Source organism: Acanthopagrus latus, chromosome 5 (assembly GCF_904848185.1).
Source record: "Acanthopagrus latus isolate v.2019 chromosome 5, fAcaLat1.1, whole genome shotgun sequence".
NCBI lineage: Eukaryota > Metazoa > Chordata > Actinopteri > Spariformes > Sparidae > Acanthopagrus > Acanthopagrus latus.
The window spans coordinates 20233924-20303060 of NC_051043.1; the positions used below are offsets into that span (position 1 = coordinate 20233924).

Consider the following 69137-nt stretch of genomic DNA (forward strand, 5'->3'; position numbering starts at 1 on the left):
CCTATTTAAAAGAATTACTTCCAGGATGCAATCAAAAACCCTGATAGGTAATCAATGGCAACTAGATCAGGGCACAAAGGCAGTCCATGTGTCTCAATCAGCCACCATTCAGCGGGACAGGGAGATCAGTACTGGCCAGAAAACGGCAGTCGCTTGCATGCGCACACACGCTGCACATAATACCACGAGCAATACCTGAAACACATGTACAAATGCATGCACACAAATACACACTGTTGCAGCAGTGTACAATCACGTCCACGGCCAGGCAATCCACACACACACACACATACACATACACACAAATGAGTAAGTTGATCTGCAGATGGCCATGATACTCTGACCCGCTCCTCAGACAGTGATTTATCAGGGGGGCACGCAATGCCTCCAACACCACCCCTCGAGCTTTAAAAAGAAGAATTACAGGACATAAAGGAGAGAGATGGAGGAAGGAGGGGGCAAAAAAGATGAGTGGAGAGGAAGGAGGAGGGAGGCGTAATGGGGGAATAGGTAAGAGCAAAGGGAAGGGAAGAAGCCGTGGACAGACAGGTTGATTTATTAGACCTTCTAGTTAACCGAGGCACAGACTGTACACACACGTGCACACACACACACACACACACACCTGCAGCATCCAGCGAGAGTGATGAGCGGGGGAGGAGGTTGGTAATGCCGCCCAATGATGCGTATGGCGTTTAGTTCAGTCTGAGTGCGCCCGTCTCTCAAGCCACGCAGGCTCACAATATGCCCCAGCAGGTGGACAAAGAGAGGGAGACAGACAGAGAGAGAGAGAGAGAGAGAGAGAGAGAGAGAGAGAGAGAGAGAGAGAGACAGACAGACATAACGCCAAGGCCACAAATTGGGTCAATATGCCTGGTTCATAAACAGAGCAGAACCCTCGGAGCAGCCCCTGGCACGCCGACGGGCAAAATTAGCACCCACATCCGTGCTGCGTGGGACCTCAGGGCGCACACAAACATGCACACATACATATGCAAACAGACACAAGAATGTGCAATAACTCGATTTATTAGTTTATATACACCGGCGCATATAAATGCAGAAACACATATACCAATAGGAACAATAATAGTCCTGACATGATAAAACACCATCAAGAAGGGGATATGAAACACAGTGCGCTCCCTGCAATAAGATTACAGGCTATCAGCCCTCAGTAGATTTGCCAGCGGGAGTCCCCAGTATAATAAAATCAGATTAAAGGACAATCATATTTATTTCTAGTATATACAATATATCAAGGTTGCTCAGTAGCTCTTATTGTGATAGGCTGCGAAAAGGCGAGCCTCTGTGTACTCTCCTTCTCCTAAGTTGACGTTAGGCTGTGTTTAATGAGCTTCAGGTGTCAAGGAGTCGGGGCTGTAACAGGATATGTTGGCAAGGCTTATTGATTTATTGTTTTTCAAAGAAGTTTTTGTACTTTTGTTATTGCCTGGCTGTCACCGGTAATGTCATTTCAGAATGATTTCAGGTGAATAAAAGTTGAGGGACGGTGTGTAAATGTGAGCGCGTGATTGCTCTGCCGCTGGATAAAATATTAGAAAATAAGATGAGTTGGAGAGGTTAATATGACTTCTGACATATAAACACATCTCCCGCTCTGGGGAGAGGAAAAGGTATGGGAGCGTTTGCGAAATCTTAATTCGTGTGGATTCAGAATAGAGAGAGAGGGGTGAAAAAAAATTACGTGAAACAAATCTTAATTACTTAATTACTTTATTGATTTTACCTCCACTGTTGCTCCTGTTGCTACCACCATTAATTAAAAAACCTCAGAAGCACGCTACATTGGAAGTAAATACACAAACCAAAAGGGAATTATTCCCTTAAATGTCAACTCTCAACCTGGAAAACCCCAAAGGTTTTCATTACTTGTCATTTTAACAGCTGACAACTGATTCATGAAACATCTGTGACAATGTAGTAACAATTAAAGGTCCAGTATGGAGGATGTAGTGGGGTATAAGAGAATCTACTGGCAGACTGAATATTTGCAATTATGTTCATATTAGTGCAAAATCACCTGAAAGTAAGAATCCTGTACACTGGACCTTTAAAGGGGCAACATGTAAGAATTTTAGTTGAAACATTAAAAAATAATTACGATTATCAACAGGATATGAATGAATAGCAGTTTTGAGACATTGTGTTGATGTATTGCTGAAGAGATATCGATTAAAGTTAGCTGCACGGCTTACTGACCTAACTAGCTGACGGCTGCTACAGTTAGCAAGCAGCAGTTAGTGGTTATTCTGGTCTAGATTGCACCTTCAGTAAGGTCAATAAAATTAATGACTATTTATTTATTTATTTATTTATTTATTTATTTATTATTTATCCTTTCTTGAGTATGATAGCTATGTTATGCTTTTAATTTGTTTAACTCAATCGTTGCTCATGTGGCAACGGGACGGAACAGCCCCTGAACTAAACACGCCATTATTACATCTCAGACACATTTAACTAAAAAAACTATACGTCTTCTGAATTGACTGGATCTCTGTCGTAAATTAAATGATTCAGAAAGATCCTTAATTAGAAATTGAAAGTCTGTGTGACAACAAATGCAAGAAACATAACCAATCTACAGTCTACAGACTTGTATGAATATTTGCCTTTACTTGCTTTACCATGATTTCCTTTCCTTCCTCTATAGAGTATTATCAAAAATGAAGCTTTCCCATCAGCCAGGTGAATAGGAGTACTGTCAGTATGCAGTGTCAGTTCATCACTGCCCTTCTTCTCCTGCTAACTGTGTCTTGACTGAGAAGCTCTTTTCCCTCCATCTTTTTGCTTCCACTGAAAAAAGGCTCCATGCTCTCTAGCTCCCAGCCGACTTTGTGCTTATGCAACCAGCTGTTTGTCTGCTTTGCTCATCCTGTCCAGGGAAAGCAACTGTCTAAACAACACTTGTATCGTTGGATCGTAGAGGTTGTTACCAGAGCCTGATGATACAAAGAAATGGACATAAATATGTCTGACCGATTCCACCAAAGGTAGGGCTGCTTCTTGTGCATTGTTTAATATTGTATAAATCAAAGCATTCACCCATTCGCGCAAACATTCAGACTCTGATAGGAGAATAAATGGAATTTGGGGTTCACTATCTTGCCCAAGGCCAGTTCAACATGTAGACTGCAGGGGCCAAGGACCATCATTTTCATTTCAGTCTTAGACAGACAATACACCTGTCGAGAATGAACAGCATTCAGCAAAAATGTGAGACCAAGTGAACATTTGTTCGTTTCAGGTAGTCACACTAACCACACCACCAAATGAAATAAAATTTTAGTGCTGCATGTAACATTGTTAGATTACATGGCAATAAATCTGTGAGCAAATTGTACGAAGCAATACAATAAAATACGATACAATGTGAAACGATATGATACAATACGATACGATATGTTATGATACGATAAGTTATGATACGATAAACTTTATTGTTCCTTTAGGGACGTTTCTTTTGGGGGGTCTTAGTGTTGCTGACAGACATAATTTACATGTTAGGAAACAGTTCTATTTTGTTTTACACATCCAGCAGACACTGAGGAACATTAGCATTCACTTGTAGCGAGGTGGTACTGGCCACCTGGCAAATTGAAGTCATAGTTTTAGCTCTGTTTTGGTCTGCACCGACTCTTCAGGGAAATGTCTTGCCTTTTAGCAGCTAAATGCTTCACTGCATGCTGTTTGTAACTGGAAAAATCTGTCATAACTTAAAGGTTGCTATACCTTAAGCTGAAAATGCAGAAAATTACTTCATAAAGTAAAGAAAATGCAGATAAATACTTTAGGCTTATTTACAATTACAAAGATAAAGTATAATTTACATTTTCCAAATGTTCCAAACAAGGTATTAAGTGAATCTCAAAATAAGCTATATCGAGGGTTACATTATTCCCTCAGAGCTCAGAGCTCAAGCTCAGAAATTGCAACTGTGCCCAATCATTGTCAAATAACCTAAAAATGTGGAAGTGGGAGGCGCAGACTTTTCAGTGGTCCACTCGCCCACATGACTAGATGTCCCTTTCCTCTAAATGCCACACAATTATGAGTGGCTCCAGGTTTGGCAGGCCAAGATGGTTGGGGGTTGTTGAGATTGTGAGATTGCATGCGTGAGTGCATGAGTGTGTGTGTGTGTGTGTGTGTGTGTGTGTGTGTGTGTGTGTGTGTTTGTGCATGTGTACATTGTGTGAACAGAGAAGTCATCTTATTTACCCACCTTGGTGTTAGGGGTGGCCATCCCCCGCCCAGCTAAATGCCATGCAAATGCTGCCGCTGCCGTCAAGCTGCCAATCACACCGGTGTTGGCATTCACGGCATGCCGCCGGAGCATTTACAGCGTCTGTGATCTTTACTAAATGAGAAATAACCCTAGCCTGTCCAAGCAGGCCGCGACGTTTAAACAACGCTATCCCCAAATTCCCATTGGAAAAATGCTGCGAAGTGAAGACATCGTAGTGTGTCAGAGGAATGATAAAGAAAACAAAGGGGGGTGGAGGGGTGGTGGTGGGATGTGTGGGTGGTAAGGGAGGTGTCTCACTCCCATAGTACAGCCTCATTATGATGATGTGATTTGCTGGAATGGCAGCAGCGGCTCTCGTCACTAATACCAGCTCCCCTGAGCCACGAAACAGCGCTTTATTAAACTTTATGAAAGGCTTAGCTGTCCAATTTATGAGCCTGCCTGCTGAGGACACGAGCGTGCAGAGACAGAGGAAACACTGCTGCACTACATCAGATGAGATTACACAGAACAAAAAGTTTTACCCCTGACAGCACTTTTTTCTCTCGCTATATTCAGAAATGCAAACACAAGACACTGTGCTAGATTGTTCTTACACGAAGGGGGAAGGAAGCTTGCTAACTAAAAGATGTCTCTATCGTCACACGTTCAAGGAAACACTCAATTTTGAGTTTTAATAACAGCATTTTCACATGTTTTCACAGAAGTAGAGTCATGATATATAACAACATCAATGTGGCAATGTGATTACTTGATCATTTTTGTGATCCAGATGTTGTGTTACGTGTTTTAACTCTGAACTGCACAATTTAAGGTAATTTGTTGTGAATTATAAAAACACAAAACAGGTTGTAAAACCACACAGCCAACAAATAGGAAAATACGATTCAAGATCATGTTTGGTTCTGCTGGTGGTGTGTAGAGTAAGGAAAATTGGGACTAAGATATGACCAACCTTCTTGTTCAAATTAAAAGTGTCATTGTGGCATTAAAGCCACATTGTGTAGAAGTTGGCATTTTGTGTGATATGATGTTCTTGTTTAAGGAAATCAAGACTGAACTGTTGGATATGTTAAAATGTACATTTTGATTACTTTTTTTTATTATCAAACTTAAATTATATTCACTGCTCTAATCTTAAAATGAACTTAAATTAGCCATTTAGCTCCATGTGGTGAAAAAAAAAGGTTTGCCTCTATCCAGTATACAGTGAAAAGATCCTGTAAATATATCTTAAAAGAATATAGGGAATCAAATGTTGGAAGTCATGTTTTATGTACACTTACATAATCTATTTGTGTACATGTTTTAACATATGATTCATGTTAGATATTTTGAAGTAAAATGCTAACTATTAGCAGAAGTTCAATCAGCCCAAAGACAATTTAAGATGTGTCTTCATTTAGATGGAGAAAGTTTACAAACTACTTTCATTTCATCTCAGTTAGACAGTGCAGAAGAGAAGCAAAATGATTTGAGTTGCACGTGTTAGACAGGCACAAACAGTTGGCTGTCATCCGCATGACATTTAAATCTGTGTTACTAAATGAAATGTTCGTCAGTCTAAATAGAAAGGGACTGAATACAGAGCCCTGAGGTATAGAAAACACTTCATGAAATGCCTGAACACAAAGGGGATGCAAGTGACTATATTAATCAAACATTATATAAAAAATGGCTATCTCGTGACTTATAGTATAGTAGTAGTAGTATAGTAGTGATATTTTAAAGAATCACACTTTAATTTTAGTTTGCACAGGAACTCCAGCTTACTTTCCCAGAATTTAGTTCACCTTACCTTGTTCAATCCCAAAAACGCACATCAAACCTCACTGTTATTATCTTAGTACAATTACTCCCTAATAGAAAAAAAGATGGCGATGATTGCTTACTCATGATAAGAGGATGCTGATACCATTTCTATTCTCTGATGAATAATGTATCCGGAATTGCAGAACCGTCTGGTCTCAGTGTTGTATTTGGCGAACAGTTAGATTTACTGCACTGCTGATGAATTCGGGTACCTGCAGATTTACTCATGACAGTCATGATTATACTCAGAAATATTGCCCACAGAGCTTTGTGCACCTCGCTCAATCCAGCCCTGGTGGCGGAAAAGGCCTCATTAACTCCTGTGTCTTTGCTGACATTCTGTTATCACACACTGACAGACACACACAGATAAACACGTGCATTAAATATTCACTAAAGTGTTTATTTTGGCATGAAGACAGCCAGGCTAACACACACTTGTGCACACACTCACACACACATGAAAACCGATCCCCAGGCAGCAATTAGTCCTGCCCCATAAGAGTTCCCTCCCTCGTCTCTCTTAGCTGTAGGTGCAAATTAAATTTGTCTTAATGCACCGACACAGGTCTCTCATCATATCGTGAACGTGTCAGGGTCTCACGGCGGCAAAGACAGGTGCGCTCACTCAAAGCAGCATTTTTTTTTTTTTTTTTTCATTTCCTGCTGTGAAAAAGTAGAATCTCACGAAGAGAGCGGCATAGTTTTAACTCCGTCTCTGCGTTTGTTGAGTGCTGACAAACAGCGTCCGATTAACCTGATGGTAAAGCCGCTCTCTGTAAAGAGGAAATTGAAGATTTAGATCAGTGGTAATGTGAGCATTTTGGATAGATCTAGACAGCCTGTTAAAAGTTACAGACATGCAGGGTATTCACATCAATACAAAGACACAAAGATTCATTGCTAAGTATGGAGGGATACAAACTATTGTGAGCTGAGGTCATGCCAGCAATTACTTTGAAGGCGTTACTGTAGGTTTTTGAATTAGAGAGCCTTAACACTACCTTAGATCCAAATGCATTTCAGGCACTGAGGGCATGAAAGGTTAATCTCACTCAATCATCTCATTTATGTGTCTCTGTTTAGCTACACAGTGTCAGACTTGTCTTTCAGACTGTTTGCCTGTAATTTAAAGGTGATGATCCCGCTGGACAAAAACAGACAGAAGAAAGATGGAACTCAGTGAAGGTCAGTGTCTAACTGATGAGATGCACAAAACAAGTCTGATTCTGTACGGACATTGTAATAAAGCAGTTATCCTTTCCTTTTGTTCTCCTTGGTCTTGTAGAAGGTGAACAGAGTGTACAGAGATTTTACTGTTCACCAGCAGTATTTTATTATGTCTTTCTATTACATTAAATATTTCTTAATCTTATATTGTTTAATCTTATTTAATCCTATTTTGTCTAATCTTAATTTACTAATATTTTCCTGGGAAATTGTTGTTGTTGTTGTTTTCTTTTTCTGTAATTGAATCAATTTACTGCAAGAGTGCAAATTAAACACTGTCCTTGTTCCCTGGTATTCATTGCTCTTTTCAGAAAACTTACTGAAAATGTAAAGGAAATTATATTGAAATGACAAACCAGTAAAAAAAAAAGTCATGCAGTAATAGCTGATTGGTTCAAGTTGATTTATTTGTCATTACACAAGGCAGGGTTGCGACAACAGCAGAGAGAGGAAACCAATTTTACAATTTGACAGCGATGAGATGATCAGCTCCAGCAGGTCGTGGTTAAATCTGATTGGGTAAAGTTAAAGATGTGAGCTAAGCAATCAACCAGCTGATTGAGACGGAACAAAGCAAAAGGAAACAAATCTACATAAACAGAATTAGCATGAAGCTCTCTCTCAGTCTTTTGCTCTCTGTCTCAGGTCAGACTTGGAGAGTTGTTAAGACATAGAATTGAAATTTTATGCGAAATCGAGAAATTCAAAGAGAACTGTGAGGTGTGTTTGGTGATCAGATGCCATTGCAACACCAAATGGTGTTTGACCCACTTGAGTGAGGGATGGAGTTACATGATTTAGAGAAACTTGGCAGATTTTTTTGTCCGAGGAACACGATTAATTGGCCACGCAAACCCTCAGGTCAGGCACTTTCTAGACGTTATTTGATAGTGGGCCTCACGATAACGCATGACAAAACCTACGACAGGGAATGTTTCTCTGTAACAACCAGGAATGAGAATGAAATGCAATACATAAAATGGATTACCTGATCTTAATAACCTGATTTGTCACTGAAATCTGGTTGGTAAAAATGCAGTCAGTGACTCAAATACACCGTGAAAGATAAACGTGCAGGGATTCCATGCCACGACTTCGCCACCTGAACAGGTTAAGCACACTTGTGCCACGATGGCGCTGCATGAGCGAGTGTCAGCGGTGGCAAAATGACAACGTAACACTCAAATCAATGGCACTCTGCAGCTAATGAATGACAAGGCTAATTGCGGGAACGGCTTGTTGCTCTTTGGTTTAGATAAATACTCCGACAAGTGAAGTGCTTTAATTATCCCCAGTGTGTTTGTGCCTGAGCGCCGCCACTGCCGCCGCCGCTTCACTCGAGATGCCTGCCAAATGAGACAAGCTAATTAAGAGTGATTTCCCAGCTCCCCACTCATTAATAACACAACAGCAATTAAGAGGAGCTAGTGGAACATGGTGCATTTGGTGCTAACAAGATTAGCCTCATGGAGCAATGAGTTTAGGAGAGACACAGACACAGAGAGAGAGGGAGAGAGGGGGAACGATAGAGCAGAGAGACAGATTCAATTGAGAGAGAAAGATATTAGAAGGTGTTGCAGGGACCTGCAAAGAGATGCAGAGAGATGCCATGGATGTAAGGGATTGAAAAGAGAGTGAGGAGACTAAAATGAGACGGGGGGAAGAGAAAAGAAGGCAAATGAAGTAAAGTGAGGTGGAGAAAGACGAGGCAGCAGCACGGACGACAGGACGGTAAAAAACAGAAAAGGAATCGTGTGCTAACTGAACCTTTTTCTTTTTCTTTTTTTTTTCTCTTTTCATTTTCCCGCATGAATCACCAGAGTGGCCTTTAAATGGGCTGTTGCATAAAGGACATTTAGTTTCATGAGCTCGTGGAATAATAACAGAGGCGGGGAAGACGGCGCGCCTCTGAGCGTGACAGCGTTTAATTACCAGCAATACTCGAGCCTGTGTGAGAGAGATTACAGAGGTAATAAATACATCCAGGATGCAAAAAATGCAGTATGTAGGTTATGTTTACATCCCGCTTATTACATGTAGGTACAACTATCAGTACATGGAATTAGATCGTCCCCAGAGTGAGTCACATTGCTGCACTTTCCTATAAAAAGCATGCCGACGGGCATCAAGGGATCCTTTACTAACAAATGAAGAAATAGTATCAGCTCATTGGAGTGAATTGGAGAAGTATACGACTGTTGCTGCAATGTTTGACAATTTAACTAGCACAGACAAACAAGACTAAGGTCTCAGTCGAGACCAAATCAGGCGTTGCGCCGGTTAGCCGCAGGGTTGAGCAGCTGTGTGAGAGCGTCTATCCATGTTGAGAACTTTAACCCCTGATCCAGAAGGTGGCAAATCTGGGTGAATAATTGGATACTTGATCTCTGGCTTAAAGCTGAGCCGAGGGTTCAAATGAGTTAAGCCGACTATTTTACCCGCTTACCTAAGTTGTATCTAAGGCTTGTCCTATTTACTGGAGTACATAGCCATTTGTTTCCATTGCATAAGAACCTTATGGGATTGTAATGATTGTTCCAGGTATTAGTCAATCCCTCAGGTGTTAGTGTCGGGGTGGGTTTTAAACTGGCGCACAACAACAAATTGAGTAAATCCAAGTGAAACACGTAACACAAAGAAATGTCAGTTGTGTTGAATTTTGTTCATTTGTCCTGCTCATCTTGTCCCAACTTATGTGACTGGCCACCGCAACGTGATGTCCATCATGCACCTGTAATACTCAGAGGTATTGACATTGAAAGTCACTGGGGAGCACGGTGGAACATTTATAAACAGTCTGACATTTTCCCTCATGAGCTGGCGAAGACCTAACCCATTTGACGAATTGTAACAATCCTTACTCTACCCTGTAACTACGTCTCAATTTGACCATTTGTATCTAGAAAACTAATTATGATTTTTGTTATCGATATTATTATGAGATTCCGTCTGAAACTGAAATCCCTTCTGGATAGTTGACTGCTGGTACTTAAAGGGTAACTCCAACAATTTTACCAAGTCCGGAGTACTACTTCATATGTGATAAAATAGTATGAAGTCTTTTGACTCACCAGAGGAAGCTGCATGTAATCTTATGTATTACATCCAGTGATGTCATTACTGTCTAAATTGCATTGTGGGTAATGTAGGCACTGGGTATGTGGAATAAAGAAAAAACTGATTTATCTTGAGGCAGACAATCCAATCGGGTTCATTTATGCCAGAAAATGCTGGTACGGGTACAAACAAGTCGTGAGTCATAGCTTTATTGATTTTTAAAATGAGTGTCATTGAATTTGAAAAAAAACATGTTTATAATGTATACACTTAAAAATAAATAAGTATTTTGCATACCACAACAAACATTCTGCTATAGCAACAGAAAGAACATCAAAGCGGAAAATCAAAAGTGAATGATCAAAGCTCTGGTGATGTCATACATTTTAGAATGTTGAAACACTATAAATATAGGACCTGACTTTTTATTTCCCATTTGTAATCAGACCGCCACCATGAGAGGAAAGAAAAGCAGAGAAGAATACGGTAAAGAGGAAGGAGACAGGATGAGAGATCGCTCACAGGGTAGGAGAAGAAAGAGAAGCGTGAGCAATGAAGACACAAAGGCTCAGCAGAGGAGAAAAAAACTGGCCGAGAAGAAGAGAGAGGCTAAGAAGGCTCTTCAGAGTACCATGACTCCCGAACAAATCCTAGCTGAGAAGCTAAAAGAGGACAAGAAGAAGATCGCCTCTTTCATGGACAAGGCCGGGACTTCTCTGGATATTGAGCGCCATTGCTGGCAGCTAGACACCTGGCTGCTGGACGAGCCGGAGGAAGCCAAACCTCTGGTTGGGGATCAGATGGACGAGCAGATGGACAAGGAAAAGACATCCTTCATTCAGGCCACAGAAGGCATCGAGCAGACTGTGCAGGATACGCAACAGGAAGAAGAGGAGCCTGTGAAAAGACCCCAGACTTCCCATCGAGTCCAGCTTGAGGAGAACAGAAAGGAAACCAGGAGGCTCGCAGCCGCTTTGAAAAAGGCAGAGGAACTTCTGAAGACGGAGCGCCTCTGCTGGCAGCGGGAGAAAGTCTCCCTGCTTGATGATCACAGTGAGGAAACCAGGAAGATCGCATCTGCCATGAAAAGGGCAGAGGATCTGCTGGAGACCGAGCGTCTCTGCTGGCAGCAAGAGAAAAATTCCCTCCTGGAGGCGATGGAGAAATCTACAGCTCTCTATGAGACTCAGCTGGATGAGCAGAAATGTGAGAACAAAGCCCTCATGGCTGCTCTGAGGAATGTTGAGCAGAAGTTGGAGAGTCATCAGCTGGAGTGGCAGCAGGAAAAGACATCCCTCATTCAGGCCACAGAAGGCCTCAAGAAGACTGTGCATGATACGCAACAGGAAGCAAAGGAGGCTGTGGAAAGGTCTCAGGCTTCCCATCAAGCCCAGCTTGAGGAGCACAGAGAGGAAACCAGGCAGATCGCAGCTGCCTTGAAAAAGGCAGAGGATCTTCTGGAGACCGAGCGCCTCTGCTGGCAGCGGGAGAAAATACCCCTGATGGAGGAGATGGAGAAATCTACAGCTCTCCATGAGACTCAGCTAGATGAGCAGAAATGTGAGAACAAAGCCCTCGCGGCTGCTCTGAGGACTGTTGAGCAGAAGCTGGAGAGTCATCAGGTGGAGTGGCAGCAGGAAAAGACATCCCTCATTCAAGCCACAGAGGATCTCAAGAAGACGCTGCAGGAAAAGGAACAGGAGTGGGAGGAGAAAGAAAGCTCCATAAGGTCCCAACTGGAAGATCTCCTGAGTAAGAAGAAGAAAAAGAAGAAATGGTACAGATGGTTCATCTAATGGCCTGATCCACGCTCAGGAACTGTGCCTGAATCAAACACACGCCTGAGCTATAGGTGGTTTTCCCCGGGTGCTCCGGTTAACCAGTTTTTATTAAAGAAGAAATTCTTTAATAAAAACAAAAAAAAGTCAAACTAGTTCAGGCGTGTAAAACCAGGTACCGGTTCCTGATCTGGGTCTTATTCTAAATGAACCATTAAAATGTCCACTAGTCTTTGCATCATTCACACCAAAAGGATCATCATCAGCGGGTCAAGATCACAACAACACAAAGGCTCTTTTAAGAGCCACCTGACAACACCAGACCATACAGTATCAGCAGAACCAGTAGCCGCAAGGGACTCCATCCAAGATTTCAACACTAATTGTCACCTTTGCCACTGAAACGTTGAGCTTTGAAGGCTTTCTTCTGTGTGCTGGTCATGTCACCATGACGAAGCGATACGATGGCTAACCACTTGTATACCTTATAATACTAGTTATAAGATTGTCTTTTGATTTTAATGTAATAAAACATGCCAAAGGCATTTCTTGATTGAACATTATTGTATATCATATGAGTTACTTATTTCATCAAATGGCTCTAATAAGATTGTGGGGAAGCATTCAGCCAGAGCTCCAACCTCATCACCCACAGCTGTAAACACGAGGGTGACTGGCCCCATCACTGTCCTCGCTACATCGAAGGCAACCAGCACAAAGTGGACACAAAGAATTTTATTACATTAATCATTCAATATTTATTCCAGCTTTCTCTCAGCCTTGAACTATATCACCCTCTTTACACATATGTAATAGATTTTTTTAACACTTTATCTATAAAGATTTTTAAGTTTAAACCATACAAAAACACACAGAAGCTAAACAACAAAATACACAGAGCACAACAAGACGAAACAAAACAAAACAAGACAAACTACCAGCCCACAGTAGTATAAACATTAAAAAAGAAATACAGTCATATAAGTCAGTCCACGTACTGAATCAAGAGAACAGAGGAAGGTTTTAAGGTCCAAAACAGAGTCCAAAGAGCCAGGATCAAGAGCATTCAAGGAGAGGCTTGGATGTACAAAACACAATGCAATCGGTACAGAACAAAATGAGACAGAATAATACAGTCCAGCGTAACTAGTCCAGGGGATCAAGGTTGTCACTTCAAATGTATTCAATAAAGGGTCCCCAGACTTCAAGGAACTTGTGGTGAGTGTCTGACAGAGTACATCGAATTTCTTCCTGGTAAATACAGGAAACCATATCATTCAACCATTTTTTTAAAACAAGGAGGAGAAGCTGATAACTCGTTTTGCTACGACCATGAGGACTTGTTGTAGTGATGAGGGAAGAGTGAGAGAAAATTTAGAATGGCCCAATATTATCAGGAGACTGTCAGGGGTCAACTGTTTGCTGTATAGGACACTGTGCAAATGCAAAATGATGTGCCAAAAAATCCTAAGCTTAGGGCAGGAACAGAAAAGGTGACCCAGAGAATAGTAATAGCGGAAGACAGGAAGGCCGAGGCCTCCCTCAGCTGTAGATTTCTGTAGGTGTGCCTTAGAGATACGAGAAGGTTTGTCAGGAGTTTGTCAAGAGTACAATGATGGAATCTAACATCTTGAAAAAAGAGGTTGTAAGATATATGGGTATGTTTTGAAAGAGATACATACATTTGGGGAGAACAACCATCTTGGCAATATTGACATGCCCTTTTAGTGAGAGAGGAAGGAGTTTCCACCTATCTATCATGATTTTAACTTTACCGATCAAGTCAGAGAAATTCAACTTAAAAAGGAGCGTTGGGTTCCTGGTGATATTGATCCCAATGGTAAAACCAGAGAGCTGTCCAAAATTCTTTATAAGGCTTAAAAGTGGACTGAGAGACAACCTAACAGACAATAAAGTCAGGATCACATCATCTGCATATAAACCTATAGGGCTATCAGATGTACCATAACCGATGCCAGCAAGCTGGGGATAGAGGAGACCTCATGGAAATAGCCAGGGGTTCCAGAGCAAGAGCGAAGAGCAAAGGGGAAAGGCTGCATCCCTGTCTAGTTCCACGTTGCAATAAGAAAGGTGGAGACCTGTCATGGTTAGTCAAGACCGTCGACTTGGGGCAAGCATACAGCATTTTTAAAAGGGTCATGAATTTATCACCAAAGCCAAATTTTTTGAGGGTTGCGAACATGTATCTCCATTCAATTTGATCAAAAGCTTGCTTAGTGTCTGATGAAATAACAGCGGAGTCTGATGGATTGGTGAAATACATAATATTTAATAGACGACGAGTGAATATTAAAATGACGACGAGTGTTGGAGAAGGAGAACGAGTGTTGGAGAAGGAGAACCTATCTGGGATAAAGCCCGTCTGATCGGGGTGGATTAACGTGTCAACATGTTTGCTTAGTCGGTTAGTCATTACTTTTGCAACAATCTTTTGGTCGCTGTTTAGCAGGCTTAAGGGGCGATAGGACACAACATTAGTAGTGTCCCTATCTTTTTTCAGGAGAGGGCAAATATTGGCGTCATATACACTGTTAGGAAAAATTCCATCTTTCACAGAGCAATTTATCACTCGGAGAAGAAGAGGGGTGATTACATCTATATGTTTTTTATAGAATTCTATTCCAAAGCCATCAGGGCCACAGGGCCGTTGGGAAAAGAACAAATGACTATTTCTATTTCTTCTAGTGTGAAGTCAGAATCCAGTTCTAGCTTAGCGGCTTCACTAAGAGATGGGATGCTTAATGAGTTGAGAAAACGATCAAGGTCGGAGTCAGAGAGCTTAGATTTGGAGGTGTACAACTGACTGAAAAAATCAAAAAATCTGTTGTTAGTCAATTTAGGATCAGTTATTAATTGTCCGGTGGGAGAAGAAATTTTATGTATTGCCCTGTCAGCCTGTACACCTTTTAACTGTCTAGCAAGTAATTTACCAGGTTTATCTCCCAGCTCGAAGTGCTTTTGCTGAAGCTTACGGATGTAACATCCAACCTGCTCTCCCAGCATCTGATTATGCACATATTTTATCTTCAGGATGGCGCTAAGGGTGTTGTCATTGTTTGTATTGCGCTAATTGTCCTCCAAAGCCGACAACTCAGCCTCAATAACTGTGAGATGCCTCAGCCTGGACCTTTTAGTGACATGAGATGATGTGACCCTGCAGTACCACTTTGAACAATTCCCATAAAACTGAGTCAGAGACTGCCCCATTATCGTTAGTGAGCAAAAAATCTGAAATCTTAGCCGAAGTAGAATCATGAAATGCTTTGTCTGAATTTTGGGAGGGATTGGATTTCCAATTGTATGAAGGTGTCTGGAGGTTAAAATTAATCTGGACTGAAAGAGGAGCATGATCGGACACTAGAATACTATGATATGTTGAACTGAGTGTGTGTGAAATCAGTTTAGAGGCTACAAGGAAGTGGTCAATTCTGGTGAAGGTACCGTGTACAGGGGAAAAGAAAGAATATTGTCTCTCAAAGGGGTGCAGAAGCCTCCAAATGTCAACCAAATCAAATGAATTCACCAAATCATTAAGAACTGGCACAGATTTCAATGGTGGGGCAGCCTTAGTGGAAGATCTGTTCAATTGAGAGTCGAATAGCAGTTAAAGTCGCCCCCGATGATTATGTTATGAGTATTATATTCTGAAACAAGATTAAAAACTTCACAGAAAAAATCAGGACAATCGAAATTAGGTGCATAGATGTTTAAAAGGACTACTGGGAAGGAATTGATTGCACAAGTGACAAGGAATGCTTTTTTGGTTAAATTTTGAGCTACAGAAACCATAAAACTATTAACATGTTCAGCTGTTTAAAGACATGGTGGTTTGCGGCTTTTCTATCTTTTATACTTTAGGAAATATTCAGCTTTTTCTGCAAACATTTTCCCATTCAATTTTTCAAATTTTGTTTTACTACTTCTTCAGCACACGTTCAGCTAGAGAAACCGTTCAGCTATCAAAATGCTCCACTTTTTAAGTTCTTTCATTGTTTCTTGTTCTTTTCAGCTTCTTTTCTTTTCAGCTTTTTCAAAAATAAATTTCGGATTGAAGTGAATGGGAAATTTTCAAATCCTCTTCAAAACCACTCAACTTTCAACCTCTTCTTGTCCCTCATAAGAGCAAGAGACATCATTCCAACTTTTAAAGAGTAACACGACTTTGAACTATTCGGCGTGTATTCAGCTTTTTAAAATCTTTCACGGTTTTGAAATCATCACAGTTTTAGTGTTAAGAATTTTTAGCTCTTCTAATTTTTCACTCTACAGAAATAAAAAAGACACAGAGTTCAGCAATGTCTCCTGTTACTCACTGTATAAATATTTTCACCTTAACCGTAACACCTTTTTCAAACCTCGCAGGAGTTTGGGAGGTGTTTTCTCATTCATTCTTATGGAGACATTTTCAGCTTTGGTTCTGCTATGGCTCCAGCACGTGTGCAGCTAGAGAAACTGTTCAGCTATCAATATGCTCAACCCATTAAGCCTATTATTTTTCAGTTTTTCTGCCTTTTCAGCTTTTGAAAAAAGCAGCTGTTTCTTCAATGCATTCAGCAGATTTCCGAAATCACATCAGCTCTCAGCATTCACACTGAATTTTTGCAGAAAATGCAAATGTTTCTAGTTCTTCTTCTTGTTATTTTCCATCATCATCATCATCATCATCATCATCATCATAATATATCTGCACTGTATCATCTATGTGATTTCTCAAGACATGACGTTTAAGGAACAGATAGCATCATAGTTTTCTTGGCCAACAAGGGTAAAAATGGTAATTATATTCACAACCATTTCTGTTTGCCCAGTTGAAACAGATAGTTAAGTGACACTTACACCTTTCCCGCCTTTTGTATGAACGCACCAGCAATTCCCACATCAAGAAACTAAAATCTAAAAATGTTTTGTTGTGTTGTTGTTGTTGTTTCCTTGCTTCATGAAGACATTAAGTAAGTCCATTTGACTTTCATGTAAAAGTAAAAACTCAGACTTCAATTAAAAAAATACTTAAAAACTACTAATTCATGTTAGTTGTGTAACAACTAAAGCTGCTGAAGCACTGCATTTAGTGTGTGTAGTGTTAAGTAAAAACCTGTCACTGAAATACTTGACACCTAATAAACTTTTACTTAACAGCTGGATCCAGGCAGGTTTTGATGTTTTTTGACCTTCAGTTCACCAAATCAGTAGTTACTGGCTCTACATGTAACATATCTGTGGTGTATCAGTAGTGTGACAATGCTTGCAGCATTCACAGTATTGTCCCTCTGGAATTCATTAAAGCTTTTAATGTGAATGCAGCAAGACGGAAACTGTCATAGAATTAGATGTTTAAGAACATGCAGGAAAAGCTGAGGCCAGTTTAACTCAGTTTAGAATAAAGACTATAGAAATGCTTGATCTGTTCGAAGGTAGCTAGAAACTCAACATATTATGACTTGTTTGTTTAAACTCCGTCACCTTCAATTCAACTTTATTGCATGGCCAAAACACTGTGTAGATCCACGAGTGAGTTATTTCAATACTGTATGTAGCAGTGTGGCAATACAAACAGACATATTTTATTTCATTTGGGGTAAGAAGTGCTAAAGAAATGTTCTGTAGGCCACACTGAGCATTTCCAAGTAAAAGGGGAATGAACTAGTTTAAGGATAAATTGTATGAGCAGACAGTATATACAGTATCTATAGAAAACAGATTCAGAGGCCGTGCAAACTGAGTGTACGTGTGTGTGTGTGTGTGTGTGTGTGTGTGTGTGTGTGTGTGTGTGTGTGTGGGTGGGTGTGTGTGTCTGAAATAGGCTATATAAAGGATGTCAGTCACAGTAACTTTTCATGCTGCAAGCATGGAGCTCTTGACAAGAGACTCAATCAGCAGCACTAAAGCCTGCCTCTGCTTCCTCTGCCTCTGCCACCCTACTTTTGTGTCGACTAATCTCCACTGTAGGATGTAGAGGAGCCATTTGATATTGTCTTCCCCGGTGTTTTTCATTATCACCGTCTTACTGCAGCCTGCCGGTGGCATTACCGCGACATTAGTGGGCTTGACAGGACGAGAATCACCACACAATCCCGTCACAACCTTCCCATCTCGGCTGTAACCCTACTCACATTTCAAAGCCCCTCCGCCTCTTCTTATCTTTCACTTCCCCCTTTTTTTTTTTTTTTTTTGTCTGCTTGGAGGTGGAGCGGCAGCAGGGTCATGGACAATATTTTGGGGGAAATTGCTGGGAGGTGAGGCAGGTTGTCTGCACTGCGCTCGCGTTCGAGCAAAACATTCGCGCATCTGCTTAAGAAATATCCCACTACTCGTTGTTAAATTAGCTTAATTTGGTATGAACTCAAATTTAACAAGGATTCTCTCCCCACCAAAAAAGTGTTGTTTTTCTCCTCCTTGACGGCCATGAAGTCACACTGCGCAGTCCATTTCACAGCCAGAGGCACAAACAGCAAAGGTTTGTTCAACACAGTCAAGCACTCGCAAACATGCACAAATTGTTGACAGGTTTGTTCCAATTAATGCATGACTGCGATCAATTATTGTGCCCTCCAGTGGCTGTTGTAGCCACAGCAGCACTTTTTAATGGACTGTACAAGTTCTACAGCTTCATCATCAACACTTCTAATGAGCCATCTTAAATCGTGTCAGAGGGATAGAGCTTCCTCCTTCAATTTACATGTTCTGATTCGTTCCAGTTCTTTTCTCAACGGGCCGTGGGGGGTTTAAAGGTCTCTTGGCTTTGTAATAGTAGACATTTACTCCCGGAAGAGACATCATGTTATAGAAAAAAAAATATATTGAGGGGAAAGACCTCACACTAATCCTTTTACATCATTTACTGTTTCTCACATGCCTCGGGCAACATGGGATCTTATTGCATTTCAGCTTAAAGTGGAGGTCCCGGTTCAACCACAGGGACTTTCTGATTTGTCACTGGAGGCTTACATAACAGTATAGATTCCCAGGTTTCCTTTTTTTCTGAGCCAAATCAGCCTCTGTATCCACATGGCTGCTAGAATCTTCACTCACTCACAACTTTGCTGTTCTGGATTCTGTCGTTTCTCAGATTCTCACCTGAGCATGTTTTTAGCCGCGCCGTGGCTCTGTGGACGGCAGTGTCATCAGGATGAAGTGTTGGCAGTTAATGTTTCTGCTGTCCGATGGTATGTTCTCACTTGCACGTGTCACACACTGTGCACCATGTTAACATATCTACAAAAACCTTTCAGATCATGTTCACATTACATATTTATCGGCCGACTATCATGACAGTGGGTAGAGGGAACGATGGTGGAGTTAGAAACAAAAAAAGGATGCCAAGCCAGTGAGCGTGACACCACTGGATATTTTCAGGAAGACCCCAGGTCAGTTTTAATTGCAGTGTTTATGGCAACAACGACAAGTTGGAACAACCTCAGCTGTATTTGTGGCGATCAGAACAGATATTTTAAGCCAAAATGCGATCTTTTCCTAACCCTAACCAGGTGTTTTGAAATGTAAAGTTGCCACATAAAAAAACATAGTGAAGTTCCAACATGACCATAGTTTGCAGAAAAGTACATTACCAACATTAATTCTGGCAAATTCAGTGCAACATGCATTCGACATTTGTTGAATTTCTGCGTAGCACGAAACGTCCCCGGCCTTTCATCTTGCACCAGCATTGGGTCCAAATCTCAAGACCGTCAGACACTTTGCAAAACTAATGACATTTCCATCAAATTCAGCTGTGGGCCCACTCTGTGTTTAGTTCTAAATAAGTAAAGAGTAAAGAATCTTAATTGAAAACATTAAAAATGTATACAGTTATTAACAGAATGGGACAAGACTGTGGCCATGCCAGGCAGCTGACATGGAGGGGGGGCGAGACAGGATGGTGGTCGACACTGATGTGGCTACCAACAGGTTCTGCTGTGGTACGGCAACACCACTTGGACAAACCACACACAGAACAGCAGCGAAATACTAGAACCTGTAACAGTAATAATGGCAGTTTGTCAGGGTGACTTTATGATTATGATTGCATTTGCTGATGATTATTTCACAGCGGCGCACAAACATTACTCCCGCTAAACACTGACATGTGAACAGTGTTAGTGTGAACATGTTAGCAGGCTGGTGTTGGACTACATCTTGATCCCCAACATAGAATCACAATTTTCTTTCCACCTGTCACCTTCTATTGTCACAACAGACACCCTGTGTCTACGCTCTGAGGCGCCACGGCTGTGACGCATGTCAGGTGAGGTTCAATTAACTGGGAGCCGAGCTAAAGCACAAAGGAAATGAGCTGAAATAGCTTAACCGTCTGTAGGGATGTAGGTGGTGAATATGCTGAGAGTGTCAGGTCTTGGTAAACTTGACACAAGCTAAAGATGGAAATAAATAAGCTCAGATGTGTGCTGACGCCCCTGCAGCACTAATAGGAGGTGGAAAAGAGATGATGCCAACATTCCTTCAGCTGACGGGGAAAAAACGAAGAAGCCTCTGTCAAAGTGATCACGAGCGAAGACGAGCCGTTACTGTACGACTTTAGAGAGCAGATGTAAATGTAAAGGAAATGATGAGGCCGCGTCGTATCGCACAGACACGAAACTCATCGGGCTTAAAGCAATACCTCACTCTGGCAGAACATTTTTTACCTTTCAGCACACAAACCTTCGCAGCAGGTCCAACATCTCTCCCGCCCTGGGGATCCACAGTCAACAGCAGCATTCAGACTCCTCTCCCCTGCTCTTGGTATTGATATTTGCTAACAGCCAAAATTACTTTTTTGGGGAGAATCATCTGGGATGTTATATAAAATAATAACTCCTGGATCAACTTTACCTTGTGTTTCATTACATTTCAAAATGAAAGTAAGAAAAATAGCTCGTCGCCTGACTCGGGGAAAAAAAAAAAAAAAAGAAAGAGCCAGCTTCAGAAGTTCACGATCACCCGGCATGTGGGTAGTTATCAACAGGTATTTTAAATCTATGAAGAATAATGGAATTTAATGAGAAATACCACTTAAAGGATCACTCTTCGACAAAAGGGCGCTGTAGCACAACGCGGATGCTAAGCCTGAAAAACATGTTGAGAGGACGACCGGGTTGGAAGTTCATTTCTCACTTATTCCTCCCATGCAACCGTTCATGCACCGATAGAGCTGAAAATGATAATGAAGATGAAGATAAAACACCCTGCCCACTCCACACAAAATGCCTTTTTACACGAGTCTGAGAGGATTCGGTGCAGTCAAACACTGTTTAGCAGAACGCGGTATTCTGTTAGAGGATGCGCTTTTTTGTGCGTTTAAAAGGTATTTTGAGAGGAATAAATGCTTGTTAAGAACAATACAATTATGCTGAACTATGAAGATTTGGTCAAAGCATTGTGAAGCACAGATGTGTGGTTTTGCTCTTTAGCTGAGGCATGCTTGCAGGTATGATAATGATCAAATGGCCCTTCTTTTGGTTATGAATTGTTTTGATCCATGTTGTCTCACACTGTTTTTGTGTATTCATTACCATATTATTATTATTATTCCATTCTTTCATATACATAGATTACTCATCTGTCCCATCATACGCTCTGATTTAATCAAACTTAGCACGATTGGATCAAACTTACTTAGCTTAATCATCCTCTTTGATGTAAGGCCACAATTAGATCCTGCCAATGAATTTAATCAAACCTATCATGCTAATAAAGCCTCATTCAGTGGCGTGGGCGACATAAGAAATCACCATGACCAGAGTCAGACCTTCGTCTGATCATCTGCACAGTTTCCAAACACAAGTTTGTTGATGAACACTTCCCCCTAGAGGTCATCTGCAGCAAGAGACATCTAGCTTTTGTTCAGGCTTGTAGCAGAGACTTCATATATCTGGCCATCTTATGGATAATGAGTCAATAGAACTTTGGTCGTTGTTCTGAATAGATTTATTTAATTTATTGATGAAGTTAAGTCTTTTTTTCTTAACTACTTGAATATGTTTTACATGACATGTCGATTATTCTCATGAGAAACACTTCATAACCTCTGCTTTTTAATAGAAAATATTATTTTTTCATTTTTGCTATTCTAATACTACACAACCCTAGAAAGACCCAGAATGATATTTTTCTAAAGTAAAAATACATTTCCCAAAAGGTGAGTTTTATGCATAATTCAAATCCTGATTCAAGAAGACCCTATTTAGAGGTGTGCAGTTTCTGTGACATAACAGCAGATTTTTTTTGCAGTTTGTTAATTAATAGTCTACATTTTGAAAAAGGAAAAAACAATTATACAGCAACAAAGAATCCCACATCTGAGTCCCAAAAATCTAAACTGAATACTGACACACAGAACGAAACAACCAAAGAGTGGAATGTTAATATTTCTTCTTGATACGTATTTAAATTCTTGCTTTAATAATGGATCAAAGTCCAAATTAAGAGACAATTTAAAAATGAAACACAGCCTCTATGACGGAAAGATGTGTGCTATACTGAGAAACACTTATCAGCTTCCTGTCTTCTACCAAGAAAGAAGGGTCATTACGTCCCGGTGTGGTTACTTGTTCTCTACGACATGCTTGTGACGTCTTTTAATGTTTAACATATTCAAAATCAACCTTTGCTTCTAGTTATATTTTAAAACATCAGTGTTAAGCATTAAATGGCATCTAGTGGAAATGTGCAAAGGCGTTCTCTGGAGCCGGTGTTTGGTTTGTCTGTTTATGTGGCGGTGCAACATGGTGGACTCTGTGAAAAGCTCATTGTAACCTAACAAAGAGGAGCAGAACGCTCCGTTTCAGGTGATGTTACTCTAATAAAAACATATGAATATCAGTTTTGTCCCTAAATCCCACACAATGGACCTTTAATTTGACTTTCTTTTTGTTAATATTGACCAGTGGGCTTCATTTCTTTGTTTTTAATCTGGTGGGTTTTATGAGCCAAAGAGGCCCATCATAGATGAAGAGATGTCGAGTGATGAAACAGATTGTCGGCAGGTTTGGGTTTGGTCACGACTCTCACGTGTGAAGCAGGAAAGAGTCATTGATAAAACACACACACACACACACACACACACACACACACACACTCTCACAATAAGCTTTTCTATTTAAAAAAAAACCTGTCAGTTTGTGAGAGCAACCTACGCGATAGTTTTGTATTTCCATAAGCCTTTGAGGACACGTTACATCATCTGAGGCCGGTAATGAAATTCTCAGTTCGCCTTTTACTCCATTGCTCCCCCTCCAGCGAGGTCAGAGGTCAGGGTCGGACACACTCACAGCTCAGAGCCGGCGCTGCTGCGGTGAAGAGCCTCAGCGGGGTGAATACAACAGGGAACTGGCCTCTGGACATCCAGATGGAGGACGGCCTCGCTCACCATGAAGCCATCCGGCCGCCCTGCTGGTGTTTTCCGGACCTGTTCACTCCTACATACTGAGCTGCCGTTGCTGTCAGCTCAGTAGTGGGAGGTGACTGCTTAACCTCACAGGCAAAAAGGCCAACTGTGCTTTAAAGTAGCCGTGCTGCAAACTTTTACTGAAGAGTAACTGAACACCGGGCTCAACTGCAGTTTCTCTCTGCCCTCTCTGGTTGACAGACCAAGAGGTGAGAAACCATCACACATTGATATCAGAGGTTATAAATCACCAGGTCTGTGTCCACCTTTAAATCCCAACTGAAAACCTCTTTCATCCTAGGGCGTGCTCTTAACTGCTGTGCTTTCTTAAAGTGTATTTTGTTTTGTGTGTTTTTCAACATCTAAATGTACCTGTCTTCAATACCCCCCGTGTATTTTTAATGCCTGTGAGGCACCTTGTAACTCTGGTGCCAAATAATAATAATAATAATAATAATAATAATAATAATAATAATAATAATAATAATAATAATAATAATAATAATAATTATTATTATTATTATTATTATTATTATTATTATTATTATTATTATTATTATTATTATAATAAATGTTCATCATCATAAACACAGAACATAAGACAAGGAATGCAATAATCAAGGTCCTGCCGAGGTACATTTACTGGAATGTAAATAGTATGGAACAGTATGTACATCAGAGCACTGATAGTTGACACATTCATTAAAAATAGTAATTCTTTGAAAACAGATGTTATTATGACCCTACTGCCAATATTAGTGGTTAAAGCTCATCAGGAACAATGAATGTTACAAAACATCTAAAAAGGTGCAACCCCAGACCCAACATGGCTCTCGAGCAGAGGTAAACAAGATTAGTGTAGTCTGAAAAAGGCCATTACGTGGCATCAGCCGACTTTAAGCACAGCCCGTTTTATTGGTGCTCTTTCTGGAACTCTTTCATAAAGGCAGCGAGGGCTTCGGTCTCCTCCACGGTTATAGAGTTGTACAGAGAGACGCGAATTCCTCCAACTGACCTGCAGAGGGAGACAAACAGGGTCATTCCAAGATAAGTGATCCATCATGCATCCTGTATTCTCTCTTGAAATACAGTGATTAAATTAACAGGTGAAACAGCAGTGCGCGTGTTTTTGACAGACCTGTGTCCTTTTAGCGCCATCATTCCACGTTTGGACGCGCCTTCCACAAACTTCTTCTCCAGGGCCTCGTCACCCTCTTTCTTCCCCACGCGAAAGGTTACGTTCATGCGGCTCCGGCAAGCCGTATCTACAGGACACCTGGGACGGGGAGGGACAGCAAGTAAGTACTGCAGTTCTAATTAAGATATTTCACTTCATCACATCGATAAAATGACAGTTTCCCAAGAAAATTCAAAAACGATTCAAGAGGACAGTGGCTAACAGAGCGTTTAAGTTCTACGAGTGTTTGACGTAAGTGACCTTTGGTTTGCTCAAGTAGCTTAAACTCAATTTTCTTGAGGCTGTTATCATTTTTCCCCTCAAGCTTTATCATGAAAAAGAGTTAATACTTTGCAGGCACACTGCTGGAGCCAGCACCTGGTCCATAAGTCAGTATTTCATCACACATCGATTTTTCATATCGGGTGTGTTTTCATAGTTTTAAGTGGTTTGAAAAGGAGTGTGTGTGTGTGTGTGTGTGTGTAACTAACTAACCAACCTAGACTGCCAACGTTACCGCAGCTCAGATCACAGTTTCATTGAAATTCCTGGATTAAGTTGGCTTGACTTGCTGCAGTATCAGTACATGAGACAAAGGATATCAAGTAACTTTATTTAAATACAGTAAGCACTATTGTTGCCATGTTTATCTTGACTGTAGCTAAAAAGAAACCATTTCCCTTTAAGCCAGATATGCTGACGGTAAAGATGTCCTGATATACCCATATTGATGATAAATCAAATTAAATATTGATACTGTGTTGATTGACATGCGATTATGTTGTGTAAATCATCCAGCTCTTCTCAAATAATGCCCGTTTCTATACGTTCTCATTGGAGTTCGGCATCTTAACGCTGGTTGCCACCACCCATAAAACAAAAGATTCATTAAGAGTTCACTTTTGTACAGTTACTGTTACAGGCTCTCCTCACATCCTAACAATAGTATTTTTAGTGTAATCGATTTGCCAAAACAATAACAAAACACATACAGATGAATCTGACTGATACCAAATGATGCTAATGTTTTTATTTCAAGTTTTACTTCAAAAGCAGTTGACGTCAAAGTATTGTGTACTTATGTCTTGTTACTGTCTATGTATGTACTCTAATAATGTTTGTGGGATGAATAAATTAAATTTGGAAACTTCAATTTCACTCTGCGACCCGTCAGCACAGTTAAACCATCACTCAGAGATGCTGTACTTCCCTACTTTTACCATGCGTCGTCAACATTTTGTGAGACTTACACATAGAAGTCGCCGGAAGCGTTGATGACGTCATAAATCATCGAGGACTTCTGCTTGCTGAGCGCCTCCATGGCAGCGCAGCCGCCGTTGTTTTTAGTCCACTCCAGCACCAGACCCATGATGTAGATGCTGAACAACACACAAGCAATGTAGTGAAGATGACCGTCACTGCTGCTTGTGTTTATCACCATTCAATCCTTACAGAATTGTGGAAACATTTATAAATATCCTCAAAAGGAAAAGTTACATATTATGTGAGATAAGCTTTTCATGCATTCTTAGAATTATATCAAAAAAAAAAAATAAAATTTAAAAAAAATCATACCACTATTATGTCATTATATACTTAGCCTAGTTTAGCTCACTGTAGAGCATCTTAAGCTAGCCTGGCTCTGCTGAATGGTTAATTCTCACTATATTTAACCTGTTTAACCTTGTCTGTTTAATCCTTCTTTTAAGCAAGAAAAAAAACAAGGGAAAACAATAAATTGTGGATTGACATGGGATAATCTTGACAAAGACGTTAAGTGGTCCCATGTGCTGTTGTTCACTTTTTGTTTGGCTTCACAAACAACACAGATATTAATTAGTGCACTTTAAAAAGGTCCTTCTGTGATATGTAAATTATTCATCTATTTTTTATCAACATCTTCTCATTCAACTCTTATATAAGAGCACTTCCCAGAAATGCTGAAATATTCCTTTAAATCACATCAGGTGAAAATTCAAAGTACTTCGAGGAGACGCAGCATGTTTGTCTTTTCATGTTTTTCTCTAAGACTGATAATCCTCAGTCTGAAAGAAAACAGGGGCTTCTCATGTTAGAAACAGGTCAGTGTGTACCTGAAGCACGGCGGCGTGTTGTAGAGCGAGTTCATCTCAGCCTGCACCTTGTAGTCCAGGACGATTGGACACTCTTTCAGAGCGTGGCCTAACAAGTCCTCTCGCACGATGACCACAGTTACTCCTGCGCAGCCGATATTCTTCTGGGCCCCGCCAAAGATCACCCCAAACTATGCAATGCAAAAAAAAAAAACAAAAAAAAAAAACACATTAAACACATTAATAATAAAATTAAGATGAAGGGTCAAACGTATATGAATCCTCTTATTCTTTTATTGTAAGAGCTGAATATCTAACGCAGTGACGTCATAATTTTTTGTCCTCACCTTTGACACGTCCACAGGCCGAGACATGAAGTTGGAGGACATGTCGCATACGAGGATCGTCCCATTTGTTTCAGGCGTGAAGTTGTATTCAACGCCGTTGACTGTCTCGTTGGCGCAGTAGTACACATAGGAGGCTGAGGGGTTCAGGGTCCAGCTGCTGGGGTCGGGAATTTCTGGAGGGGACAACGACAGAACAGTTAAAACAAGACTTGATGACTGAAGGACTTGATGAAGATGAAGGTCTTCAAAATAAAGGTGGGGAAGGCAGTTCTGGAGTATTGTAATTAATTGTCAAGTCTCATTCTGAGGTCATGAAATACAGAAGCTTTGGGTCTGTATTCGGCATGACTTCTCACCCAGAACATCGAGATTCGTCCTCTAAAACAAACTTCTTGTACCAATTCTTTTTAAAAAGAGGAGGGCTGAGAAAAATCTCTCCTCTTTTTGGATCTGCTTTTGTTTCTTCTGTTTTGTATCAGTGAGTGAGATGTCCTAAATGACTTTTCCAAACTAAATGCAAGTTTAAACGGAGAGACTTGTCTTTCCGGATGATGGCCGACTGCGAAGTTCCTCAGTACAAACCAGTGTGTCTGAGATGAGAGGGAGCAACATGTTTGGAGTTCATCTAACAGAGATCCAACTAAATGCAAGTCCAAAGCATTGATAAAAACTGCCTCAACATATTAGGATGCACCAGAAACCTAGTGAACCCTGATCGGACACAACCATGTGGAAAACTCATGCCCACATTCCAGAGTCTTTCACTGGCGGCCGGCTCTATTGTTCATTACGCAACAGGCTGGACGGGCAGCCGGACTCTGCTGAGAGACTGTTCTAATGCAGCGTGAATGTTAATGACCAACCAGTGAGAGCTGAAGTCCAAGAAGTGAGTTGAGTTACCAAACCTACATTCTGGGACCGTCCTGTCCGTGCTCAATGACTTACTCGTGTAAGCGTCCAGTTTCGGGTGGACGATGTTAACTTTGCCGTACTTCTCCGCCTCCTTTGCGGCTTTTGATGACCACGTGCCGGTCACCAGGTAATCGGCGCACTTGTCCTCTTTGAGGCCGATCAGGTTGAGGGGAACGCCGCTGAACTGTCCGGACCCGCCGCCCTGCAGAAACATCACTTTGTAGTTGTCTGGGATATTCCTGCAAAGGCAGCGGACACACTGATGTTACCTTCTTACACATCCAACAAAGATACAGCTTGCAAAAATATCCACAACACCAACAGTAAATCACATCTATTGATCCACCGGTGTGGATGAAATGTTATAACTTTCAGGTTCATCTTCTCTTAAACTGTGACCTGATATTTTGTGTTGGACCTGAAGGTGGAGTCCGAATGTTGGAATATTAGAATATCGTCTCTCCATAGTTCGACTTTATTACATTCAATACAAACATTCACAAATGTTAGTATGGAACCGGGATTTCTGCGACCAGTTAAAATGCAGATTACACTTGAAAACAGTGGCCGTTTCTTTGAGAATGCCTTGGAAAATGCAGCCGATCGCCATCGGTGTAAGAATGAATGTATGAATAACTGTAAGTCACTTTGGGCAAATGCATCTGCTAAGTGCCGTAAATGTTCAGCTGATGAGCGATGCATTAATGACTGTGGAGAAAGTAACCCATGTGTATAATGGATCGTTTGAGCCAACTTTGCAGAATAATATGACTTATAACATCATCGCCACATTGTGCTGCAGCCATGATGTTTCTTTGTTTTAGACAAGAGGAAGTGATGCGTGACGACTTACCACAACTCCCGCAGGAGACTCTCCGATTTGTTCAGGATTTTGTTGAAGTCTGCTGATCGGTGACTCATCTCTGGTGTGGACAGAACCAAAAAAAAGAGTTCAATTTATTCTCACACACGGACATTTTAATTAGATTTTGACAATATTTGGCTCAATTCACACATGTACTATAAGGGCATTCAATACAGTCAACGACAACCAATGAAAGCGCGTTAGGAAACGAGCCTGATCGTTTAATGAGACAGAATATAAATCAACATACATAATGTTTATTTCTACACCACTGAAGTCAACGGAATGTGAGCTGGAGACGATGCACATGTAACGTGATATTCAAGGAAAACCAGTTGGTCGCTCTACTCACCGAGAACACTGATGCCGGTGCCGCTGTAGTTCAGGAGCTCCTGCTGTGCCTGAAGCAGCACCTGAAAACATGCAGATAACTTGAGACCTCAAACAGCAACGGAGACTCAGGATGTGTTTTGTCATGCTGTTCCCTGCATCTTTAACCTGTTGTGTTCAGAAACATTCTAAGTCACCAAATTCAAGGCCTTTTCCATGACTTTCCAGGCCCAATTCCCCCAAATGAATGGACACAGCGCGGTTTGAGACACGGATAGAGGCTACTTCCTGGTTAAAACACTCATTTTTTCTGCGAGCTGTTACAGAAGAGAACTGACAACAATTACAAGAAAATCAAAACAAAAAAAAAAATGTGTACAAAATGTACAAATTCAAGCACTTTTACTGAGCCAAGTCTATATTTCTTCCCCTTCTCAAACTTTGCAATCTTTTGAGGATTTCAAGGACAAATGTCCTTTTTCAGGGTTTAGCGATGACCACTGTGGCTCACCCCTTGTACATGAAGCCAAGTGACAACTTTCTATCAATGGCACACAAAACAATCCAAATTAAAGTCATGTCCTTTTTAAAACTGCATTTAGTTTATACTCATTTATGTCTTATGTCATTTTCGATTTTGGCAGTTTCGGCCCCTCCATACTACAAAAACCTCCTTTGTGAGTGTTTTATGTAGAGGGCCAGAACACAAACAAGCAGAGAGCTGAGTGTGTTTTGAATTTAGCAGAGGTCTAATAAACTGAGCCTGCTCTCTTTAAAACACAGGCAGCTGATGTGTGTAAAACTTGGTAAGCCAGAGTTGTGATTTATTGGCGAGGTGTTTTTTTCTGCCACCTAGTGTCCTGCTGCTGCTGCTGCTGCTGCTGCTGCCATGGAGGCACAAAGGAGCAGGTTTTTCCACATGAATGAATGAAGGCTGATGCAACTCAGCGCTGTGTTTTCAGCCTGCTGGTGGAGCTGCGGACGAATGGCAAGCCGCCAGTAGCAGCAGTGAAAAAAAAAAGATTCAACAAGGCTGGTTACGAGAGGGATGATAATGACATGCAGAGTTTTCAATGTAAAGTCGGTCACACAAAAAAAAAGCACAAGTGTCGAGGTGAGAAAAACACGTCTGCAGCGAGCATCTGCAAACTCAGACCGGAGTGTCAAGAGCTGTTTTCCGAGAGGCTCACACACACACACACACACACACACACACACACACACACACACACACACACACACACACACACACACACACACACACACACACACACACACACAGTCATCTCGTCTTTTTTCCCCACAATCTTTCTCTCTCACATTATGCACTCACGCAAGTCTAAATGAGGAGCCGCACTTACGGATTGGGCGATTTTAGCGGGTCCGGCGCCGAAGTAGATGGTTTGTTTCTGGTCCATGGTGTGAGAAGAGTTGTCGCGTTCAGATGACGGGTGGCCGATTCGCAGATGTGGATGATTTGTCACACGCAGCCTCTCTCTTACTCGACTGAATCTCTCCTCCGACGCTCCTCGGCTGCGGTGCGGGTGGCAGTTATCTTGCAGTGTGTGCCGCGTTCAGGCGCGCCTCGTAAAATTGCAATATGGGGACTCGCTCTGTATAGCTTATGTGTGACAGTGGGATATTTACAACAGTAGTAAACAAGCACAGATGTTTTATTATTGTTGTTGCTGTTGTCGTTTTATTATATTATTGTTTGGCGTGTTTTTCGTCTCAATGTTTCCTTATCCTGGTTCAACCATGTAAAGCACGTTGTGGCTCTGTTTTTAAAAGTGCATGATGAATAAAATGTTAATGTTATATCAGTGATGTAGTCATGAAGGGTCCCGTGCTTCTTGTTTTATTGTGTTTTATTGTACTGTAGTACAATCCGTGTCTTGTATTGGTCTTTCGCTAGTATTTTCGGCATCACCTGAAGGCAACACAAGCATCCCGACCGAGCCAGACTTTCAGCCAGCCATTTCATTGGCCGGTGTCACATGTCTGTTTGGTAAACGGATACCATTGGTCAATATCGATTTAGCTCGAGACTGATTGGTTGTATTGTTACGCCACAGGACAGTGGCCATGCCTCATTTATGCTCTTCATTTTATAATTATTACGACTATCAAATGGACCCTAAAACCCTTCTGTCACTGTATTAAAGTAACTAAAGTAAAAGGCTGACACTCGGTTGAAATGTAATGGAAATGATTAGCCAATAGATTTCCACTGTGCAAAAAAAAACAAAACAAGCATTTTAAGTCATTTGGGAAACGCACAGCTGCACTATAACCTTTAGCTCTTCTTATCGCCAGTAAATCAATGTGTCCTGCAGGCGTTTGGACATTTCTAAATCTGTTCTGCTTCCTATCTTAAAGATAACGTAACGTCTGTATGTTGTGTCTGAAGGAGGACAGGAAGGATCTCTGTGCAAGTAAAGAGGCTCTTAGAGGAGCAGAGAAACCTCATGACAAAATCTAAATCCAGTTAGACCATGATGAGCTGTGCCCAGCACAGCGCTACACAAACAGCCAAAACATAGACACGCTTAATATGATTTACTTCATTTATTCTTATGAATAAACCCTAACCCCTAACCCTACACCCTCATTCCCTCTACTATATATTCATACAAGAAGCCAGGTGTACACAAGCAGTGCCGGCCCAAGCTTTTTGGGGGCCCTAAGCAGAATTTGATTTGGGGTCCCCCTCCCACCACTGCAGAGTCACCTGTGCAATTATTGACACAAATGAATTGACTTATTCATTCATTCATTCATTCATTTATGTCACTTGCTTAATTCATTTAATATGTCAATAAATAAATAAATAATATTCTTGATTGGGGTTCCCCTGGTGGCCAGACTTTGCTCGACAATCTCTTGGATCAATTCTTAATGTATGTTTGTAATCCATCTATAAATTTGTCGTCCTGATCGTCCACATGTGTTGTAGTTCTTCTACGGTGGTGTATTTTGCACACATCTGTTGCATGTCTCGTCCTTTTCTGTTTCCCATCTGCATCAGAAGGGCATAAGGACAGAGGGGGTCGGTCCCTTGAGGCAAACTGTGATCTGTGATAATGGACTGTACAAGTAAAAGTCTCTTGGAAACCAGAAGAAAGGCACATATTTTACTGGAGTGGGACTTTAAACGCTGTGGATGCAGTCACTAACAGTCACAGATGTCACACTTTTTTTTTTTTTTTTTTTTTTTTACACCTCATTGAGAAACAGATAAAAACCAGGACCTCAAACATCTTGACGTCCAGTGAGCTGACTGCAGCAGTTCGGTTAAGGTTGAAAATGTGACAGAGATAATTACATTTCAGCAGCTCGTGTTCGTCACGAGAGGATACTGATTGGTTCGTCTTTTATAAGAGATCACACGGCAGGCTACTCAGTGTGTGAGTGTGTGGGTGTGTGTGAGTGTGTGAGTATTATCCACTGGTGTTCTTAGGACTCTTCATGCCAAGCCACACATTGTGTCACAGTGGATGGATGATATGTGCGTCCCTGCTCTCATCCCCAGAACAAACAATAAATAAACAATGAGTGTACAGTGTCCAAAACGGTCCGGTGTGCCCTTTAGGACCTGGATGAAAGACAGTGCATCTGTGCTTCTCCTTTGGGTGCCTGGCGATCCACCTCCGCTGCTTGAAGGCCTTTCTGAAGTTGTTGCCCATGAAGGCGTAAACCAGCGGGTTGACGGAGGAGTCGGAGTAAGACTGAGAGTGACAGATCAGAACACTTTAGGATGCATTCAGGGCCAGTGAATACTTACCGCAGTTGTTACGACCTCCTTCAGGAGGTGCACTGAAAGAGCGCTGACACAAAAAACTAAGTCAAGTTGCAGTTTAAAAGAAGATTAGTTATTTAAATGAATGAATGACCAAATTCAAGGTAAAAAAAAAAAACCCTAAACAAACAAACTGATGGGCCAGCCAAGACAAGAGAAGGTCAGACCAACCCGACAGGGCCTGAGAGCTGGGGACTGGCCCTCTACACAAACACAAACAAACATAACCTAACTGAAACAAACCACGACTCCAGGCTAACTGACTGCATCTCTGGTTAGAAGCTGGAATGGAGAGAAATCCACAGCCTAGTGCCCAACCCCTGCAAATTACTTCATAATCAGATGCTTTAACCTGCAAAAGGCACGAGGCCAAGTATCAGCCAGTTTTACATCCTGGCCAGCAGAGCAGGAGCATCTAACAACCGTTGCTTCTATTTTTCCTCTTTTTTTTAAAATAGGAAGAAAAGGTAAAAACAGGATCTCATGCCTGTCAAAGCAAAGAACAAAACAAAACAGCACACTGTTTTAATTATTCGGTTTCATTTAATCTTTTCTGTGTCTCCGACTCTCTTCAGCTGAGTGGTCTTACAAGTCGTGGCAAGTCAATTCTTGTTCCTCTGAAATCCAGTTTGCTTTGAGGCACCTAAAAACAGCTTCCTCTGGAGGTCCACCAGATCCTCAAAGAACCATTCAGTGGTTGACCCTGGATCAGAATTCACAAGGATTCAGTCAGTCAGTGAAGGATCCATAAGTGATCTACTGATTGGTCCATCTATGCACCATAACTGGATACTCTACCGATGCTCATAATGGGTAAGAAAACAAGGCGCAATGTCCTGTGGTGAGTAAAGTTGTGTGTTCATTTTAACAAGCTTTGCTTTCTTATGAAGGAGTTCCCCCAAAAGATAAAATCTTTAAAAACCAAGCCAATTTTCAGACTGCAAATAAGTTATTACATTATCACCTTTCACATGTCCTCTGTGGTTTAATACATATCAGAGTTTATCTGTTCACTGCTGGTGGTTAGGGATTTTGGTGGCTCTCACCCTCATTCAGATGTTGATTCAAACCTTTAGTTTGACATTTTATTTCCCTGGTGCCTGGAGGCACTTATTTGTTACACCCAGAATAGGTATTCGTTTATTGATTTATTGTAAAAGTAGCAGACATTGGGAATTTCGCCCCTAGATTTTCCTGTTTTTTTGTTCACATTTGTATGTAGGTTGTAGGTTTAACAAATGGTCTTATATTTTGATCTTAGTATATTTACTTTGCTGCAGCATTCATCTAATTTTTCATCAAACTACATTGCGTATTAACCACGGTATCTTGAGAAAACTATAAAACAGTGTAAGTCTCTCCAACCTGTTGCGTGGAGGGACAGCAATAAGGAATCCATGTGTATCTGTCAATGTAAAGAATAATTGGTTATTGACCTGTTTGGGGAAACTGTTTTGGCCGTATCCACTGTGGCCCACAGGACCTTCGTTTGCTCCAAGCCTGCACACCCAGTATGTGTGGATGTATCTCGTGCCTCTTAAGCCGTTCTCCAATAGAAAAGATGGAGTCAGACGGCAGCATCTTGGACTTTTCTACCAGGTGAGCAAGGAAGACAAGATGTGAGGACGGTAAGCTGGGCTGCAGTTGTCCTTCCTCAGCTGAGGTTGACGCAGCGTTGGGAACAGGAAGAGGCACTGGGGCGGATAAGCTCTCTCTTAGCTGGTCCCGCCTCGGAAACTGACAATTGGACAGCTGGCTCATGTTTTCGGGGAGCGTGGCTCTGGATCTGAAGGACCCACGAGTGTTCGAGGTGCCCTTCTCTGTGTTCTTTAGGACTGAGAGGGAGGCGCGGATGTTACGCGGGTCAATATGTGTGATGTCACGAGGTAGTGATTTCACCTCAGCCAAAGCTTTGTGTAACTCTGAAATCTGAGCAAAGTGACAGCAGGATAGTTTATCAGGTAACAGATAACACCTGGGCTTAAATTCCAAGCAAATATACTGTAATTCATAGCATAAGTAGTCTAAATAAAACCAAAAGGAAAGTACAGAAAGAAAGGCAACATACATGTTTGAGTGCAAAACATTTGCTAAGAGCCGGTTGACGAACATACATGTGGGTTAAAACCAGTAACTTTCCAGATAGCAATACATTTAAAGCCACACTGATTAACATTTTTATATCTGCTGGTGATCAAATGACCTATAATATAGAAGGGATCACTACTAGTGTACAGTCCAGCAGGTCCCCTCACCTCAACAAAGTCTTTTTCCAGCTCATTGTTTATCGTTTTCCAGCTGCAACTTTACTGTTCTGTTAATTCTCATCGTTCAGCCAGGCAGTACTGAAAACTACTAATTATATCTTCCTTTTGGCTTTTAAAAAGCCAAACAACTTACACCTGTTAAAAGTTATAACAGTATAACTGCAAACTGTATTCTGTTTATACACCCATGACTGTAGCTACTGTTAGCTTGTTGGCTCAGTTAGCTGTGCAGCTAGTTGGACTATCGGGTAGTGTTGGTGTTAACACCACTAGCAAAAGAGGTTTTCAGGCCGAGGCCTAGACAGTTAGCATACTAACTGCAGTAGTAAAATGACTTCCAAATAAATAAAACAAGGAAATATCTGTGCAACCTTCCATTGTCCCTTAGCATTCCTTACACAGCCATTTTTAAGAACATTTTCCGCTACCTGAAGCCCATGAGACTCTCTGCTGTCTGACCCTCCGTGCTTATGTTGATTGTCCATGACCACATAAGGTAACTTAAGCAGAGTTCCAGCTTGTTGTTGTAGTGCTGTTAAAACCCTAAAATACAGATTAAAAACAAATGTTTGAAAATGACTATGTCCTTTGCCTGCTGCCTGAACAGACAAATCACCAGAAGAGTGATGACAACAGTGACACAGACTTCATCTGGTTTTGACAACTGAGCTGTCACCACGGCAACCATGACATGCGATTTTATATTACCGGATGTAGCCATTTATTATTTCATATGTACACAGGAATATTGCACAGGTTACAAATATTCAGAGCACACAGTCTATACAAAGTCATTGATCAAGCAAAAGAATCCAACATAAACCTCATGTACTCGTATGTGTCGATACGTTTGGTGCATGTTATTTTTGTGCGCTTGTGTGGTTCAAGGGAGATTTTATTTTACATTCTTTATATTTACACACAGAGATAAATATATACTTATACAAACTAATAAAGCAGTTTCAAGACACTCAAACTCTTCCACTTCTGCATACCGCTGGTACATTACACTGGATGATAGTACACTGGCTGACAGTGTTAATCAGACCCCTGACGTTGACCAAGACGTGTATGTATGTTAGTGGATAGATCCAAACTTGATAACAGAATACGTCCTGTGTCATGCTTCACTTGACTGAAGACATTGTGCGTATATGTGTAAGATGGCAGCCAGTCACTGAAATAATAAAACAACTTTGCTTTTGAGGTCATTCTAAGGTTTGTTTAGACGCAGAGCAAGATTTAAAAAAAAAAAAAAAAAAAGCTGTTGTCAACAACATCTGAACCTAAAATCAATGTGTTGATGGTTTTGACTAACTGTACTAGAGCTTACTCTAAGCAGAAACATAAACGGGCTTCACGAGTGTGCGTGTTTGGGTGTTCTGCAGGAAGAGCAGTGGTAGTAACGCAGACACAACTACATCTCAAGAGATTTCCTCATGTTTCCCGTCAACATTCAGCCTATCAGTCTTTTTGGGTGGGACAGGGGTTTGGGTGGGAGGAGTAGGGGTGCGCTGGGAGGACGGAGGCTCCTTGATGCTCATATGTTGAAGCTTTCTCCACAGCCACATGTGCCCTTGATGTTGGGATTGTTGAAGACAAATTCACTGGACAGCTTTGACTCCACAAAGTCCATCTCAGTTCCCAGAAGTGTGAGCTGAGCCTTCTTCTCTATGAACACCCTGACACCTGCGAGAAAAGTAGAGCTATTACCACTCCCAAGTTCCAAAGTGTGTACAATTTGAAAATGCACTTTAGCAACCTCTAGTGGTACAATAATAAGATACTGCAACACATGGCTATGCACATTATGAAAAGATGAAAAACAGAAAATTTGTATTTATATCTAATCTTTGCTTGTCTTCATATCTCACACATACTTTACTATAAAAAGGAAAGCACAAAAACAATTTGTCACTCACCGTCCTGCACCACTTCCTCATCAGATTTGCTTTTCTCCTTGGTGTAATCCAGTGTGTAAGTAAGTCCATTGCAGCCACGCGTTCTCACTCCAACCTTCAAACCGATCTAGAGAGAGCCAGAAGGACATAAACTTTCAGTCTAATCTATGAATAACTGTAGTTTCAATCATAGTTTCATGTTCCTGCATGACTAAGGAGAGATGGAATGCAGAACTGGGTCCTCAAGACATGTTGTCAGACCAAAAGGTGTTTGTGGTTAATACTTACAAGTCCTGTGACACACAAGTCTTAAAAGGTGAAGTCAGTTATATGTTACAACCTGTTTGCAAAAAAAATAGCTGCTACCTCATTCAATACTGAGATTTAAATCTTCAGCACAGGGAACAGATGAAAAGGCTCTGTGTGAATGCTCTAACTTAGCCTTAGTCCATAAAAACAGATGTGACTTTAGTAAAGGAAGAGGAAAGGTTATGTATAGCTTTATTTCGGCATTCTATTTTTGGTAAACTATCGATCGAAGTTAACTTTACACAACCCAAAGTAGAGAAGCGTAAATTATTGTAATGACAGCAACCCACTGTGTTAAAAATTTGAGACGCAGAGCAACATAGTTTGATAATATGATGTTTTAGTGAATGCAGGACATAATTACTCACATATTCTGGCTTGTCATGTAACAATACCCTGATCTTGTTCACAGCTGATGGAGTCTAAAGAAAAGAACAACAACAGAATATAAAAGGTTAGCACTCACAGCAACAATACACAGTGGACTCAGCTGGAAGTAATGTATTTTGGCAAAACTGTAACAGTTTGAAAAATTCTGAGAAAAATGACAATAAAACAATGCATAATTTGGCGCAGGTTTAAGTTTATTTGGCTGTTTTGATACATTGCACCCCCCACGGTCATACTGTTTAGTTTCAAGTGCTAACAAAATTGCAATCTGCACTCTGAAGCTGCTGCTGTTGCTGAGTGAATGTAGGTTTACAAATGAGGGTTCTCAGTGTTTGGGCTCTCACGTGGAGGCATTTGGGAGACTCAGGTGAACTTCATTAGCCACATGGTGCTAATCCCTTAAAGCCGGTGTGTTCATCTGGATGTGTGCAACTGTGCTGTGATTCCAAATGTACAGTACATCCCAACTGTGTCACAGCCTGTTTCATAACTACATTGTCAACCAAGTGCAATGGGTACTTAGTGAATTGATGGTTTGTGCAGCATGTGTAGTCGACAGTAACACATGGATTTTAAGTTCTTGTCCTTCATCTTAATTTATAAAAGGGTATGATAGCCACACACACAAATTAGATAATTTATATATATATATTATTATAGTACAATGTGAAGGCATAAGATGTTTAAGCATATCTTTGTCCTTGCCGGTAAAGAAAACAGCAGAAGCCTTTATTATCTGCTGTTGACTCTGTGTTGAGCGGTGTCCTACTACATTACTACTTCAGTCTTTATCAGCTCAGACCACCATACACACACATTATCTTTCAGTAGCACTGTTGGTGGAGCTTGTTATGCTCACATTAGTGAATTTTTTATCCCGCCTTTAACTACAAACCACAAACCTGCACTGACAACCAGCTATACCAAGTGCCTACTTATAATTGCTGGGGGTTTTTAATACGCATTTCCTGTTCATCTTCCACTCAGTGTTTGCTGGAATGGTATCTTGCAACTCAGACATTGAAAGGCACTTTATAAACAAATATTTACTTGCTTATTTACAATCCTATTTGAATATCTCATCAACCAGTACTACTTTTAATTTAAGAGACAACATTACAAACAAAGAGACATGGAAATGCAAAAAAACCAAAACACCCAAACAATCAGACCGCTAACTACATTTTCGGATGGATTGAAAAGAGTGACTTGCAACAAATGCCTCAGTGCATCCAAAGCAGCATTCATAAACAGCGTTTCTATAGTTAAGTGGTGCGCCACCACACGCCTCCAAAATCACCACTGGTGGCCAACCCAGGTGATCTGATTATTGTGATGGCCAAATCATTTGAGTTACGCCGTTGTAGCACATGCTCGACAATCCAGTGAACCCGTGTGCTGTGTAGCATGTGATCTACATCATGTTTTCCCTCATTTACGCATAATGTTCCTTAATTAATGACACCCATTTGGATGCAACGGCCGATTCCATTTCTCTTTTTTGAAATTACAAATATCAGAAGAAATTGAGGTCAAAACAGGTTAACGCAGCTTGCTAGTGTGTAAAAGTCGGAGTGAGCGAATAAGCGACCTCTGCTGTATTGATGTCTACTTCTTAAAAAAAACAGTCTATTAGGATTGGAACTTGGATACTCAACGCTAAATCACTAGCTTTAAAATATACATTTACAATTGTCGCACTGCGTGTTGCGGGTCTTCTTAGTTGTGTATAACCTTGTTGAAGACACTATTGTTTCAAAATTGTAGGACAACGTTAGTTAATGCGTCTTGACAGTGTTCTCTGAACAGGACAGTCACTGGCACATTACCAAACTACAGCTTAGCTTAGCATCCTGCCAAGCCGGGGACCAACATTGTTGGCTATAGCAGTTTTTATAACAACATGTCTTGGTTATATAACAACACCAGGGTGAATATCAGTTAAAGTAAGCTAATTTCAACGATGTAATTTTCAATGTGACAGGAATTTTTCGCTTAAGAACATAGCGAACTGTACTGCGTGTGACGTTCAAGTCCCAGGTTTGCTAACGTTAGCTTAGCTAACTTTGGATCACGTAACATTACAAGCACAAAACGGTCGCCGGTGTTTCGATCACACTTTTCGAACGGACGTGTAGAGAACGGACAGAAAAGTGTTGCACATGAGTTTGTTAACACAGTTTACAACTTACCAGTGTTAATGCGGCTCTTGTGGGCAATATCTTTCTTTTGCTGACCGCTCGGACGGTCGCTCGCACCATGGAGGCAGACATGTTGCTACAGTTAAAATCAAAACATTAAACTGCGCAAGCCTGTTGGAAAAAATGGCAACCGCCTCCTGAAATGCAGACCGTTTAATGATTGGCCAATACCATGACGGATGGGCGCGGCAGCCAATGAAATTCCGAAGAAGAATCAACTAAGCTTCTGCGTCCGCCTCTGTTTTGTAACATGTAATATTATAGAACTACTGTAAAAATGTTACGTAAACACTACTCAAAGATGGTTAGGGATATTGGGATATTTAAGAGTTTTGATTTGTATGTTCATTCTGTGACATATCTTGGTTTAACTGATGGACTCGAGTCCAGTTACAGGCTCTGTTAGTTTTAAGTCGAATCGTGGAGAGACATTTACCCTGGAGACTGACTGAATTGGGAACCATCAATAAATTATCCTATTGATTGTTTGATTTACACAAGATTCTTCTTCATGATGATATAGGTGGGATGATGATAAAACAATAAAAAATACTAATTTAGCACTTATTTTGATTGCTAATGTGTGATGTACTTGTTTTGTAGAATGGCTTTTAAAAAAAAAAAGTCATGTGAAATGGTGATTTCAAACCATTGGTTACATTTCACTGCACCTCACTCATGCAGAGAAATCTCATCTCAAAATCGCATTCCAAAGTGAATAAAATATATTATTCTGACCTTTGACCTTATGTCACATCTCAGGAGGTGTTTAGGAGCATGTCAACCCCAAGTCCGGCTATGTCCAGCTTTCGAAAAAAGTGTCACTACAAATAGCTGCCAGTGGACCCCAAACAGCCTGAAACATGCTTCTAAATACCCCTTGGAGGAACAATTTTGGCCCTGACGCTTTCACATCTGATCCATCCCATAACCAACAAATTTTCAGTTTCTAGTAAACTACATTAGCAGTACAGTTGTGTTTACTTCCTTCTGTACTGGCCAGTACAAGACGACTGAATAGTGAAAATTATACATTCATCTTGAGAACAAACAAACACACAGTGGGATTTGATTTCAGTTTAATGAATTCTTTGAGACACAGAATGGATCGCAAGCAAACCTATCCTGGTAGGATCGGGGTTCTTCAATAACAAACTAAACCTCCCATTTGAGTCCAACAAAAGAAATGCATTAAGGCTGGCCATTAAAACAAAGCTACTTTAAAATGAGGGATTTGTTTACAACATCAACAACACAAGTATTTTATAAAAGTCAGCCATATTAGGACAACAATAAAGCAAGACAGTCCATATTTGTAGTTGAATGATAAGCAGGTCTTTGAGACATTAACTAGCAGCAACGTAATTAAAAGGGCGTGGACCCTCACAGTGCAGCTACCAATCTGTGGCACCATTACAACAAATGAAGCCTTTGTGGCAAATAAATACATTTATCTCTCCACTGAGCTAGCTGAGATTGCGTATAATTTCATTTTAGAGTAGGTGAACAGTATTTGCAGCAGTGTAAGGCTTACCACTCAGGGGAAGCATGAAACCTTTTGCCCAACTTTCCGGACTATATGTTTTTGCCCTGTAGTTACAACACTTCCTAGCGTGTGTGGAGACAGATACAGGCCAGGGTCAGCAGAGGACGTACCGTTCACACTAGTTGAGGGACAGTATGCATCTATGAAATAGGGGTGGATCAGTAGCCTCTAAAAACTAAACACTGATCCTGAAAAAATATCTACAGAATGGTTTCTCTAAACACAGAGACACACAAAACACACACTGTAGGTAAAAGGAGCGCTGCTTTCATGGCTGAGCGACGGACTGATGGACGTCAGTGCAGAGGACAAATTAAAGAGGATTTAAAAGAAATTCAATTAAAAAAAAAAAAAACAATCAATCCCTATTATGAAAGGTACACTGCCATTCAAAAATTTTTTAAACAACCAATAGAATTTTTGGGTAAGAACAATTTATCCTAAAAACCTGGCCATTATAAAATAAGGAATACATTAAAATGAGGAAGTTTTGGTTTAATTTGAAATGGCCTTGATGACAAAGCAGACAACACACCATATCATCATAAAGTCCATTTGTCTCAACATGATCTTTGCGCTTTAGATTATGCACTATAGACCAACTAAATAGGGCCCTAATAGGGTCTAAATAGGTTTTACCTGACTTTTAGGCCTGTTGAGCCTATACAAATCAAGTAAAAGACAAATTCTGTGTATCATCTGTTGTCTGCAAATAAGCAATGTTTAATGGGGATCAAGATGTAATAATTTACAGTTAGTCATGTAATAAACTCTTGTCGTTTGCTTGCATTTTCTAATTGAAGAGATTTCAAGCTGAATTTGCAATGACATTGGTATTGATGGGTTAAAAAAAACAAAACAACAACTTGACTGGCAGTGCAGGTAAACAAAGACGTGAGGTGCATGCACAATGGCTTGTCTTGTTAAAATGAAAGCTTTAAAAAGCTCCTCTGAGGAGGAGAGCTTTAGGGGCGGGGGGGACAACACACATAAAAAGGCCCTATTTGGCTTCAAGTCAAGGCGTCCTGGCTTTGGCTTTTAACGGGCTCCCATTGGCCCAACAGTCCCATTCAGATTTCAGGGTTTTTGGACTTTGGGTTGCTGTCTGCCTGGACAAGAGTAGAACCTTGTGGTTTGTATAGCCACAGCTGCTGCTCATTCCACTGGGCTCTTCCTGTGACCAGAGCGACCCAAATTTCGGCAGGCTAAACTACCTGAAAACAAACAAGAATGCAAATGTAAAAATGTATTCTTTTCTAACCAGCACAGATCCCGTATAATGACAAACTGACAAATCGGGGCAGATTGGCTCATCCTAACAAACCGACCAGCGTGTTTTTCCTTAATTTGCTTTATTTGAGATTACAAGTTTGATCAGTCACTTATTTCTTTTTTGGACTAAATAGAAAACAGTTGAAAAATTAACAAAGCAGTAAACTTTAGCCAAAACATCAGCAACTTTGCAATCTAGAGTCCATAGAAAGGCTGAATCTGAGGCAAACTTTCTTTGCTCGGATTGTTTCTCTTCACTATTTCTGGACAATCATTCTCCTCCAGCCCTAAAAACAGCACAGTTCACCCAAAATACACACAGGTAGAAAGTATTCAGAGCACCTCATCTACTTTAAATATAAACCAGGAACCCATTTAAGTTGTTGTGGTTGGGAACATTAGTACAAACTCTGGCTTTGTATGCATCCTTAAAAAGGAATAATTATTATTTTTAAATCGTTGAATTACTTTAAATTACTTCCTACATTCCAGTACAGTTATTTAAAATATAAAATGACGATGAAAACTATTTAAGAACTTGTCAGGGCTTGAGAACAGTGAATTTACATACCTGCTTGTGGACTTAATATCACATTTTGTTGCTTTCTCTTCTTATTCTCTTCTTGTATGGGTGAACCCTGGAATGGGGGATAAACACAGGACAGTTGTGTAGTAGCGAACAACAGTTTAAAATCACATTTTAAAAGAATGTCTTCCATTGACTAATGAAACCGAGATCCTACCTGTCTCTCTTTTTCTCTCAAATTCCTCAAGTGGGCTGAAGAGGAGGAACTGAAGTTTTCCATCTTCATATTACCTGCAGAATGACAGTCCAAGATTAAAGAACAACTGACTTCTATCTATTTAAATAAAACATTAACTTATGATAACGTCTCGTATTTTATAGTTCTAAGTGTCAGTTCTACTTTAGAGATGAAAGAAATATCTTTTAGAAGGGCCTGACAATGCAAAACAAAAAATAATGATTGAAAAAAAAAAAAAAAAAAAAAGATATATGAACCTGCAGGGCTTCTGTACAGCTGACAGTCCTTCTTGATGTGAGCAGTTGATCCACACAGGAAGCAGCAGCGCATCTCCAGTGCATCTCTTTTCCTCCAGTGCTCACCCTTGTGTCTGACCTGATCCCTGGAATCCTCTCCTGGGTCCTTTCTGTCTCGCAGGTGCTCAGGCCTTCTATCCGAGTCCTTTCTATGCCTCGACCTGGGCCAAAATGTTCCACATTATAATAATAGCCATAATAATACAGACATGTGGTTATGCGGTGATAAATTCTGACGTGTGCTGGGATTAAACCTACTTCTTACGCATGGGGCAGTCCTTCATGAAGTGGCCAATCTTGCCACAGATGCGGCAGCAGCGGTCGTTAGGAGCCACTTCTCCCTCAGTGAGAACTTCAGGATCGAAGAAGTACTCCTGCAACAGGTGAAGATAAATCAACAGTTTCAAAGCTTGTTTCCACCACTATGATGCAAATATGGCATTTACAAAGCAAATACTAACCATCTGACTGGGGTACACAGGAGGAAAGGTTTTGACAGGTGTGCCAAACACTGTTCTGCCATTGATGAAAGCCTTCATGATGAAGTTAGTCACTGATTTAAAAACAAAAAAAAGATAGAAATGGAGAACTGTGAGAAGACCGGACAATACATTTGGAAATAAAAAAGAAAGAAAGAAAGAAAGAGACACAGTAGCATAAAGGCTATGAGACAACAGAAGACAGAAATATTCTTACTTTTCCTGGACAAACCAGCACCAAGATTATGATTCAGGTCAAATGGATCTGTAATGTGAACAGAGAAGAGAAAGCAACACATTAAACAATTAAAAATCAAATTCCAATCCACCGTACTCAAGCCATTTCAATTCAAAATAACAATCCAACAATAATGATCATTAATAGTGATACAAATTTAATGAACTGAATGGACATCAGCATGCAATGATAATTCAAGAAGTGCCAAAACAATCATTTCAGTCTTCCCATCTGTTGATTGGAATAAACTGTTTGGACCATGAGTTTCTCCCATAAAACTGACCTTCAATGACGATGTATTTGGACGTCCACTGTTTGTTGAAGGTGGTGAGACGGCTATGCTGACGGATACAGACAACATGCTCTCTGAAGTCAAAATCCTCAGTGTAGAAGCGGAGCAGGCCGAGCCACAGCTCGCCCACTGTCTCAGTGTTCTTCCCGTGCTGTGGCCAGCGACTTGGCTGCAAGTTGAAGAAGACAACATGTTAATAAAATATGCCGTTACATGCAAATTCACTAAAGCACGTGTGTGAAATGAAGAAAACACTCACTAGTGTTTTTAAATCATCAAAGAAGTACACGTTCCAGCCATCAACTAGCACCTCTGGCTTTTTCTTTCCATCATAAATCTGAAACAAAAAAGGTCAGTGGAGAGAAGTTGAAGTTGATGGTAATATTAACATTTTATATTTGTTCACATTTGCATTAGTACGGTTGGATACATTTCATTGTTTGTCTGAACAGAAAGAGACTCTTAGATAACTAAATGCCACCACAGTGTTTGGTAACATTCAAATATGAAGATAAGGAAACTCAAATTTGAATAAAAAAAAGAAAGTTCAAGTTTTAATCTTGTGATTTGTACCTCTTGCAGCACAGGGATAACTGGTGGGTTCCTCTGCTGGAGAAAGAACAGCACCATGAGGGTATAAGCGTAGGATGACAGGCTGCCACGGGAAGCATCCCCGATGTCACACATCTGTAAAAGGATAAAAATGAATACAGTCATGCAATACAAGCTACAGCATAAATTTATGATGTGTGTTTGTGTGTGTGAGTGAATGAAGCATACTCACTTTGGCAAAAACCTTCATGACGTAACAGAGGATCTTCACTCTCCTGTCAATGGCAGCATACGAAGCTAGCAGGTGTGTGTTGTGCAGGGCCTGAAAACAATAAGGTTTATCGTAATGAACACCTATTTAAGTTATTCAACATTATCGGAGACAAAAGTAAACAAACGAAAAAAAAGGAGGGCGAAAGATCCCTACCAGAGTGTTGTAGAGACTAATGTCTCCCTCGAGGCCGGTGCGAACATGGTAGAACTTCACGATGGGCACTTTTGCTGTCGTGATGGGCAGGATGTTCTTCAGGCCTGGTGAGAGGGTGCAGATGGTGAAACAGGTTAAAAGGAATGCATTGACATTTTGTGTTTTATACATTTTTTAAATCTTATATCATAGTTAAGAGACTGAACACAATACATTTAACATCAAGAAGCTTCTGTGAGCCACTTAAGCACATAGACACCACATTTTCTGTAAACGTCAGCTGAAATCTGTTATCAAGCAGGAGTTAAAGTTTAGGGGAGTTGAGGTGAAGGTCTAAGGCTATACACTGACAGACTATGAAGTCCTCTGAGACAAATGTGTGATATTGGGCTGCATCAATACAACTACTTCATTATCACTAACCCGGGTGTTTCCTCAGCAGTCTCGCCAGGCTTTCGATTATAGTGATGCAGTCAATGTCCTGTGGAAGAAATTCAGGAATAATGCCAAATGAACCACAATTAAGACAAAGTGCTCCAGAATCTCATTCAATCCCTAAGAAAAAATAATGAATGATGACCAACAATGAAATATTACTCCATTCACAAATTCAACATATTGAAGTTTCAGACTGAGTGATCTGGTCATGTAGGTTTGAATAAGTTACAAAAATTACATCTCAATACTCAAATTCCTTGTACAGTCAAATAAGACAATGCTAAACAAGAGCATACATGTCCAGAAATACAGATTGACACCTCCTTATGTGACTACTATTTAAGTTTATTTTTATAGAAACAGATAACTTACATCCATGGTCTCCTGCCCATCCAGCACCATACAGATGTCAAGGTCACTCTGTCTGAAGCCGAAGCCATTTTTGGATGATCCAAATAGTTTCAACCGAGCTCCTGTCCGTCAGAAAACACGATTGTCAGCTTCATCATGAACATGAACATCTTAGCGGTGGGTTTACAAGCCAATGAAATGCAATAACAAGCATTGTTGGGTAGGTTAAGTCTGAAAACATGAAGATGCTAAACAACAGTGACCTTGGCAGTTTACTTCACCTGCAAACTGTCGTCTGACAAACATCTCCAGGTCTTGGAGGATGTGCTCCCTTACACCCACTTCCAGTTCATCTGGGGCAAAGTCAGCTAAAAAAAAAAAAAGAAAAAAAGAAAAGAAAAAAGGGAGCCATACTCAGATCTGACCACGGTCATACACTTACCATCTTCAAACATGACAGCAACTTCTGACACTGCTACATTTCTGTTTTCCTCTTCTGATTTTTGACAGCAGGGCGAGAAGCTCCGTCTTTTTTAGCCTTGTATAGAAGTCTGAGGGTTTCATCTATGCTAATGGTGGGATTAATCAAGGTGATCCAAACAATTTTGCAATAAGGTTGCGCATTCAAGTTTTTTGAATCCCACTCAAAACACCAAATTTCACAGAGAAGTATTAAAAAATATTCTTGCATGAGCCCCACTTTTCAAATAGGTTTATGCCACAAAGCCTAATTCAATATAATATAAAAGAAGGAATACAAAAACAGTAAGATAATATTTCACTGCACTATTACCATTGCACTTGTAATACCTCTTGTCAACTGGCAAATGTAAGAAATCCAATATCTCTAGGATACAGGTGGTGGCATATCGCAATTGCTTCTGAAGCAACAGACCGATGAAATCACATCATACTCACTGTAGCACTGCTCACAGACTTTGTTAAGGACACTGAGAAACTCAGGTGTTATTGCTGGCAAAGGATCCAGCTGCACTTTCTTGAAGTCTTCCGGACAGTCTTTCTTCAGGTGTCCATCGCGCTTACACAAGCTACACACAACCATGTGTGACTGAAAGAGATTGAAGAGGAGTTTAACTGATGTACAGGCAGCAGGACGCTTATCTGCATTCCGGTCACCTACAACTAAAATGATTACTACATAACTTTAAAATGTTCAGTTTGAAATTAAGATTAAGAACACCGTTTTCCTGAGGGGTTTTTATGACTATAGAACATCAAGTTATCACAAACATAAGGCTATACTGACCTTCCCTCTGGTGAAAGCTTGCCTTGTGAAATCGTAAGACTTTTTCCTCTGTTCTTGGGTTTTATTTTCTGCGCTCTCATCTTTGACTTTCTCCTCTAAAAGTTGTGGTGAGATATTCTCTGGCACCAACTCCACCTCTTCCTCTTCCTCATCCATTGAGCCAGGTGTGTCCAAAGCTGGGCCCTCCTCATCAGACAAAAGCTCCTCCCCTGAGATCTCATCTACTGGGAAAATGTCCTCGTCCTCTGTGGTGAAGCTGTCCAAGTGGTGTCTGTTATGCATGTCCACATCAACATCCTCATCCTCCTCATCCTCAGACAGACTGCTTTTGCCCAGGTCTGCTTTTTCCTTCTCCCTCTCTTCGTCAGAGTCACTGTACTCCTCAACTTCCTCCTCATCCTCAATAATGCAATCAGAGTCTTCAGGACCACTCTCTGCAGATTTATTTGCATGTTGTGATTCAATGCTGAGCTGACCGAAATCTGATGCAATTTCGTCATTCAAAGCATTTGCGTTCGCCCCTTTAACAGGTCCACGCTGTGCCTGTGTCTTGCGACCAGCAGCCGGCGCGTTGAGCGGCATTGCAAAGTACTTGTATGTGGTTTTGAGGCAGTGGATGATGTACTCAAACATTTGCTGGCTGTTCAGTGTGCGGGCCACATTTCTCTTCACGGCAAATGGGTCTGAAAAGAGAAATGGGTATTAGGTGCAATTAAACCAAGTGAGGGTAATCAATCTCTTTATGTATTCAACAGAAACAGATTTTGTTCATCATTTAAAAAGCTAATAGACTGAAACTAACAAATCTGGGGTCTGGTGGCATTTGGAAAAAGTCAACCTATCAATAATATCCTAAAATACCATTGACAAGTCAAAGTCAAAACCAAACGAGCAAGTTACAGCAAAATGTTTTATCTATGGATCTAACAGATCCCATCTGCAACCATCAGTGCATTAAAGTATGTGGGATTTTGTTTCAGTGCCCAAAAGTGAAAACGTTCAAATTCATTCAACAAAAAAAAAAAAGAAAGAACGCTTCTGACCCTCCACAGCGATGCGTTTCTTTGGCCAGTCTTTCATCTCTCGGGACAGGACGACACTGGTACGAACGCTGATCACGTTGTCAGCCAAGTCAAACTCCAGCGAGTAGAAGCGGAGCATTTCAACCCAGAGAAGCCCGACTTCCACAGGCCTGTGAGGGCTCTGAAACACCAGTGGCACCTGCAAGGACACATCGGGACAGTACTTTCAGGCACTAGTTAGGATAGTGGATTAAAATAGACACGTATTTTAATATTTAATATTAATAAACCAACACATTCAGCCAAAACATGAGTCTTCAGGATGGATTACCTTTCCCTTTATAGAGGAACCATCTGCCGGCTGTGACGTCTCCTTTGAGGAAGGGTTGTAAGCCCAGTGTAAATATCCATCCTCTACATGCGTGAGATTGAAGTCTGACAGCCTGCTGAGTGAAAACACCTTAATCTGAAGACAATCAGATGATTAGATTCTATTCACATCAGCCAACCAATACTGAAATTAATACTGTATATTCTGTTTCAGGCACAAAATGGAAAGAAACACACACCTCTTGCTTCAGGTAAGCAGGCAAGATGGGCTCTTTGCGCTGCTGTAAGAAGTAGATAACCATGAGGGCAAAGACGTATGGTGGTAGCCCACCTTCCTCTGCACGATCGATCACACAAATCTAAGCAAAAAGCAGGAACAACACGTTCAAAATTAAAAAATGGATATTTCACACACAAAAAAATGTATGTATAATTAGCTCCTTTTGATAGCTGCCTGGCTAATGTGAGCAACATGTCAGGTTCTCAGCTGGGATCATACCTGAGCCCAGCGTCTGAGGCCCAAAACAAGGGAGAGGAGGAGTGGCTCGCGCCTGGATAGAGCAGAAAGATAGGACGTGGTCTGGAACGCGTTTTCATTCCCTGCACTGACTTTGCAGAGGAGGCCACTGTTGAGAAAAATAACAGCTTCACTTTTCATTCACGGTTTGTGGCTCTTGTGCTTGTGTGTGAAAAACACTTTTGAGTAGTATTATTAATGATCATCATGAATATCTCAAAAAGCATGACCTTAGAGTTTGATTTATACATTTTACATGAAAAATCAAGTGACCCAGTAATGGTCAGAAATATCCACCTGCTTTTCTCTTTGCAGATGACCACAGGCACCCTGGCATGGAAATCAGCTTCCAGATCAATAAAAAGAGCTGAGGACACAACAGGACATGTTGATTTAAAACTGCCATGACAGTCTAGCACATGACTACCGCTGGAATTTCTTAAACAAGGAAAAGAATCTTGCAGTTAAATGAATGAAAGATGACTCACGGCTCACAGAGAGGCTCTCCTTGACCAACAACAAGACGTCTGGCTGATGCATCTGTGAATACATTCCATTTCAAAGCCTCCATATAACATAAATATGATATAAAAAAGGACAAATGAACATGGAGTGCCCTTTGAACTCTACGTCCACAAATTATTCAGCTTAATACAAGAAACGCTAAATAATTGCAATGTAAATATTTACCAACCAGAATGTCAAAATGGTCCCTATGAAGTCATACTGGAGCTGATTACTGAACTAAATCATATTACACAATCACTCATCTAAATGGCATCCCTGCTTTAGAAAAAGTAAGAAACCTAATTACAAACAGTTAAAAAAACAACAACAACAACAGTAGTATTCACAGTGGGCTACTCACGTGAGGTGGATACTGAATGTCAATGTTGACATCAGAATCCTTAAATCCAAACTTGGTGCAAGATGATCCATAAAGCCTGAGCTTGATCTCTACAGACGAGAAAGAGAATCATGTTATTAACAATAAAACATATCTGGCAGAATACTGAAATAATGTAAAATAAAAAGGAATCAACAGCGCCTTATCCACTACGAGGCAATATCAGCATCAGGATCCATTTTAAAAAAATGTCTCAGTCACCAAACAAATGTTTTGTCCTTGGGTGACTTACCTGGCAGGACGGACAGAAGGAGGTCTTGCATGATGGCGACAGCACGTTGTCTCCTCTCAACATCCTCGTCATTCATCCCATGTTCCCGCACTACAGCCTCTAGTGCAGCACTTACGGCGGTGATCTGCTCCGGACCGGGAGGGAGAATCTCAGTCAGCATCACCTGCTCTTGTCTCTCCTATGAAAACAAACAAGCAAGTCAGTGACAGGGTTGTGGTTTTATCATCATTAGATGTAAACATGGAAACTGTGATTTGCAAGATATGATAACTTCTCACCTTGGCTTTCTTCTTGTGCCGTTTGTCTCTGATATGCCTGTAAGCATCAGACAGAGATTCCAGGAGAACTTCACATAGAGCGCAGGTGTAAAGAGCAGCTGGGTTGTTGTGGGACCTCTGAACCAATATCAAAAAAGGAGGATAGTACAGATATCAGAAAGCAACTGCAATAACAATCTATTTCATTTTTTCTTAAAAAAAAAAAAATAAAAATAATCACTATCGTCTTAGCAATAGATCAAAGTAAATATCCCTGAGGCTGTAACTATGGACTCCCACAGTAAAAGCATGTACCTTCTTCAGGCTGTAGATCTCTTCTTTGTTAAGCCGCCTCTCTGCCTGTTGTAGGCTCTGAAGCTCTTTGGCTGAGAGTGTGGACTCTTCAAGGCCCCTGTTCTCTTCAGCAAAAGCTTTCTTCTTGTTTCTGTTTCTCCGTCTCCTCCCTTAAAAAACAGAAGAAGTGCATGTGTCAAAGACGTGTTGCCTATGTTTTTGTAAGGCATAATGTGAATCAGTAATGTGTAAATGTCAGGGATGATGGAGTACAGCCAGGACTTACACTCAGCCTTGGGCTAGATTTCAATACACAGTACATCATGTGATCATGATAGGAGATGTAGGGGAATAAAGAATCACAGTGGGCCCCATTTTTAAAAAAGGTGTTTGCTAACGCTCACCTTAAGTGTTTCTTCACCGAGGATAATCCTAAAAGTGTTTCACTCATTCCCCAGAGTCTGATTTCCAAATCCTCACCTTTATGAGCACTGCCATCGGTGGCTTCTCTCCTCCCTTGCTCCCTGTCCTCCCTTGGACCTTCTCCTTGTGAACTCCTCCTCCAGTGCTGCTGCTGCTGTTGTTGCTGCTGTTGTTGCGAGCGCTCTCTCCAGTTATCTTCTCGACTCCCACCACTGTTCTCAGGGCCAGAATACCACCGGAGGTCATCCTTTTGTGAGGGGCTGTGACCACCTCTGAATCCACCAGGGGAGTAGCTCATGGGCCCTAGTCCTCCCTTCTTGGGACTGGCCCGGTAGGGCCCACCTTGGTTCTTTCCTTGATGACCTCCCTCCGATCGGAAGTTCTGTCCTCGGCCCTGGTCCTGGATCCTCCAGCTCTCTGCCTTGTCTGCGGTTGCTCCCCTCTCCCAGCCGCCTTGCCTACCCCGATACGGTCTGCCCGAGTTATCCATTGTTTGCTTGAGCTAGAACTGCAGGATGAAATGTTCAGTTATTGTGGAAATAGTCATTACATGGTCAAAACATCCAAGGCACAAACTAGGGGTTGAGTGATAACCGATAGTTGTAAACAATATACATTTGATGTGAATATGGACAAAGGACACCATGTCTGTCCTGGAGTCGGTATACAGATTGGCCATGGACAGGATATTGAGTGGGACCACAGAGAGAGGATGCTGCATCAGAGCCAAAGTAGTGCATTTTTTAAATAAATCTATTATATCAGCAATCAGACACAAATAAAAAAAAAACACTGATACCGATAATCAGAAAATTCTTAATAACAGCCCCTGATAACTGGTTTAACCCTACCACAAGCTGTGAAACTCTCTGCATAACTTGTGACTTTAGCCAATGTCCATTCTTTGTAACAGCATCAGACCATTGTATCTGGCCTTGTAACCTTTTTGTGCAGAAACTTTCATCGGCATCAACTGCTCAAACTTTAAACAACTTATCCTGTAATTCAGACAGGGATTGCTGCAGAACATTGCAGGTGAATAAAAAGATCAGTAATGGCAATGCGATGGTTTAATAAAGTTTGACCAACAAAACAAAAGTGAGTTGGCTGATTAAAGTGTTATTTTCACTGTTGGGGTTTATAGCTGTCGGACTTTGGCAAACTTTAGGTTACTGACTTTTACTGGCTATGAACGCTGACAGTTCTAAAAAAAAAAAAAAACTAACGTACACACTGGTGCTTCTCGTGTGACCACATCACTAATATAACAAACCCGTTAGGTCAATTACGGTGACAGTGTACACACAGATGTAGCCTCAACATGAGGTTATCCAATGACTCAAGTTACGTTACAAACTGCAATGTTACCCAACAGTCCCATCTGGCTTCAGGGGCTTGTTATGCCATAGTGTTAGCGTGAGCTAGCTTAGCAGCGTCTGCAGTCTGATTCGCCTCTTACGTTAACTTACTTCTTCCTCTTCCTCCTCGAGGTAACGGCGTGTAACTTAACCACGCATGCACCTGGCACACCGGCAACAAATTATGATAAGTCACTAAATTCAACGTCAGCTAAACTGCCACATAATGATACGTTAATAAAAAAACAATGCCCAGCTAAGGCTAATGTTAGCTGCTGCTGCTGCTGCTGCTATTTAGCAACTAGCTAGGACACCTAACACCTAGCTACCCAGCTAGCAGCAGCTACTGGAGCGTTACTGTTTATTTTTTACAGCGTTTGTTGAGCTGTTCAGCCGGCAGCTGAGGCAAAGGCAGCTGTGAGTAAATGGTCAGCGATCATTATGCTTGAATAATATTAAAGTCATTTAAATACCTTGTGTGCGTGCACAGAGGGCATACTTGAAGGCTTGTTGTTCAGGTCTGACTGGGCATGATCGCTTGTCTCGCACCGGAGTTTGAAAGGTGACGTACAGGCTGTCTGTTTTGTAGCCGTCAGCGTTAAAGTTCCGCCCACCGCAAAAAGACAGGACCGCGCTCTGATTTTTAACGTGGTACTAAATAATGCGAACACTAATCTGAATGTTGTTAGATTATTATTATCTGAATTTAGGCAGCATTTTCAAGCAAAGTCATTGTGGAAAACTTCTGAAACAAAAATTGGGGAGAAAAAAAAAATCTTATGGATAAACAATGATGTCACTCTGCACCCATCCCCACAGCTGGCCTCCTTTCATGCGTTAACCTACTTTTACTTTTTAAGACCTCTCTGCGTAATCATCATCATCATCATCAAGAAGAAGAAGAAGACACGAAGATGATGAAGAACATGAAGAAGAAAACGACACGAAGAAAAAGAGGAAGAAGAAGAAGATTCTTTTCCGATTGTTTTCATACTGCTGCCTTTTGGGCTGATTTACATAAATACCTTTCAAAAACGCTTATGGACAGACGTCACTCTTACACAGACTGAAATTTTAATCATTTACAACGAGTCCAATTTCTCCCCAGAATAAATCTTAGCAATCTGATTATTATTTTGGCGAAATATTACATTCATAAAATGAAATAGCGTGAAAGGTTGCCCTCCTGTCACACTGACTTCAGTTAAAACAATAGATATGAAAAAAACAGAAACTGTCAAAAATAGACTATTTAGTCATTCCAAATGCACTGCTTTAATTAGCAGACCTCTAGACTGTGTTTTGTTTGTTGTGCAGAGAATGAACTGGAATTTTGAACTTAAATAAATTGTTTCAAGCATTTGAAGTACTTGAATAAAAAAAGGAAAGAAAAGAAAACGATGAGAAGAAGACAAAGAAGGAGAAAGATAGAAAGAACAAGAAGGGGGAGGAGGAGGAGGAGGAGGAGGAGGAAAAGGAGGAGGAGGAGACAGAAAAAGAAACAGAAGAAGAAGAAGAGTCTCTCAGATAAAAAATTAAAAGTAACATTTTCATCCATCACTTGTGCAACCACACCATTCCACATGGGAGCTTTCAAAAGTGGTTTTCAGTTATTTCATGTGAAATTTGAATATGTTTAATTTACTTTGATTATTTGAAATCAAAGTCATTGCTTACTGCGTGTGTACCGACTGCATGAGTTGTGTGGCTTTTGAAACCTCTTTAAAGAAGGACCTGGACAAATAATTTAAAATGATGTAATAAATGATAAGTAAATGGAGAATAAAATGTGAAGGGATGATTCAAAGTAGGGCTGACTGACATGGCCTTGGAATGATAGTCATATCTTCATATTTACAAAGCTCCATAACGATATTGCAACAAAATCCTGGGGATGACTTCACACAATGAACATTTTTTGATAATCATTAGTAATGTGGACATAATGACTCAGTTTTACATTCTCTCTTTAAGGACTGATTTATTGAGCCTATTATGTTTGATGAAATTGGCCTTCAGACGGCAGAATGTGCTCCAACATATGGCTGAGGGTAATTAGCTCCTGGTTTAGCCTCGGTTGCCTTGGTGACGGGAGAAAGGTGAGCTGCAGGAGCGGGGGAGACCCCGGGAAACTGACGTCACCAGACGAAACTCCCCTCCACATCCAGGACACACACTCAGCCTCAGTGATACTCAGCTGGTGGCCGATCTGTAGACCGGCTCCAGGACAGACATGGTGTCCTTTGTCCACAGCGAATCTGTTCACAAGCGGAGACGGACGGACGCGCTCTCTCCGATCCAGCAGCGGCAGACCGCCCGGCACAGGAAACAGACCCTCATGTCCAAACTGAGCGACTCCGGCTTCGAGGAAGACTTCGGGTCCCCTGCGACTTCACCCGCTGCTCGGATAGATGTGTCCCCGCTGCGTTCAGACGAGCCTCCGGCAGGGCAGCTGTCCACCTGGTACCTCCAGTACGGGGACATCGGCTACAGGATCCAGAGGGAGAAAGAGGCGCAGTTTGATCCCTGCAAAAGTCTGGCGCGCCAACCTCAGGTAGGCTTACAGGACACCTTACACAGCGTCAGAAATGTAATATCGTGACTGAATGGAAGTCTGAAAATGTTACTTTTTGTCAAAGAAATATGTCTTACTTTTCATATTTCCATCAGAAGCAAATCCAAAAGAAAAATATGACCTTTTAATCATCTAAAAATAACTGTTGACTTGACTGCCTTTTGGTGTTTCAAACCAATTACTTAAAAAAACAAACAAAAAAACCCATTGCATTGTTTAGAATGTATCAAGGCCCCACTTCCTCCAGCAGATCTCTTTTCATTTTGACCATTAATATCTCTGCGCATGATGTCAGTAACATCCAACAGTCTGTCACAAAAATCCTGCCTTAGTGGAAGAAACAGGAGTGGTGGTTGCACACCAAGAGGACAAACACTTGCCACAAATCTCCCTCTTTTTTTTTTTGTTTTCTCATGTAACACGCTCTCTTTTACTCGCAGCTGACAGCAGAGGCGAGGTGTACGCTCATCAGCTGGCTCATCCCCGTGCACAAACACTTCCGCCTGTCCTTCGAGTGCTGCTGTCTGGCGGTGAACATTGTGGACAGGTTCCTGGCATCCACGCCGGTGGCTGCTGACTGCTTCCAGCTGCTGGGTGTCACTGCACTGCTCCTGGCCAGCAAACAGGTCAGTGCTCGAGGAACAGATAGATAGATAGATAGATAGATAGATAGATAGATAGATAGATAGATAGATAGATAGATAGATAGATAGATAGATAGATAGATAGATAGATAGACAGACGTGCATTTGTATAACTCACTCCCTTCCTCCTTGTACACCCAGGTGGAGGTGGGCTCGCCGCGGATCAGCCATCTCTTGTCGTTCTGCTGCGATGCCTTCACCAAGGAGCAGCTCTGCAACCTGGAGTGCCTCGTCCTCGTCCGTCTCAACTTCCGCCTCGACTCACCCACCCTGGCCTTCTTCCTGGACTACTACTCCAACTGCATCGAGGCGACCCGGACAGGGTACGAGAGCAGAGGCGGCGAGAGGTGCGCGAGGATGAGTCCGGACACAAAACTCCCCAGGCGGTGCAGCAGCCTCGCCCGAAAGGTGTGCGAGTTGAGTCTGGCAGACTATGCCTTCAACAAATACCCGCCGTCTCTGACTGCCAGCTGTGCACTGGGGCTGGCTCGTGACTTACTGAAAACTGAACAAGGGCATCCAACCATCCAGTCACAGGAGGAGCAGTGGGGCAGTTTTGTGGACGAACTTTGCCCCCAGCCAGTTTGTGCTCGACCATCTGAGACCCCTGAGCTTTCACGGCCTGTGAGTTTGGAGGGCCACAACCACAATCTGGCCCAGGAATGCAGAGAGAACCTGAAGCTTTTAGTGTCATTGAACCAGGAGGCGTTGGAGGTGATGTCCACCATGTGACTACAAGTGTGGCCACAAAGCAGAAATGTGTCCCTTCCACTGGTGTTGATACTCTTGGGGTTACTTTAAGGTGATGCTCAGAAGTAAAGCAGACCGATCTTAACCTCATGTTTACCTCATAGGCAACCTGTTGATTGCAGCCACTGAATGTTTTACAGAGTAGCATAGGTTTATATTTATGAATGTTTATCAATGAAGTATTTTAATATTCAATGAATATGAAGTCAAAGTCTTTTTTTATCAACTGTATGTGCACTGACTGGCTGCAGGTTTATGGCTGTTGTGTCTCTGATGATGAAGGACCTGGAAAAGATGCTTTGTAATTTATTGTTTTTCTTTTCGAATGATGTAATAAATGATGAATTTGTGTCAGTTTTCTGAATGGAGAATAAAATGTGAAGCAATGACTCAAGCCTCAGAATGATGCCGTGATATTTTTTTAGGCATAATATATGTCTTCATATTTGCAAATCTCAATATCATAAATAATAATCAGTGATGTGAATATAGTGACTAAATGGGTGAAGATAACTGTCGGTATAAGTAGAACAGTGTGGTAAGTTCAGAAAATGACATATTTTGGCTGTAGCTGCCTTTAAAAACAGGAAAAGAAAACACTTGAGCTTAATGATATACAAAATCTAAGATGATATATAGTCTCATATCATGATAATGATATAGTATCCATGTATCACACAGACTTAATTCAAACTCAGATGATGTTTGATGGGAAACCAGAGAGGTATTACCAGATGTAGTGGACACTGGATGACATACATTAGAAATCATGAAATTAAAGATTTGTAACCTCAGCAAAAATGGTATCTCCATTTCAGTTTTTGGACCAAGCTCAGTGAAAAAATAAAATGACTGCTCCACAACAGACTGACTCAAATCTAGAATGTGAGGTTAAAGACTTCAGGGAGAGCAAAAGAAACAACATGTGGCCTGCAGCCTATTGTGGCTGTTTACCTGGAGGTCACCTTACCCACATCTCTCTCTGCATCACTATTTGAACTGTGCCAACACAGCCTGGTCAGTCGAGTGTTTTTTCCCCTCTGATAATCCATTACGCGTGGCATCTCGACCTGCTGACACAGTGTCGACCACACAGGTGCATTCAGCGTTAAGGGCCAACACGGCTTACTCTGTTTGTTTACTAATCGAGGCATTTGTCACCAGTGTTTACTGAGCTGTCTGCTGTAATTGCCCTTTTCCTTTTCCACTTCGCCCTAAATGTGGCAACAGGCCTTGACCTAATTTGGCTATTTTTACGCACAGTTGGATGTAAATTACGCGATGAACACCGTAGGCCATATGAAGCAAATACGCATTGATAGTAATATGAAATTAATTGATCGGACACCCAAAGAGTGAAAACCTACTGGTCTGTCTGATGAAGGTGTTTGATTTCATAAATCGGGCCTGGCTGCAGCCCACATGCCCCTCTGGCAGGGCGCAGGGAATACTTGGCCGCAGGCGGAGGGAGGGCACGCAGGGAGCACCTGCTGTAATGGCGCCGTTACGCGCGGCACCACTTTACACTTCAGAGCAGAAAAACCGTTAGCCTGCACCAGTTTAATCTCTCAGGACGCCGTCGCTCCTTGGAGACCAAACAAGTGCCTTTGATTGGGCCAAAACTCCGAGGCCGCGGCACGGAGAGACGCAAACCGGGAGAATTTCGTCTATATCAGCTCTGAAGCAAAACCATGGTGCTCCAGTCCTGCAGCCAGCGGCGAGCCGATGAAGATGCAAAGAGACAGAAAGGTGTTCGGTGCCATGTGCCCCAATCAGATGAGCCAACAGGGGAGGAGAGCTGCGGTGAGCAGAAAGGTATGAAGTCTTTCTCTTGTCTCTTCTCTTCTGTTCAGCTCTGATGTTCAGTGGCGCTAACAGCCGTTCCCTGCAGGACAAAGTGCTGGTGCCAAGAAGCAGCAGCCCAGTCGCCATGTACGTGGAGCTCCCCTGTATCATCGAACAAGGTATATGCGCACCTCTGACAGTCCGGCTGAACTTCACGCATAAAGAGAGCATGTGACAATAAATACATTCCCAGGACTGAATCATGCAGACACGCTTCTCTCGCCTCAGCTTTTTCAACAATCGCATGGGATGATCTGGAGGAGTGCGCGTCTGCCGTGAGAAGAGAGAGCGACTCCCTCGGCTCTCAGGTGAGGAGAAACACTCAAGAAAGAATCAGAAAAAAACAAACAAACACATAGACATGTTTCCCTTTTTTCATGGTTTTGTGGCACCTGATTTTAATGTAAATCCGTGTTTGGAGAGATATGGCATGGTGGCAGATCTTTATCGCTCCCAGGCTGTTAATGTTTGACACGATGTGCGCTGGAATTCTGCACGACACAGATGAATGTTTACCCGTGACGCGCAGGCTACCGCTAATTGGCCGGACCTCACACGTTTTTATTCACGGGCAGCCTCTTCTGGCACAGCTCACCGTGCGCACAAACACACATTACGCGCCGGCACACTCGCAGAGATGACCACCGAGACGTATTCTGCCATTAGGCCACTTTACCCTGCCTGGTCGTGGTGGGATTATCAGGTGCGGGGCAGGCTTCCATTTGTTTTCTCCTCCAGTGATATTGTAACACACTTCCTCTGTTTTTTAATCGTCAATTTGATTTGCCTGCAGGTGAATGAATCTGATGCAGACGACCAGGATTTTGGAGATTATGCGCTGGACTTCATGGCAGGTGAGCAAAGCACATTTACGTCTTAGCATTGATGTTTGGTGCTGTGCTGTCATCGTCATCATCATCATCATCATCATCATCATCAACTCCTTGTGTGTGTCTCCTCTGTCAGAGTCTCCTGCCACTCTGGAGAGCAGTCTGTCTCCAGACGAACTGGTACCCTTTCAGGGATGTGTCATACCTCCCCTCACCCCTCAGCGGTTCTCCCCGTCAGAGGACTGTCTGGTTCTTCGCTCCTCCACTGAAGCAGCTAATCCGCCTGCCCAAGACGGAGCTCTGTGGAGGAGCATCACCCAGTGCCAGGGCAGGGCATTGGGAGAGTCCATGGAAGTCAACAGTCAGGTAAATCCTCACTGTAAGATCGATGACTTGGCAGCTGTGGTGCACATGATGAGGCAGTATCTATATGTGATTTATGTCATGAATGATCCAATGTGAACTCTTCTGGACATGTTTGCGGTAGACAAATCCAATATTTCAGCTCATCACCCTTGAGAAAACTGACACTTCCAGTCTTTCACTGACTCTATTATAGTTCCTCTCTTGATTCAAAATATTTCCAAAAGGATCCTCATAAATACACCTTGAGTTTTTTTCTTTATATTTAACCTGGTTTGATTAAAAATGTGCAGAGGATTTGTGTAAATGAGGAAAACATTAAAGGTACACTGCAGAGCTTTCTTGTAAATGAACTGATTTTTACGTTTACCATTTAGCGTTACTCACCAAACGCACATTTAGTTTTTCATAGGTCTAACAAATGTGTCGAATGCATTTCCTTCCTCACAAAACATTTGCGAAACCATTTCATTCAACATTCATTCAGAAACCTGCACCGTTCGACTTCCTATGGCAGTTTTATTTCCCATGCCTTTGTTGATGCTACGCTGGTTTTCTTGATGGCCTTTTCTCGACCATTGTCGGTAGGCTAGAGAATAATGTGAAACCACTGGTAAGAAGGAAACCCAATCATAAAAAGACTGGCCCTTAATGCTGTCAGGGGTCAAAAACCTCTGGTGGCATGGAATGAATACATGACAGCATGTCTGGATGATCAGTAATTCGAACTAAATTAGTTATCAAATAAGGACAGTTTTTCAACAAATACTGTTCATTGAATCAGGGCACTCGGAAATGTCTTTGTGTCTATATTTTGTGAAAGTGACAGTAGTTATTTGTCAATGTAAACCTGCAAATCATGCAAAAACTAAAAGACATGAAATGAATTGGTCACAGAAAAATTCCACATGGTGCCTTCAAATACACCTCTAAAAGTTCACCTCTTGGTTTGTATGTGACAGCTGCATTAGTGCTTTGAAATAACTGAATATTGATACAATGAAGGATGAAGTTGTACATGAAGTAGCCACAGTGAGGTAAAACAAAGGGCTGTCACTTGATGTTAACTCATTTATCTGTGTGTCTGCAGCTTCATGAGACTCTCCACAGAAAGAAGGAAGAGATCGACTCCCTTCAGGGGAGAAACCTTCACCTCCGGCAGCTGGCCAGTCGTGCAAAGCACCTAGCCTCAGTTCTTGAAGTGAGTACATGAGTGAGCACACACTTTCACCCTGGATTCAGTAGAACCTCTTATCCCTGAGCCCTTGTCTTTATTTCTTGTTCTTCCACTATGTTCCTTCAGAAACTGATGACAGTCAGAGACCCTCATGTGCGAGAGGCAGTGATGCCCTGCAGTGACAAAACTTCACTGAGTCCCTGTAAGAGGCAGCGACTGGACGAAGGATATGAAACAGAGTCTTCTGACTCGGTGGAGGACATGTTGAGGGACATCAGCACACGATGCAACGCTGTCCTGCATGGTGCCGCTGCTGGAACAAAACTCCAGCAGGAATCAGAGAGTATATGCATGTACGGTTCATTCTCAGGCCTACAGACTTCTACCTCCAAAGGCAGCAGCACGGCAGCGGATGGAGCAGAGTCGGAAGAGATCGCCTCATCTTTCAGAACTTCCGTCAGAGAACACTGCACCATAAGGACTCAGGTGTTTCCTCACGGACGGGCCTTCACCTCGAGGACTCAGCAGGGAGGATACCGCTTTCGCTGGGTTCCAAACCACAGCTGAAGCCGGGGTTAACAAATGTAAAACTGGATCTGATTCTGCTTTTGATAAGTGTTTTAAAGGTGCCAAATGTCTGTTCAAGACGAAAGAAGGAAGTGTGGGTGGGCAGGGCCTGTTAATGCTTAACTAATAATCTATAGTGATATCTGTGAATGATTAAATGATGCCTTCCTCAGGTAGCTTGTGAGCTCATCAGTCAGATGTGGTGCCTGACAAAGGAAATAACACTGCCTCAGCCTTTGTTTTCTTTGTGTTTCTGTTTACACGCCTCAAAATGTAACGATCGGGCCAAACAATGTGGAAATGTCATGTTTATCTTAACCCCTCAAAAATGGTTTAGTCTTGGAAAATGGAAAGATTGAAAATAAAAGTTATGTTTTATAAAGCTGACTTAAAGGGATTTCTGTTGTGGAAAGTGGTCTTGGGTGATATTCAAACAATGGAAAGAAACTGTTTTCAACATGAACTTTCTTGTTTGAGCAGTGAAACAAATGTGACCCCCCTGACCTCCTCTGAGAAGCAGGGACTTCCTTTCCTTTTGTCTCTGTCTGAGTGACTGTGTGGTCTGAGAGTGGGCTTCGCTCATGACGCAATGCAGCCAACATCCTTGTTTATATCCTTCTTTTTGCAAATTGGAATAGATTTTTCTTTTCCAGATTGATGATTTATGGTCCCTGTAATCACACTGCTAAGACTTCAGCTGTATGAACAATATTTGCAGTAATCCTAAGCCGGGACCTAAAATCTCAGATACATTTTTATTTTTTTTTAAACATCAACATATGAAGTTTAAGGCGATATATAATTGCGAGATTGTATGTGAAAAGAGTAGATAATTGCAGTATGGGTATGTGGTATTTCTTAAGCAGATATTACAGTATACTTTATGCTGATAACATCTTTTATCCCATGAACAACAATTGTTTTCTGGCACATGTCGAAGGCTGAAACAAGGACAAGACAACAATAAGAACAGATGAACTTATCTCAAGAGGATGTGACCGTCTGACCTTCGGGTATCTGTGATGTAATCTTCCTTTACCCTCCCTGCTGAGTGGGTCTGTTTGAGGCAGCCCGGTCAACAAAGACAATGTCGCACCTCAGGTCAGACACCTGGTTAAACTTCCCAAACCTGGGCCTGTTTACTGTGGAGCAGTGAAGGCAACACGTCAGCCACACAAGCTGAGGATGATTTACAGTACTGCCGCTGTCATGAACGCTGACTTTAATGACACATATGAAGATAAGAAGCAAGATGGATGGAAAGATGCATCGCTGAGGGAAGGTATGGCCATTTGTGCTGTAGTCCACCTGCAGAATCACAATCACAAAACATTTCATTGTTCTCGATGTACTGAAATTAATTTTAAAAAAAAATCTGTTTCATATGACTCCAAAAGTGAAATGGTGCAGTAATATTTTACATCAGTGCTGTCAAAAATGCATATACACATGCCTGAATCAACTGTCTGTTACATAATACATCCAAGAATAGAGCCGCTTTTATCTTGATGTTAATCAGGCATTAGTTGGAAGGCCAAATCCCACATTTAACAGTGCATTAAAAGTCAGGTGTGTGAATGTGATGGGTGGGGAGCAAAACCACACACATGCATCCTTTAAGCGTCCAACACTGGAACGCCTTTGGGAAGATGATGGCAAAACTCGAAACTATGCTTTTGACCTAAAAGAATGTCTGAAACTAGAAAGTTGTTGTTGAGCATCAGTCCACTGGGAACAATAAAATTGACTGATATAAACCTATTTAGCATATTGCATATGACTGCCATGAATCAGTGACATCATGAGCTTATGGACATCAACAATAAAACACAATTTAGTTAGTTAAATTTCACAATCAGAGACCAAACAAAAGAAAAAAAAGAACAACAAAGAAAGACTCAGAGTATTTTTTTTTTTAAAAGTGCAATGGACTTGGCAAATATTGTTGTGGAAGACAAAGGAAAAATTGCAATAATGCATTTAAAAATAAAGAGTAAATAAAGGTGAATATGCATTACACACTGTCAGTCAACATGTCAGAATGACCTATTCCTCCATCTGAATCTGTCCTGTGACAACCATGTATCTCTAAAAAGTCAACTTTCTCTGAAAAACAGCCCTGTTTTTAGCTTTATGACCACTAATCCACAAGGGTTTGTTAAAAAGGCTGGTTCATTTAGCTTTAGAGTTGTTTTCTCAACCTATAAAGCTACAATTAACCATGAACGTTTATCACAAACATTCACATTCACAGCTGCTAAATCTGAAGATGTCTTCACTGGACAGGAAGGGTATGAAAATCTGCACCACTATAAAGCTGGAGTAGATAAACAGATAACGTCATATAGAGTGGAAAAAGTTAAGTAGCCTATAGTACATCACTTGTGTACTTGAGTACAATATGCCTATTTACCTATTTACTAAATCAAGTCAGCATGTAGGCCTATTTGAATAACATCATCAAGTCAAACAGAACGTTATGTCTGAGGAATTTTGACACCTACGGCCCCCCATACCTGGAGGTACCTGTCTAACCCTGACCTGCTGACTTGATCACCTTTAACCATTTAAATTCCTGCTGCCGACATAAATCAAACAGGACGCTTGTTGTCGGACTTCAGCCCTTCATCGTACAACCGTCCAGACCTTCACGTCAGCTTAGCTCGACACAGAACAAATGGGTTTGTCATTGAGCCGCAGCAGCAGCGGCAGCGGCCACAGAGGGCGACGCTTTGTTTAAGCTGCTTGTGACACATTTGACCGGTTAAGCTACCGCCAAACTGCGGGGGACCATGCGGGAGGGGGGAAGGAAAATACAAGACACAATGAGTTTCTAAGGCGACTGAAGCCAAACCCTGGAGGGAGGCTGTAAACCAGACGGAATCCCGCGGGAAAGAGGGTGGCGAAATAAAATGATTTGTGGTCCTGCTGTGGGTGTATGATGATGATGATGATGATGATGATGATGATGATGATGATGATGATGGAGCCTTGGTGGGATGAATTAAGAGGCGCAAATAAATTTGTGATTCAAGACTTTTTCTAATGCAAGTGAAGAGTTATCAGGACATGTTGTGGGCACAGTTTAAAGCGACCTGCACACTGATAACGGACACAGCAACAAGCCTTAAACAACCTTCATCAGTTTAATTACCTGCTTCTAACAACTCACAGAAAGATTACAAACTTAATTACAGCAGCATTTATTGTTTAACTGTTATCACTCTGTGCATGTGACCTGTGTTTATCCTTTATTATGGAGCTGACAGATAATTATCACAAGTCAAATATATGCATGTCTGTGGCCCGGAGCTGTGGTGGAGCTGCTCCGCCAGCATGTGTCGGGCTGCTGCGGCTCATTGACAGCACGCACCTGTCGCACAGCTCCGCAGGCTCGCGCTCGGGCTGTGAGCGCATATGGAAGTGGCAGGTGGCGAGAACGTGCGCAGCTCGCGCCGTTCGGCCCACTTAGCGCGAGAGCAGCTCATCAGTAAACGGTGTGGCCCGCGGACTCTGCGCGTCTTCCCGCAAAACCAAGGGGACTGTTAGAAGAAGTCCTGAATAATGAGAGCAGATACCAGATCACTCAGTATTTATCAATTTATATTACTTTTGTGTGTGTGCATGTGTAAAAACAGTTTTTTAAAATTAAAATATTTGAATTATAACTATAATAACATTTTACTGTACTTACGACAAAAATAAAATGAAATAAAAATATGTTGTATCAACTCTCAAATCTTTAGGATAATTAAAAAATATTTTCATTAACCAAAAACAGAATAAAATAGAAATAGGCCTATATAACCTATAAACTCTAGAACAAGAGCTACAAGGGCTGCATTTTGTTTGTATCATGCATTATGTGACAAAAATATAAAATATGCTGTCACCAAGAAACTAACTACATTTTTAAAAATATCATTACCATTATTTTTGTTGCTGCCTGTTATGTATGGTAGCCCATTTCCACCAGTTAAAGAAAAAAAAAGATTTTTTTAAGATAAAAGTCATGACTATGAGTTAAAAAAGACAAAATTATAGGATAAAAGTCCTAAAATGACAATAAGATAGGAAGTCATAGTTGTCACATGAAAGGTCAATTATATCTCATAATATCATCATTTGATGTCATAATTATGCTTAGCCTACCATGGGTTATCATTTATTTTATTGTATTAGGTTTTAATCAAGGATAGGTTATCATCATTTAATTTCTTTATATGGCGGAAGTGGGCTTCCATAGCTATGTGTAACATAGCTCACCTTTAATCCGTCTATTATTGAAGAAAAATATATATATTCTAATTAAGAGCATCCTATGAATATTCTCTCTTTACCTATTTTATCTGGCCTGTTCTAACCCATGCATCTTTTAATGTGGGCCAAATGCCAAATAATAGCTAATCGGCGTCACTAATATCATACTAATTACTCTTTATTCCCAAGCCCATACTACAGACAACAGGCTGACTGTAGAGGTGAAATGATAAACAGTGTAAAGAAATAAAGTGTGTCCTTATCTGCCGCCTCCACCTTTACAACATTACCGCGCTGCTCTTTTCTTTTTTTTTTTCTTTTTCTTTTTTACTGTGTCTATTTGTTTCCAGTAGAAACCAGGACGCGGGGGGGAATCCCTCAACATTAATTGAATAGAAAGAACTCCACCTCCACCTCACCTCCAATGGCAGAGCAGAGGACGGTGCTTCCCGCTCCACCGTCCGCCCGGGGAGAGTATTTAGGAGCGCAGCGTCCGTCCAGGAGGCCAGACGAGCAGGTGCACCGGGCATGATCGGTGCTTCGAGACTGAGAGGAAGCTGATGGTTTTTTGTTGTTTTTTTTTAATTAAACTTTTGTATCGAGAACTGAAGATGCGTCTGAAAACTGGGGATTCAGGTGACTGGGTGAGTGATTTTTATAACGTATTGAATAATACATAAATTGCCTTAAAGGTGGACTGTTTCCTCACTATCACTTGCTGACCTGTTGCAACCTGGCAACCACTTCAAACTGTAAACACATGGCGGTGTCTCTTTGGTCAACTGCAGCCTGACTGATGCCATAATTAATGTTAATACTATTGGGAAATTCTTCACTCCTTACAACTGCACCATCTTGTACACGTTAGTCTACATTTTTCCATTTTTATTCTTATATTCATATTTAATGTTTCATAACTATTCCCTGTATATTGGGAGTCAAATTGTTTGCTTGTCTGTGTGCACACACTTACCAATAAAGCTGATTCTGAACTCAATCTACAATCAAGTTGATTAAAATAACACCTGCTTTCACTTCCAACTTTCACTGAAGAATCCAAAACTCTCTGAAGATCCCAGTATTTATTCTGCGTCACCTTGACTGACCTCCTTTTTGTTTTTTTTATCACCAGGACAACATGAGGAGAAGGCTGAGAGATCATGTGGGAAAGCGAGGACACTGTCCCTTCAAGGTAAGCGAGCAAATAAAGGGATAATCCGCATGACAACGATCCAAACTTTCAGGTTAATTTGAGCCAGCTGCATCCACTCCAGCCTCCGTCCTCTTGAGCTGACGGTGACAGTGTGGCAGTGTACTGCTGCTGGCTGTGTTCTCTGAGTGACGGCTGTCAGCTACACTCCTCACTGCTGCTGCCTCAGACATCCAACCGACGCTCGGAGTCAGCTGCAGATTAAAAAGTCAAACCGTCAAATTAGGCCAGGAGAAGGAACGAAACGAGTGTTGAAGTCTACGTTCAGCTCAATGTCACATCATAAAATATTATGACAGTCAAATTCATCCATTTGCATATACAGCAGGCCTGTGAGCTGTGACTGGTCAGGAGGCAGTGTAATGTTAGCTGACACCTGTGTTGCCAGCTCACACTGCTCTGCTACCTGAACGGTTACATTTGACTACTTTTATATCGCTCGCTCTGATGAGGAGATGCAGGAATCACACTGGGTTATTTAGAGGTCCATTTTCAATGTCTGAGCTTCTGGTATGACGAAAAGAAGAATTTATTAAAGTTTTTCAGCCCTCTTATGGTGGGCGGCTGGAAGGCAGTGTCTTGTTAGCTGGTTGGTTGCTTGTGTGTGTGCCAGCTTACCTGCTGCTGCCCTCCAACTGTCCATATAAATCCACTGCGGCAGCACCAGAGGACGTCTGCAATGATCATGAGCGTCAGTCAATTTTAAAAAGAGCAGGCTCAGGTTTCAGAGCTGCGGTTGTACATTTTGTGAAAGATGGAGACATTTTTTAAAATAAATATTTAGCCTCAATTGTGACCAATACACTCTGACATAAACAGACGGGTTCCTGAGCTACATTTTTTTGACATTTGTGTAAAGTTTTGTTGTAACTGTCACATTGTTGAGTGTTGGCCAAAAAAGTGTTTTGTGAGGTCACAGCGATGTGAACTAAATAGACATGAAATCGTTTTATTCATGAATAGATGTTTGGCTGAAATCAGTCAAAACAGGCTGGAAATAATGTGCTGGAATTTAATATAAACATCAGAATTAGATGGTACAACTTAGCCAAACTGAACATTTGCAGAATCAAACACTTGTATGGTTAAACGATCCTTCAGCTGCAGCAGCAGTGGTCATTATCAGGAATGTTCGTCATGACTGTCACTATTAACCACAGGATGGTCCCCATGCACACAGACAAACACTCTCTCAGCACTAGTGGATCTTTGCATCCTGACTGTTCCTGGAGCGACACGTCGCCCCACCACGCTCGCTGTCACAGTTCAGAGTTCAGTCCCTCCTCTGCTGTCGAAACACGGGAAACACCGGCGTCTCACGCACAGACGTGTCCGGCGTCTGTCAACGACCTCCATCATAGCTCCACCCGTTTCTTCAGGATGATTTCTCGCACCAGTGATGTGACGGCTTGACGAACGCTCTCCATGGGCTCGTCCGTCCTCCAGAAGCGGACCACCTTCCCCTCCGGATTCACCAGAAACTTCCAGAAGTTCCACTTTGGGATTTTCTGGACGGAATCTGAAACACAACAT

The 69137-nt window shown here is 41.4% G+C and overlaps 9 protein-coding genes across 12 annotated transcripts in view; 4 read left to right on the forward strand and 5 right to left on the reverse strand.

Moving 5' to 3' along the window:
* Window positions 1–10818: 10818 nt before the first annotated feature.
* On the forward strand, window positions 10819–12705 carry LOC119018923 (trichohyalin-like). The gene is made up of 2 exons (XM_037096953.1): window positions 10819–12169; window positions 12333–12705. The coding sequence occupies exon 1, from the start codon at window positions 10825–10827 to the stop codon at window positions 12163–12165; it is 1341 nt and encodes a 446-aa protein (XP_036952848.1). The 5' UTR covers window positions 10819–10824; the 3' UTR covers window positions 12166–12169; window positions 12333–12705.
* Window positions 12706–24168: 11463 nt separating this feature from the next.
* Window positions 24169–30821, reverse strand: psat1 (phosphoserine aminotransferase 1). Its single transcript, XM_037096887.1, has 9 exons — window positions 30616–30821; window positions 29277–29337; window positions 28913–28982; window positions 28093–28298; window positions 27148–27320; window positions 26822–26991; window positions 25979–26107; window positions 24690–24827; window positions 24169–24566 (listed from the first exon to the last, which is right to left on the reverse strand). The coding sequence occupies exons 1-9, from the start codon at window positions 30670–30672 to the stop codon at window positions 24464–24466; spliced, it is 1107 nt and encodes a 368-aa protein (XP_036952782.1). The 5' UTR covers window positions 30673–30821; the 3' UTR covers window positions 24169–24463.
* A 2752-nt stretch (window positions 30822–33573) lies between these two features.
* LOC119020119 lies at window positions 33574–35957 on the reverse strand. The gene is made up of 3 exons (XM_037099245.1): window positions 35749–35957; window positions 34490–34982; window positions 33574–33756 (listed from the first exon to the last, which is right to left on the reverse strand). The coding sequence occupies exons 1-3, from the start codon at window positions 35803–35805 to the stop codon at window positions 33656–33658; spliced, it is 651 nt and encodes a 216-aa protein (XP_036955140.1). The 5' UTR covers window positions 35806–35957; the 3' UTR covers window positions 33574–33655.
* A 311-nt stretch (window positions 35958–36268) lies between these two features.
* Window positions 36269–40263, reverse strand: isca1 (iron-sulfur cluster assembly 1). Its single transcript, XM_037099246.1, has 4 exons — window positions 40113–40263; window positions 37899–37952; window positions 37243–37348; window positions 36269–37009 (listed from the first exon to the last, which is right to left on the reverse strand). The coding sequence occupies exons 1-4, from the start codon at window positions 40191–40193 to the stop codon at window positions 36861–36863; spliced, it is 390 nt and encodes a 129-aa protein (XP_036955141.1). The 5' UTR covers window positions 40194–40263; the 3' UTR covers window positions 36269–36860.
* A 920-nt stretch (window positions 40264–41183) lies between these two features.
* Window positions 41184–54014, reverse strand: tut7 (terminal uridylyl transferase 7). 2 transcript variants are annotated; one of them, XM_037098449.1, is made up of 29 exons: window positions 53857–54014; window positions 52083–52533; window positions 51624–51772; window positions 51330–51446; window positions 51052–51229; window positions 50781–50869; window positions 50401–50452; window positions 50210–50279; window positions 49895–50021; window positions 49635–49754; window positions 49397–49531; window positions 49087–49264; window positions 48044–48726; window positions 47695–47845; window positions 47058–47144; window positions 46798–46898; window positions 46411–46468; window positions 45988–46091; window positions 45793–45882; window positions 45582–45695; window positions 45268–45345; window positions 45000–45177; window positions 44696–44743; window positions 44461–44552; window positions 44258–44373; window positions 43961–44160; window positions 43683–43756; window positions 43511–43577; window positions 41184–42881 (listed from the first exon to the last, which is right to left on the reverse strand). In XM_037098449.1, the coding sequence occupies exons 2-29, from the start codon at window positions 52513–52515 to the stop codon at window positions 42823–42825; spliced, it is 3948 nt and encodes a 1315-aa protein (XP_036954344.1). In that variant the 5' UTR covers window positions 52516–52533; window positions 53857–54014; the 3' UTR covers window positions 41184–42822. The 2 variants fall into 2 exon arrangements, with proteins under 2 accessions (XP_036954344.1, XP_036954345.1); XM_037098450.1 differs by lacking the exon at window positions 53857–54014 and adding an exon at window positions 53495–53636.
* A 969-nt stretch (window positions 54015–54983) lies between these two features.
* On the forward strand, window positions 54984–57746 carry LOC119019629 (cyclin-O). Its single transcript, XM_037098405.1, has 3 exons — window positions 54984–55937; window positions 56399–56584; window positions 56744–57746. Exons 1-3 carry the CDS (start codon window positions 55617–55619, stop codon window positions 57332–57334), a joined length of 1098 nt encoding a protein of 365 aa, XP_036954300.1. The 5' UTR covers window positions 54984–55616; the 3' UTR covers window positions 57335–57746.
* Window positions 57747–59043: 1297 nt separating this feature from the next.
* On the forward strand, window positions 59044–62443 carry LOC119019288 (multicilin). The gene is made up of 7 exons (XM_037097742.1): window positions 59044–59155; window positions 59206–59284; window positions 59406–59505; window positions 59991–60051; window positions 60164–60393; window positions 61481–61591; window positions 61694–62443. Exons 1-7 carry the CDS (start codon window positions 59044–59046, stop codon window positions 62132–62134), a joined length of 1134 nt encoding a protein of 377 aa, XP_036953637.1. The 3' UTR covers window positions 62135–62443.
* Window positions 62444–66640: 4197 nt separating this feature from the next.
* LOC119020009 (cell division cycle protein 20 homolog B-like) overlaps window positions 66641–69137 on the forward strand; it is an 18284-nt gene continuing 15787 nt past the window's right edge. The window contains exons 1-2 of one of the 3 annotated variants that reach the window (XM_037099044.1): window positions 66641–67038; window positions 67527–67586. In XM_037099044.1, coding sequence (XP_036954939.1) covers window positions 66955–67038; window positions 67527–67586 — 144 coding nt within the window. In that variant the 5' untranslated portion in view covers window positions 66641–66954. Of the gene's footprint in view, window positions 67039–67385; window positions 67587–69137 lie in introns of those variants that run through there. The other 2 variants (XM_037099042.1, XM_037099043.1) reach the window with 2 other exon arrangements.
* Window positions 68603–69137, reverse strand: part of gpx8 (glutathione peroxidase 8 (putative)) — a 2420-nt gene continuing 1885 nt past the window's right edge. The window contains exon 3 of the mRNA XM_037099045.1: window positions 68603–69123. Coding sequence (XP_036954940.1) covers window positions 68960–69123 — 164 coding nt within the window. The 3' untranslated portion in view covers window positions 68603–68959. The remainder of the gene's footprint in view (window positions 69124–69137) is intronic.

Bases quoted from the DNA above. Each gene is read 5' to 3' on its own strand.
- tut7 (XM_037098449.1), bottom strand. From the start codon at position 52,515: ATGGATAACTCGGGCAGACCGTATCGGGGTAGGCAAGGCGGCTGGGAG. The intron at 51,773-52,082 runs GTGAGGATTTGG...CTGTTTTTTAAG, and splicing joins CGATGGCAGTGCTCATAAAG to GGAGGAGACGGAGAAACAGA. The intron at 46,469-46,797 runs GTAAGTTATCTG...TTTCTTCCACAG, and splicing joins ATGGGCAGGAGACCATGGAT to GACATTGACTGCATCACTAT.
- LOC119018923 (XM_037096953.1), top strand. From the start codon at position 10,825: ATGAGAGGAAAGAAAAGCAGAGAAGAATACGGTAAAGAGGAAGGAGAC.
- isca1 (XM_037099246.1), bottom strand. From the start codon at position 40,193: ATGTCTGCCTCCATGGTGCGAGCGACCGTCCGAGCGGTCAGCAAAAGA. The intron at 37,953-40,112 runs GTAAGTTGTAAA...TCTTTTCTTTAG, and splicing joins CAAGAGCCGCATTAACACTG to ACTCCATCAGCTGTGAACAA. The intron at 37,349-37,898 runs GTGAGTAATTAT...GGCTCTCTCTAG, and splicing joins TACATGACAAGCCAGAATAT to ATCGGTTTGAAGGTTGGAGT.
- psat1 (XM_037096887.1), bottom strand. From the start codon at position 30,672: ATGGACCAGAAACAAACCATCTACTTCGGCGCCGGACCCGCTAAAATC. The intron at 28,983-29,276 runs GTGAGTAGAGCG...TGTCCACACCAG, and splicing joins CACCGGCATCAGTGTTCTCG to AGATGAGTCACCGATCAGCA. The intron at 26,108-26,821 runs GTACACACTGAC...TGTGTTGTTCAG, and splicing joins AACACGCCGCCGTGCTTCAG to CATCTACATCATGGGTCTGG.
- LOC119019629 (XM_037098405.1), top strand. From the start codon at position 55,617: ATGGTGTCCTTTGTCCACAGCGAATCTGTTCACAAGCGGAGACGGACG. The intron at 55,938-56,398 runs GTAGGCTTACAG...TTTTACTCGCAG, and splicing joins GTCTGGCGCGCCAACCTCAG to CTGACAGCAGAGGCGAGGTG. The intron at 56,585-56,743 runs GTCAGTGCTCGA...TTGTACACCCAG, and splicing joins TGCTCCTGGCCAGCAAACAG to GTGGAGGTGGGCTCGCCGCG.
- LOC119019288 (XM_037097742.1), top strand. From the start codon at position 59,044: ATGGTGCTCCAGTCCTGCAGCCAGCGGCGAGCCGATGAAGATGCAAAG. The intron at 59,156-59,205 runs GTGAGCAGAAAG...TCTTCTGTTCAG, and splicing joins AACAGGGGAGGAGAGCTGCG to CTCTGATGTTCAGTGGCGCT. The intron at 59,285-59,405 runs GTACGTGGAGCT...TGAATCATGCAG, and splicing joins AGCAGCAGCCCAGTCGCCAT to ACACGCTTCTCTCGCCTCAG.
- LOC119020119 (XM_037099245.1), bottom strand. From the start codon at position 35,805: ATGGACAATCAACATAAGCACGGAGGGTCAGACAGCAGAGAGTCTCAT. The intron at 34,983-35,748 runs GTAGCGGAAAAT...CACTTTGCTCAG, and splicing joins GAGAGTCTCATGGGCTTCAG to ATTTCAGAGTTACACAAAGC. The intron at 33,757-34,489 runs GTCAATAACCAA...ATTCTGATCCAG, and splicing joins AAAACAGTTTCCCCAAACAG to GGTCAACCACTGAATGGTTC.